This window comes from Ranitomeya variabilis, chromosome 1 (assembly GCF_051348905.1).
Source record: "Ranitomeya variabilis isolate aRanVar5 chromosome 1, aRanVar5.hap1, whole genome shotgun sequence".
Classification (NCBI taxonomy): domain Eukaryota; kingdom Metazoa; phylum Chordata; class Amphibia; order Anura; family Dendrobatidae; genus Ranitomeya; species Ranitomeya variabilis.
Genome location: NC_135232.1, coordinates 1,051,902,492 through 1,051,974,580, shown reverse-complemented (window position 1 = coordinate 1,051,974,580; position 72,089 = coordinate 1,051,902,492). Strand labels below are relative to the sequence as shown.

General features: G+C 45.4%; 1 protein-coding gene across 1 annotated transcript; it reads left to right on the top strand.

The window, feature by feature from the left end:
• The first annotated feature begins 15,151 nt into the window (after positions 1-15,151).
• On the top strand, positions 15,152-60,059 carry DCUN1D4 (defective in cullin neddylation 1 domain containing 4). The gene is made up of 11 exons (XM_077279785.1): positions 15,152-15,302; positions 24,947-25,017; positions 25,344-25,383; positions 27,625-27,739; positions 31,516-31,607; positions 43,645-43,715; positions 44,805-44,896; positions 47,575-47,683; positions 49,232-49,336; positions 57,371-57,473; positions 58,349-60,059. The coding sequence occupies exons 1-11, from the start codon at positions 15,284-15,286 to the stop codon at positions 58,402-58,404; spliced, it is 873 nt and encodes a 290-aa protein (XP_077135900.1). The 5' UTR covers positions 15,152-15,283; the 3' UTR covers positions 58,405-60,059.
• The last annotated feature ends 12,030 nt before the right edge of the window (positions 60,060-72,089 follow it).

Here is a 72,089-nt window from a genome sequence, read left to right as displayed (position 1 = left end):
TTAAGGGCAAACTCTGCCAATGGCAAAAAGTCAAGCCAATCATCCTGATCAGCGGACACAAAACACCTCAAGTAAGTCTCCAAGGTCTGATTAGTACGCTCAGTCTGGCCATTAGTCTGAGGATGGAATGCAGACGAAAAAGACAAATCGATACCCATCCTGGCACAGAACGTCCGCCAAAATCTAGACACAAACTGAGTACCCCTGTCAGACACTATATTCTCAGGAATACCATGCAAACGCACCACATTCTGAAAAAATAGAGGAACCAACTCAGAGGAGGAGGGCAATTTGGGTAAAGGTACCAAATGAACCATCTTGGAAAAACGGTCACAAATCACCCAGATGACAGACATCCTACGAGAAACCGGAAGGTCAGAAATAAAGTCCATAGAGATGTGCGTCCAAGGCCTCTTAGGAATAGGCAAGGGCAACAACAACCCACTGGCCCTAGAACAGCAGGGCTTGGCCCGAGCACAAACATCACAAGACTGCACAAACATGCGCACATCTCGAGACAAAGAAGGCCACCAGAAGGACCTAGACACCAAATCCCTGGTGCCAAAAATTCCAGGATGACCTGTCAACGCGGAAGAATGAACCTCCGAGATAACTCTACTGGTCCAATCATCAGGGACAAACAGTCTACCAGGCGGACAGCGATCAGGCCTATCCACCTGAAACTCCTGCAAAGAACGCCGCAGGTCTGGGGAGACAGCTGACAATATCACCCCATCCTTCAGGATGCCGGTAGGTTCGGAATCACCAGGCGAGTCAGGCTCAAAACTCCTAGAGAGGGCATCCGCCTTCACATTCTTGGACCCAGGCAGATATGACACCACAAAGTTAAATCGGGAGAAAAACAACGACCAGCGCGCCTGTCTAGGATTCAGACGCCTGGCCGACTCAAGATAAATTAGATTCTTGTGGTCAGTGAGGACCACCACCTGGTGTCTAGCACCCTCAAGCCAATGACGCCACTCCTCAAACGCCCACTTCATGGCCAGAAGTTCCCGATTTCCCACATCATAATTTCGCTCAGCGGGCGAAAATTTTCGGGAGAAAAACGCACATGGTCTCATTACTGAGCAGTCAGGATCTTTCTGCGACAAAACTGCACCTGCTCCGATCTCCGAAGCATCCACCTCAACCTGGAACGGAAGTAACACATCAGGTTGGCGCAACACAGGAGCGGAAGAAAAGCGGCGCTTAAGCTCTTGAAAGGCCTCCACAGCCGCAGAGGACCAATTAGCAACATCAGCACCCTTCTTGGTCAAATCAGTCAAAGGTTTAGCAATGGCAGAAAAACCCGCTATAAATCGGCGATAGAAATTAGCAAAACCCAAGAACTTTTGCAGACTCTTCAAAGAAGTAGGTTGCATCCAATCACAAATAGCCTGGACCTTGACAGGGTCCATCTCCATAGATGAAGGGGAAAAAAATATATCCCAAAAAGGAAATTCTCTGAACTCCAAAACTACACTTTGAGCCCTTTACAAAAAGAGAATTAGCTCGCAAAACCTGAAAAACTCTCCTGACCTGTTGAACGTGAGATTCCCAGTCCTCCGAAAAAACAAGAATATCATCCAAATACACAATCATAAACTTATCCAGATATTCACGGAAAATATCGTGCATAAAGGACTGAAAAACGGAAGGGGCATTTGCGAGACCGAAAGGCATTACCAAATACTCAAAATGGCCTTCAGGCGTATTAAATGCGGTCTTCCACTCATCCCCCTGCTTAATCCGCACCAAATTATACGCACCACGTAGATCGATCTTAGTGAACCACTTAGCCCCCTTTATACGAGCAAACAGATCAGTCAGTAAAGGTAACGGGTACTGGTATTTAACTGTAATCTTATTCAAAAGTCGATAGTCGATACAAGGTCTCAATGAACCATCCTTTTTACCTACAAAGAAAAATCCTGCCCCTAGTGGAGACAACGAGGGGCGAATATGACCCTTTTCCAAGGATTCTCTGATATACTCCCGCATAGCAGTATGTTCAGGTACAGACAAATTAAACAAGCGACCCTTAGGAAACTTACTACCGGGGATCAATTCAATAGCGCAGTCACACTCTCTGTGGGGAGGGAGAGAATCAACTTTAGGCTCTTGAAAGACATCATAAAAATCTGACAGAAATGCTGGGATCTCAGAGGGAGTAGATGAAGAAATAGGAACCAAAGGTGCATCCCCATGAATACCCCGACATCCCCAGCTCAACACAGACATAGATTTCCAGTCCAAGACGGGATTATGAATCTGTAACCATGGTAATCCAAGCACTAAGACATCATGTAGGTTATATAATACAAGGAAACGAATAATCTCCTGATGGTCTGGGGTAAGACGCATAGTCACTTGTGTCCAATATTGTGGTTTATTGCTAGCCAAAGGTGTAGAATCAATACCCTTCAGGGGAATAGAAACTTCCAACGGCTCCAAATCAAACCCACAACGCTTGGCAAAGGACCAATCCATGAGACTCAGAGCGGCGCCAGAATCCACATAAGCATTCACAGTCACAGATGATAAGGTACAAATCAATGTCACGGACAAAAGAAATTTTGACTGCAAGGTACCTGTAGAAAAAGATTTATCAACCTCTTTATCAACCTTATTTATACGTTTAGAGCATGCTGATATAACATGAGCTGGATCTCCACAGTAGAAGCACAATCCATTTTTGCGCCTGTAATTTTGACGTTCGCCTCTAGACAAAACACGATCGCATTGCATATGCTCTAATGCCTTTTCAGAGGTCACCGCCAAATGGTGCACAGGTCTTTGCTCAGAAGACACCGCCATATGGTGCACAGGTTTTTGCTCAGAAGATACCGCCATATGGTGCACAGATTCTTCCTCAGAAGACCCCGCCATATGGTGCACAGATTTGCGCTCCCGCAAACGCCGATCAATCTGGATAGCCAATTTCATGGCATCATTCAGACCTGTAGGCACAGGGAACCCCACCATGACATCCTTCACGGCATCAGAGAGACCTTCTCTGAAATTAGCTGCTAAAGCGCACTCATTCCATTTAGTAAGCACCGACCATTTACGGAATTTCTGGCAGTATATCTCAGCTTCATCTTGCCCTTGGGAAAGAGCTATCAAGGCTTTCTCAGCCAAAATCTCCAAATTAGGCTCTTCATAAAGCAACCCCAAAGCCTGAAAAAACGCATCTACATTTAACAACGCAGGATCCCCTGGCGATAATGCAAATGCCCAACTTTGTGGGTCGCCGCGCAGTAGAGAGATAACAATTTTAACTTGTTGAGTCTGATCACCAGCAGAGTGAGATCTCAGAGACAAAAACAATTTGCAATTTTCTCTGAAACTCAAAAACCGGGATCTGTCTCCGGTAAAGTATTCAGGCAGAGGAATCTTAGGTTCAGACATTGGAGCACGTATAACAAAATCTTGTAGGTTCTGTACTTTTGTCGCAAGGTTATTCAAACCCGCAACTAAACTCTGTGGATCCATGTTTCAAATGGGTGTAACCCAAGCATTCAGAGGTTAAGAGGAGAGGAGAAAAAAAAAAGGCTGAAGACTGCAGTTTAAGCAAGGAATACAAATGATCAAACTAAGGTGCACTTTCAAACACAGAAAAAAAAAACCTTTTCTTCTCCTTCCTACTTTAGTGCATATTTTAACACATAGATTTTTTACTGGCCGGCCAAACTGTTATGGTTACCCCAATGACCATGGGAAAAAAATACAAAACGGACTAGCTCTCGGGTGATGGAAACTAAGGTCGACCGTGACCTGAACCTGACCCAACACTTACAGTAGCCGGGGGATGTACCTACGATGCCCTAGACACCACGCGCCAGCCGGAGATCTAACTACCCCTATAAGAGGAACATACAGGCCTGCCTTACCTCCAGTGAGGAACCCCAAAAGATGATAGTAGGCCCCCACAGATATTGACGGTGAGTTCAGAGGAAATGACATACGTAGGATGAACAGCAGATTTAGCACAGTGAGGTCCGCTTACTAGATAGCAGAAGGACAGGAAAGAGTTACTTCACGGTCGACCTAAAAATCACTATTCAAAAACACCATCCAGAAATTACTTTAAACTCCAGTGACAACTCATGCCACTGGAGTAGTAATTTTCTGTCCACAAGAGCTTCCAGCACTGAAGAGTCACATTGCAGATAGCTGGACAAAAATAGCAAAACAAGAAACAAAATTCAACTTAGCTGAACTGGAACTTGAGGCAGGTGAATGCAACAGAATGCTACTAGCACATTGTTGGCCGGCATGTGACTAACAGCCAAGCAGCCTTAAATAGGAAACTCCCCAAGAGGGTGGCGACAGGTAATCAGAGATGGAGGAAGGCACATAAGAGACGCTACCATAACAGACCACCGGGGGAGCCCACAAACCGAATTCACAACAGACCGCCCCCTCGAACTCCTGCTGCGAGAAGACGACCTACCCAGCAGCAGAGGAGAACCGCCCCGACTTGCAACGGCGGGAACGAGGTGAAGGAGGAGCTCGACCTCGGAGAAATGGCGGAGCCAGGTGCATGCATTGCCGCCGAATGCCAGACAGCGACGATGAGCAGCAAGTGCCCGAGCAACGGCGAGGTGATCCCGGCTTGCCCTCACCCATCAGAAGCGGACTCGCGTCCACCGCCGGTGAGGGACCCGAACTCCTTGGAGCCGCCAACGGAGGAGCCGAGCCAACCTATCCCAGCCACGGAACCAGGGAGGACGGAGTCACATCAAGAGGTGACTCCGGAGGAGCCGCGGTCCGGGCTGCAGCCGATTCCAGTGTCCTTGTCAACGGACCGGAGCGACATCGGTGGAATCACATTAGGCGCAGGTATGGACGGCATCCCTACTCCCCTGGCCGATTCTGCTCCCCTGACTGATCCCGCTCCTGTGACCGCTCCTCACCCCAGCAATGATCGTTCCTTCTTGGTGGAGCGGGTCATCCTCACCTCTAACGCGATGGGGAAGCTAGTGCCTCCGCTACCAACCAAGATGGGAGAACCCCTAGATGTGGGCCTAGACTGGGTGATCCTCCGGTGGGACACCCCCTGGACCGGGCCGGATGGGACCCGGGAGGATGGCCTCACCCTTGCGGTACTTACCTGGGAACAGTATAAGCAATGTCTAATACAACACTGGAAAGATCGAGACGAGACCGAACAACCTGACACACAACGTAAGAAGTCCGCTCCCGGCAGGAAAGACGTGGTAAAGCGGGGAACTGTGTTGGCCTATCACCCGAAGAGGGGATGGGGCTCCATACAGGAACCGGGGCTACCCACTGATGTCTTTGTTACTAGCTATAACGTGAAAACCCCCTGCTGCAGCCGAAATGGCGACCCATTACAAAGGGGGGATCAGGTGACCTACACCCGTCATCGGAATGCACGAGGATGGTGTGCCCGGAACGTTCGATGGTGTGAACCTGAGAGAGCGCCCCCTGTTGCCCCGATCGTGACTGATCCCGATTTGCCAGACCTTGTCCCCATCACCACTGTACGCCTTGTAGCGGCTACCGAACTTGCAAGCAGGATTAGCCTTCAAATCCAGACCCCGGCTGATCTGATGGCATCTGAGAGACCAACTACCAGTACAGGTGCAGCGAAGGCCGGGGAACGAAGATCAACCCCAGATTTAGAAGGATAAACCTCGATACCATGAATATGTACATAGTTTCTTAACTGTTTGTTTGTTTCCTGATTTTGCTGCTGAACCCGTCCAGGGTTAACTTTTAAAGGGATTCCTTGTTGACCCGGGATCCCTATTGTTTTGTTTATTTTTCTGAGTTTTGTTGCACAAGTTTTCAGTTGAAAAGAACTGCCGCAATCATGAACAGTGCATGATACAAACTTTTTGTACATAGTTTGCACCTTATTAAAGGTGCTCCCTACTGGTTTTACTTCAAAAAGGACTCTTTGTGAAGATACCACACTGGAACCTTTGTTGAGTATGGACTGGTAGCTTGAGAAGATATGCTACCTCATAGAGACTTGGTCCCCTCTTAAAGGGGATGTTCATTTGATGCACATAAATGGTGATATTGCTTTAAAGGCTAAGAGATAGCAATAATGTTTGATGAAAGAAAGTGATGATAATGTTTTTATGAGAAAGTTATATGTATCCAACTAGTTAATTGTAAAGAAATGCTGATGATGTTCTCCGACAGAAAGTGAAAGCTAGAAGAAGGATGCAGTGGGCCCGTAGGGGTAGACGTGGTGTCCAGCATGCATGTTAGTGAGGAAGATAATGAGAAGAATTAATGTTCGATAAAAGAAACTGTTTTTGATAATGTTGATAGATAGTGGGGATAGAAGGTGAACCCTGAGTCCTCAGAGGAGTCATGTAAAAATGGCTCGGTGCTCTAAAACTGAAAGTAATGTTATGTTCTATACTGTGTATAGTAGTTGAAAAGGCAGTAGGCCCAGGCTGAACGGGGCGGTCCTGCATAGAAGGGAGAGGCAGTAGGTCTGGTGCCGTTAGGACAGGCGGTCCTGCAGATTTAAAGAAGGAGAATGGAAAAGTTAAATTGCCTTATAATGTGATTATAAGAAGGTCCTTAGTGGATGCAGAGTGTATGTCCTTAAAGGCAATGTTAAATTATTGTTCAACAATTTTGCACTTAGTAGAATACCCGGTTGGGTAAAAGAAAAGTTATTTATAGCATGTTGCTATGATATCTAACCATGTTTGTAACGTTCAAGTGTCCTCACCTCCCATAAAGGGAAGCTCTGTTTAAGTATACTTATTGTTATTGCACTCAACAAAACTGTATGTCTTTTTGCTAACTTATATTGTTGTTTTCTTCCCAGTCCCGGAGTACTGTGTTTAACCAGGGGGGAGTGCAGCGCCCCAGAGTCCTGGTCGTTGCAGTACTGTGGCTCCGCCACTATGGGGAGCTATGGTGCGTCTGATGGCACTGAAGGAGTTCATCTGATCAGGTATCACAGACACCAATACATTTCACAGCCGGGCCTCCGGGGGGAGCTAAGGGTTCTATTCACTAGGCCACTCCCCACCATAGTGGGTAAACTGGGGGTCAGGCAGGAAGTTAGATCAGAAAGCTGACTGGGTTGGAACCAGGCAACACCTTGTGGCAGAGGGTGTTGTGGGGGAAGATACAGTAGGGTCTCTGTCAGGGGTGGGATCCTGACAGAGGCTTGGCAACTTGAATGAACGTAAGGGGACCGTGCCTGCTCAGGATAGCGGCGGTGCCCAAGGAAGGATTAGAAGCGAGATAGATTGTGCTGAGTGAGAAACGAGATCACGCAAAAGGAGAAATACCAGTAGGAGTCGTGCTGTAAGACCGAAGCAACATCCTACTGAGGCGCACTACCGGTGGCCGGAACGCCGAGGGAGTATCATAACATTCAGCTTCAAGCAATACTCCAAACAGCGGCAGGACAGTCAGTCTAAGGCGGACTGTCTAACTTAAATCACCTATGCAGTCTTGGGGGGCAACTTGTGGAGAGGGACGACTCTAGGGTCCCGGAAGAGCTCCGAGCCTACCCGTCAAACGGGTGCCGTCCTAACCGTAACATCAGGGAGGGACGGAGGATTAGCAGAACATCATCTAATCGAGTTGTGAGGGAACTTAAGAAACAGACACAACAGTTGTGGGGACTTTCTGTAAGCACAGCAGGGAAGGACCACAACACCTAGCGCTAGAAGGAAGGCACAGATTTCCACCTGCTAAGAGAACTCTGGAGGTGCCATTGGGCCGGCCGGACTTGCGCAGCCTGGCGAACCGTATTCTGGACTGAGGACCCAGAGACCTTCAGTAAAGAGGTAAAGAGACTGCAACCTGGTGTCCTCGTTATTTACTGCACCGCACCACCACCACCATCTACATCCGTCACATCATTCACCGCGCGCCCCTCGGCAGGGTCACGGACTGGGCCTAGCCACCGTGACAACCCCAGAGCAGAGACTCAGAGGCCCGGTACCGGGTACCCCTCGGCCCTGCGGCAGTAGGGGGCGCTACATAATAAGTGGTGACAGCCGGAGTCCTGCTTCTCCAGTGTCTGTACATGTAATAAGTGGTGACAGCCCGAGTCCTGCTTCTCCAGTGTCTGTACATGTAATAAGTGGTGACAGCTGGAATCCTGCTTCTCCAGTGTCTGTACATGTAATAAGTGGTGACAGCCCGAGTCCTGCTTCTCCAGTGTCTGTACATGTAATAAGTGGTGACAGCCGGAGTCCTGCATCTCCAGTGTCTTTACATGTAATAAGTGGTGACAGCCCCAGTCCTGCCTCTGCAGTATGTGTACATGTAATAAGTGGTGACAGCCCGAGTCCTGCTTCTCCAGTGTCTGTACATGTAATAAGTGGTGACAGCCCGAGTCCTGCTTCTCCAGTGTCTGTACATGTAATAAGTGGTGACAGCCCGAGTCCTGCTTCTCCAGTGTCTGTACATGTAGTAAGTGGTGACAGCCCGAGTCCTGCTTCTCCAGTATGTGTACATGTAATAAGTGGTGACAGCCCGAGTCCTGCTTCTCCAGTGTCTGTACATGTAATAAGTGGTGACAGCCCGAGTCCTGCTTCTCCAGTATGTGTACATGTAATAAGTGGTGACAGCCTGAGTCCTGCTTCTCCAGTGTCTGTACATGTAATAAGTGGTGACAGCCGGAGTCCTGCTTCTCCAGTGTCTGTACATGTAATAAGTGGTGACAGCCCCAGTCCTGCCTCTGCAGTATGTGTACATGTAATAAGTGGTGACAGCCCGAGTCCTGCTTCTCCAGTGTCTGCACATGTAATAAGTGGTGACAGCCTGAGTCCTGCCTCTCCAGTGTCTGTACATGTAATAAGTGGTGACAGCCCGAGTCCTGCTTCTCCAGTGTCTGTACATGTAATAAGTGGTGACAGCCCGAGTCCTGCTTCTCCAGTGTCTGCACATGTAATAAGTGGTGACAGCCCGAGTCCTGCTTCTCCGGTGTATGTATATGTAATAAGTGGTGACAGCCCGAGTCCTGCTTCTCCAGTGTCTCTACATGTAATAAGTGGTGACAGCTGGAATCCTGCTTCTCCAGTGTCTGTACATGTAATAAGTGGTGACTGCCCGGGTCCTGCTTCTCCAGTGTCTGTACATGTAATAAGTGGTGACTGCCCGAGTCCTGCTTCTCCACTGTCTGTACATGTAATAAGTGGTGACAGCCCAAGTCCTGCTTCTCCAGTGTCTATACATGTAATAAGTGGTGACAGCCCGAGTCCTGCTTCTCCAGTGTCTGTACATGTAATAAGTGGTGACAGCCCGAGTCCTGCTTCTCCAGTGTCTGCACATATAATAAGTGTTGACAGCCCGAGTCCTGCTTCTCCAGTGTCTGTACATGTAATAAGTGGTGACAGCCCGAGTCCTGCTTCTCCTGTGTCTGTACATGTAATAAGTGGTGACTGCCCGAGTCCTGCTTCTCCAGTGTCTGTACATGTAATAAGTGGTGACAGCCCGAGTCCTGCTTCTCCAGTGTCTATACATGTAATAAGTGGTGACAGCCCGAGTCCTGCTTCTCCAGTGTCTGTACATGTAATAAGTGGTGACAGCCCGAGTCCTGCTTCTCCAGTGTCTGCACATGTAATAAGTGGTGACAGCCCGAGTCCTGCTTCTCCAGTGTCTGCACATGTAATAAGTGGTGACAGCCCGAGTCCTGCTTCTCCAGTGTCTGTACATGTAATAAGTCGTGACTGCCCGAGTCCTGCTTCTCCAGTATCTGTACATGTAATAAGTGGTGACAGCCCGAGTCCTGCTTCTCCAGTGTCTGTACATGTAATAAGTGGTGACAGCCCGAGTTCTGCTTCTCCAGTGTCTGTACATGTAATAAGTGGTGACAGCCCGAGTCCTGCTTCTCCAGTGTCTGTACATGTAACAAGTGGTGACAGCCCGAGTCCTGCCTCTCCAGTATCTGTACATGTAATAAGTGGTGACAGCCCGAGTCCTGCCTCTCCAGTGTCTGTACATGTAATAAGTGGTGACAGCCCGAGTCCTGCTTCTCCAGTGTCTGTACATGTAATAAGTGGTGACAGCCCGAGTCCTGCCTCTCCAGTGTCTGTACATGTAATAAGTGGTGACAGCCCGAGTCCCGCATCTCCAGTGTCTGTACATGTAATAAGTGGTGACAGCCCGAGTCCCGCATCTCCAGTGTCTATACATGTAATAAGTGGTGACAGCCCGAGTCCTGCCTCTCCAGTATCTGTACATGTAATAAGTGGTGACAGCCCGAGTCCCGCATCTCCAGTGTCTATACATGTAATAAGTGGTGACAGCCCGAGTCCTGCCTCTCCAGTATCTGTACATGTAATAAGTGGTGACAGCCCGAGTCCTGCTTCTCCAGTGTCTGTACATGTAATAAGTGGTGACAGCCCGAGTCCTGCTTCTCCAGTATCTGTACATGTAATAAGTGGTGACAGCCCGAGTCCTGCCTCTCCAGTGTCTGTACATGTAATAAGTGGTGACAGCCCGAGTCCTGCTTCTCCAGTATCTGTACATGTAATAAGTGGTGACAGCCCGAGTCCTGCTTCTCCAGTATCTGTACATGTAATAAGTGGTGACAGCCCGAGTCCTGCTTCTCCGGTGTATGTATATGTAATAAGTGGTGACAGCCCGAGTCCTGCTTCTCCAGTGTCTCTACATGTAATAAGTGGTGACAGCTGGAATCCTGCTTCTCCAGTGTCTGTACATGTAATAAGTGGTGACTGCCCGGGTCCTGCTTCTCCAGTGTCTGTACATGTAATAAGTGGTGACTGCCCGAGTCCTGCTTCTCCAGTGTCTGTACATGTAATAAGTGGTGACAGCCCAAGTCCTGCTTCTCCAGTGTCTATACATGTAATAAGTGGTGACAGCCCGAGTCCTGCTTCTCCAGTGTCTGTACATGTAATAAGTGGTGACAGCCCGAGTCCTGCTTCTCCAGTGTCTGCACATATAATAAGTGTTGACAGCCCGAGTCCTGCTTCTCCAGTGTCTGTACATGTAATAAGTGGTGACAGCCCGAGTCCTGCTTCTCCTGTGTCTGTACATGTAATAAGTGGTGACTGCCCGAGTCCTGCTTCTCCAGTGTCTGTACATGTAATAAGTGGTGACAGCCCGAGTCCTGCTTCTCCAGTGTCTATACATGTAATAAGTGGTGACAGCCCGAGTCCTGCTTCTCCAGTGTCTGTACATGTAATAAGTGGTGACAGCCCGAGTCCTGCTTCTCCAGTGTCTGCACATGTAATAAGTGGTGACAGCCCGAGTCGTGCTTCTCCAGTGTCTGCACATGTAATAAGTGGTGACAGCCCGAGTCCTGCTTCTCCAGTGTCTGTACATGTAATAAGTGGTGACTGCCCGAGTCCTGCTTCTCCAGTGTCTGTACATGTAATAAGTGGTGACAGCCCGAGTCCTGCTTCTCCAGTGTCTGTACATGTAATAAGTGGTGACAGCCCGAGTTCTGCTTCTCCAGTGTCTGTACATGTAATAAGTGGTGACAGCCCGAGTCCTGCTTCTCCAGTATCTGTACATGTAATAAGTGGTGACAGCCCGAGTCCTGCTTCTCCAGTGTCTGTACATGTAATAAGTGGTGACAGCCCGAGTTCCGCATCTCCAGTGTCTGTACATGTAATAAGTGGTGACAGCCCGAGTCCTGCTTCTCCAGTGTCTGTACATGTAATAAGTGGTGACAGCCCGAGTCCTGCCTCTCCAGTATCTGTACATGTAATAAGTGGTGACAGCCCGAGTCCTGCCTCTCCAGTGTCTGTACATGTAATAAGTGGTGACAGCCCGAGTCCTGCTTCTCCAGTGTCTGTACATGTAATAAGTGGTGACAGCCCGAGTCCTGCCTCTCCAGTGTCTGTACATGTAATAAGTGGTGACAGCCCGAGTCCCGCATCTCCAGTGTCTGTACATGTAATAAGTGGTGACAGCCCGAGTCCCGCATCTCCAGTGTCTATACATGTAATAAGTGGTGACAGCCCGAGTCCTGCCTCTCCAGTATCTGTACATGTAATAAGTGGTGACAGCCCGAGTCCCGCATCTCCAGTGTCTATACATGTAATAAGTGGTGACAGCCCGAGTCCTGCCTCTCCAGTATCTGTACATGTAATAAGTGGTGACAGCCCGAGTCCTGCTTCTCCAGTATCTGTACATGTAATAAGTGGTGACAGCCCGAGTCCTGCCTCTCCAGTGTCTGTACATGTAATAAGTGGTGACAGCCCAATTCCTGCTTCTCCAGTATCTGTACATGTAATAAGTGGTGACAGCCCGAGTCCTGCTTCTCCAGTATCTGTACATGTAATAAGTGGTGACAGCCCGAGTCCTGCATCTCCAGTATCTGTACATGTAATAAGTGGTGACAGCCCGAGTCCCGCATCTCCAGTGTCTATACATGTAATAAGTGGTGACAGCCCGAGTCCTGCTTCTCCAGTGTCTGTACATGTAATAAGTGGTGACAGCCCGAGTCCTGCTTCTCCAGTGTCTGTACATGTAATAAGTGGTGACAGCCCGAGTCCTGCCTCTCCAGTGTCTGTACATGTAATAAGTGGTGACAGCCCGAGTCCTGCATCTCCAGTATCTGTACATGTAATAAGTGGTGACAGCCGGAGTCCTGCTTCTCCAGTGTCTGCACATGTAATAAGTGGTGACAGCCCGAGTCCTGCCTCTCCAGTGTCTGCACATGTAATAAGTGGTGACTGCCCGAGTCCTGCTTCTCCAGTATCTGTACATGTAATAAGTGGTGACTGCCCGAGTCCTGCTTCTCCAGTGTCTGTACATGTAATAAGTGGTGACAGCCCGAGTCCCGCTTCTCCAGTGTCTGTACATGTAATAAGTGGTGACAGCCCGAGTCCCGCATCTCCAGTGTCTGTACATGTAATAAGTGGTGACAGCCCGAGTCCCGCATCTCCAGTGTCTATACATGTAATAAGTGGTGACAGCCCGAGTCCTGCCTCTCCAGTATCTGTACATGTAATAAGTGGTGACAGCCCGAGTCCCGCATCTCCAGTGTCTATACATGTAATAAGTGGTGACAGCCCGAGTCCTGCCTCTCCAGTATCTGTACATGTAATAAGTGGTGACAGCCCGAGTCCTGCTTCTCCAGTGTCTGTACATGTAATAAGTTGTGACAGCCCGAGTCCTGCTTCTCCAGTATCTGTACATATAATAAGTGGTGACAGCCCGAGTCCTGCCTCTCCAGTGTCTGTACATGTAATAAGTGGTGACAGCCCGAGTCCTGCTTCTCCAGTATCTGTACATGTAATAAGTGGTGACAGCCCGAGTCCTGCTTCTCCAGTATCTGTACATGTAATAAGTGGTGACAGCCCGAGTCCTGCATCTCCAGTATCTGTACATGTAATAAGTGGTGACAGCCCGAGTCCCGCATCTCCAGTGTCTATACATGTAATAAGTGGTGACAGCCCGAGTCCTGCCTCTCCAGTATCTGTACATGTAATAAGTGGTGACAGCCCGAGTCCTGCTTCTCCAGTGTCTGTACATGTAATAAGTGGTGACAGCCCGAGTCCTGCTTCTCCAGTGTCTGTACATGTAATAAGTGGTGACAGCCCGAGTCCTGCCTCTCCAGTGTCTGTACATGTAATAAGTGGTGACAGCCCGAGTCCTGCATCTCCAGTATCTGTACATGTAATAAGTGGTGACAGCCCGAGTCCTGCTTCTCCAGTGTCTGTACATGTAATAAGTGGTGACAGCCCGAGTCCTGCTTCTCCAGTGTCTGTACATGTAATAAGTGGTGACAGCCCGAGTCCTGCCTCTCCAGTGTCTGTACATGTAATAAGTGGTGACAGCCCGAGTCCTGCATCTCCAGTATCTGTACATGTAATAAGTGGTGACAGCCGGAGTCCTGCTTCTCCAGTGTCTGCACATGTAATAAGTGGTGACAGCCCGAGTCCTGCCTCTCCAGTGTCTGCACATGTAATAAGTGGTGACTGCCCGAGTCCTGCCTCTCCAGTGTCTGCACATGTAATAAGTGGTGACTGCCCGAGTCCTGCTTCTCCAGTGTCTGTACATGTAATAAGTGGTGACTGCCCGAGTCCTGCTTCTCCAGTGTCTGTACATGTAATAAGTGGTGACTGCCCGAGTCCTGCTTCTCCAGTATCTGTACATGTAATAAGTGGCGACAGCCCGAGTCCTGCTTCTTCAGTGTCTGTACATGTAATAAGTGGTGACAGCCCGAGTCCTGCTTCTCCAGTGTCTGTACATGTAATAAGTGGTGACAGCCCGAGTCCTGCTTCTCCAGTATCTGTACATGTAATAAGTGGTGACAGCCCGAGTCCTGCTTCTCCAGTGTCTGTACATGTAATAAGTGGTGACAGCCCGAGTCCTGCTTCTCCAGTGTCTGTACATGTAATAAGTGGTGACAGCCCGAGTCCTGCTTCTCCAGTGTCTGTACATGTAATAAGTGGTGACAGCCTGAGTCCTGCATCTCCAGTGTCTGTACATGTAATAAGTGGTGACAGCCCGAGTCCTGCTTCTCCAGTATCTGTACATGTAATAAGTGGTGACAGCCCGAGTCCTGCTTCTCCAGTGTCTGTACATGTAATAAGTGGTGACAGCCCGAGTCCTGCTTCTCCAGTGTCTGTACATGTAATAAGTGGTGACAGCCCGAGTCCTGCTTCTCCAGTGTCTGTACATGTAATAAGTGGTGACAGCCCGAGTCCTGCTTCTCCAGTGTCTGTACATGTAATAAGTGGTGACAGCCCGAGTCCTGCTTCTCCAGTGTCTGTACATGTAATAAGTGGTGACAGCCGGAGTCCTGCATCTCCAGTGTCTGTACATGTAATAAGTGGTGACAGCCCGAGTCCTGCTTCTCCAGTGTCTGTACATGTAATAAGTGGTGACAGCCCGAGTCCTGCTTCTCCAGTGTCTGTACATGTAATAAGTGGTGACAGCCCGAGTCCTGCTTCTCCAGTGTCTGTACATGTAATAAGTGGTGACAGCCCGAGTCCTCACAGCTGACGTCACACACTCTCTACAGCTGATGACGTCACGGTAAGCACATAACCCGGTATTTGTTTATGGACGTGGTCTGCGGGAAACAAAAAATCTGCTACCTGTGACATCACGAAGTGCCCACCTCCATACCCGCCCCGAGACCCGCAACCTCCAGTCCCCGCCCACTGCTCTACTGATCCAATCATTGTGATCGAGGGGTGGGAAAGATGTTAATGTCTGTCCAATGAGCGCAGCCGTGGGCGGGGCTGAGTAGAGTGCGTGTGCCCGGAGAAGTGAGTGCGGGTCGAGTAGCTGAAGCGGGGGGACCGGGCTGCTAGTGGCTGTCTGTCTGCGTCACACGAAAATGCACTCGGATGCTGTCAGTAAGTAGAGGCCGCGGCGCCGCAGACTGGTCCGGAGAAGGTGCGGGCTGCTCCTGCTGAATGTGCGTCATGTGTTATGGAGGCTGTGGCGCCCCCTAGCTGTGATAAGGGTAATAGGGGCATTGTGCAGGAATAGCTGCTGCGTAATAATAGCGGCCGCCATCACCGTCTGGCTCTCCCTCCCCTTGTCGGAGACAGTCCTCCTACTTCCCCCCCCCCCCCCCCACCCTGCGGGCTGTGAGGCTCGGCCGGACAGCCGGGGGTGCGCGGTCCTGCAGGGGGAGGTGGTGGCGGCTGTGTGCTCGGTGCTGCCATCTGGTGGCCGGGCAGGGCGGCTCACTGCTGGACTCCGTCCTTTGTGCGCAGGCTGCTGCTCAGACAGTATTGATGAGCTCAGGCCAGAGGTCGCCTCTCACCACCAGGGGGCTGTGGGCAGAAGTCTGATGTCCAGACACAAGGTGGGGGCACATGCCCAATGCTACCAGCCAGCAATGCCACTGTCTATAGGGGTCCTCCATGTAAACGTCACTGTCTATAGGGGTCCTCCATGTAAACGTCACTGTCTATAGGGGTCCTCCATGTAAATGTCACTGTCTATAGGGGTCCTCTATGTAAATGTCACTGTCTATAGGGGTCCTCCATGTAAATGTCGCTGTCTATAGGGGTCCTCCATGTAAATGTCGCTGTCTATAGGGGTCCTCCATGTAAATGTCGCTGTCTATAGGGGTCCTCCATGTAAATGTCGCTGTCTATAGGGGTCCTCCATGTAAATGTCGCTGGCTGTAGGGCTCCTCCATGTAAATGTCGCTGGCTGTAGGGGTCCTCCATGTAAATGTCGCTGGCTGTAGGGGTCCTCCATGTAAATGTCGCTGGCTGTAGGGCTCCTCCATGTAAATGTCGCTGGCTGTAGGGCTCCTCCATGTAAATGTCGCTGGCTGTAGGGCTCCTCCATGTAAATGTCGCTGGCTGTAGGGGTCCTCCATGTAAATGTCGCTGGCTGTAGGGGTCCTCCATGTAAATGTCGCTGGCTGTAGGGCTCCTCCATGTAAATGTCGCTGGCTGTAGGGCTCCTCCATGTAAATGTCGCTGGCTGTAGGGCTCCTCCATGTAAATGTCGCTGGCTGTAGGGCTCCTCCATGTAAATGTCGCTGGCTGTAGGGCTCCTCCATGTAAATGTCGCTGGCTGTAGGGCTCCTCCATGTAAATGTCGCTGGCTGTAGGGCTCCTCCATGTAAATGTCGCTGGCTGTAGGGCTCCTCCATGTAAATGTCGCTGGCTGTAGGGCTCCTCCATGTAAATGTCGCTGGCTGTAGGGCTCCTCCATGTAAATGTCGCTGGCTGTAGGGCTCCTCCATGTACCTGAGGCTGGTGGTCTTGCATGGTTGCCATCACATTGCATTCCTACCCAGTCCTTCCTGTCGGGGCAGCTGTCTGTAACCTTACAGCCCTGACATGATGATCCCAGGTCCAGAGAAGTGCGGTTTGTGTCCCTTTATAATGGGTCGGGCCGTCGTTGTTACTGTGGACCAAGGCTCGTGTGCCGGGGAGTCCTCCAGTTTATTAAAGGGCTGTTGCTGTGCTCTTATATGAGGAGAAATAGCAACTTGCTTGTAAAATTTAGTAATTTTGCCATTAACGTCTAATTAAAAATGCTCCTGTTCAGAAGAAGCAATTTATATTTTTTTGTTTACTGCTCATTGCCTAGGTTACCGGCCACCTCTGCAGTCTTATCGGTTGGTCTCGTACAAGCTCTTTTCTATAGATGCTTGTAAGCGCTCTCTGGTTCCCGTCCTGCCCCATTTCGCTGCCCTGCGCTCTCAGTGCTGTAGAGACCAAGGTGCCTCATGAGAGAGCCCACAGATCGGGATGATGCCACTGGTGCCGACTGTCACCCCTGGCAACCAAGAAGTAACGAGGCAGGGGGGCAATGCTCCTTCTGTATATGTTGGAATAACCCTTTAGCTTTTACCCGGTGCTGAGACACCGGTGTCGGGTATGATGTCTTCCAGCCTGCGGTGATGCGGCCATAGAGCTTTATGGCCGTGCCTGGAGGACGGCACGGCGAGGCACTTATGTGGTGTATGCTAGCAGGGTTGCTCTTCTAATGTTTCTGTACAGACTATAGAGCTGACATATGCAGGTACAGCAGGTGAGAGATCAGTCAGGGGCGCGTGGCTGCTTTGTGTTAGGACGTTACTCATCCCACACAAATTGGTGAATGGAGGCCTGGGTATCCAATGTGCCGGGGGTCTTCCTGGGGCAGCCGATGAGTAGGAATGAAGGACGCATCGTGGTACCGTCCTGCTGTCATTTACTAATAGAAGTCTCCATGTTTGTATTCCCCAGGGATTCTGCCGAGCACAGGGTGATACTCCGCATTGGCTCTCTCCGCAGAATATGGGCTGCGGTTTGTGGTGGTCTACACCTTTCTATTCCACAGCCGGCTAAGGCTCAGTGATGGCATCTGCTAGGACACCACATCATGGAGTTCCTGAGAGATCATTGTGCACTGCGATGTCTAAATATTTGTAGAAATATTCCGTGGATTATTTGGTTAGTAGTGAATGGATCGAAGGAACTGCCGACCATAAGGCTCGTGGAGGTGCTGAATTAGGATTTATTCAGAATATCTAATTTCCATATCACACTGCTGTCAGTACGGGGGAAAAAAGGTAAAATTTTGGCTAAATACTAGTGATGAGCGAGCATGCTCGGGTGTTCTCCGAGTATCTTAGGCATGAGCGTAGATTATGTTTGAGTCCCCGTAGCTGCATGATTTGTGGCTGCTAGACAGCCTGAATACTTGTGGGGATTCCCTAACAAACAGGCAAGCCCTGCATGTGATCAGGTTATCTAACAGCCGCAAATTATGCATCTGCGGGGACACAAACATAATATACGAGCACGCCCAAAAATACTCGGAGAACACCCGAGCGTGCTCGCTCATCACTACTAAATACCGTTTGTCAGATGTGTCTGCTGTGGAAAATTATCTCAAAATTAGAAGGGGCTAGCTTTTGGGGTGGGCTTCCCCAGAGCAAAAAGGCAAATCGGGACCGCTCTTCACAATACTTGCTCTTGGTTTCCTTTTTGCTCTGGGGAAGCCCACCCCAAATCCCGGACCTTTCTAATTTTGAGAGCATTTACCACAACAGATACGTATGATGAAGGCCATTTACCCCAAATGTTACATTTTTTCTATACTGACAGTGATGTCATTTATGGATATGAGATATTCTGAATAAATCCTAATTAAGCATCTCCACGTGCCTGATGGTGGGCAGTTCCTTCCTTCTGTTCACTAAGGATCTACAGGAGCTCAGTGGTTGGCTCCAAAGGCACAGCGCACTATACAACTTCATACCATCCATTGAGGGTCTGCCACCTACCCTAGTGATCATTCGATTATTTAGTTAGTGTCGAAGACGTCTTCTGTAGAATCGATGAGTGACTGATCGGGTTCTGCAGAAAGTTTACTTCAAGTAAAATCCGCTTATTAGAGGGACCGGTCCGCTCCGCTATTTACCCAAGTGGCGCCACAAATATTATACTGTATAACTAATGGAAGCCATCAAAGATTGCACAGCTCCCCAGAATGGTGCCAGTGGTTGGCTTCTCTTAATGGCGTGTCCGATGAATTTTCACATTCTCCCTATTTTAATCGACACATTACTTGTTTTTATTTCTTCTAGTAGGAGTGTGCCCCTGACTCTGCCACCCTTACATTACATAGCATATTTAAGTGACTGGTAGAAGAGGCGCTTCAGCAGCTGCAGTCTGTATTCTAAGATGATGCTACCATTTATCATACAGACCTCAGATGCTGCTGACCTTCTTTAAAAGGCCATGTTTGTCGTGTACTTTCAGCTGTGCGCTATTGTTGGAATTTCCATAGAAGTGAAAGGAGCTAGTGTGGATACAGCTCCCTGTCCATTCACAAAAGCAAAATTCTTTGTTAACATAATATGCAAAAAAAACAATAAAACCATTTTAATATATAAAATGTGGGAAAATGATAAAATGTGGAATACAGACACAGTGACATTATGCAGGTAAGGCTATGTTCACACATTGCGTTTTTGCTGCTTTGTACAGTACCAGCAAAAGCTATGAGATTTCATAAATCTCATGCGCACACTTTTTTTTTTTTTTTTTGTAGCATGACACTTCTTTCAGCTTTTTATAGCATTTTTTTTTCACCCATAGAAAGCAATGAATAAGTGCAAAAATGCAGGTATCAAGTTTTGCTGCGTTTTTGGAAACCAAAACCTTAAGGAAATTGCATCATTGTATTTTGTGGGGGGGGGGGACTAAACTTTATCAGCATGCACGAGACAACAGACACTCAGTAAAACCTTCTTTTTTTTGAAGCTGCTGCTTTACTGCCATGCAAGCAGGTTTTGACTGCAGAAAGAAAAAAAAAATGCAACGTGTGAACGTAGCCTAAGGCAAACCTGTAATATATCAAAAACAGTAACCTGTTAATGATCTGTGTCCCTGTATCACATCTCTAAGGCTACTTTCACACTAGCGTTAACTGCAATCCGTCACAATGCGTCGTTTTGCAGAAAAAACACATCCTGCAAAAGTGCTTGCAGGATGCGTTTTTTCCCCATAGACTAACATTAAGTGACGTATTGCGATGGATTGACACACGTCGCAACCGTCGTGGGACGGTTGCGCCGTGCTGTGGCGGACCATCGGCACAAAAAAACGCTACATGTAATGTTTTTTGCCGCCGACGGTCTGCTTTTTCCGACCTCGCATGCGCAGCCGGAACTCCGCCCCCACCTCCCTGCACTTCCCCCGCACCTCACAATGGGGCAGCGGATGCGCTGGAAAAATGCATCCGCTGCCCCCGTTGTGCGGCGCAGAGAACGCTAGCGTCGGTAACCCGACGCTAGTGTGAAAGTGGCCTAAGCTATAATAACCCCCAGGTGCATAAGATTGGGTCATGGGTCCGTGGTGAAATCCTAAATGCATAATAGTACATATGATTAGATCATGAATTCATTAGTTTATCAGTTAAGTGCTTATAATGTTTCACCAAGAATATAGGTTAAACAGGTGACAATTAATGTGGTATATGATCCACCTCTATTGTAGGGAATATATTGCACACCTAGTGCTCATATAGTATGGTACGTAATGTGCATATGGAACCAAACATTATAATGTACCTTATGGCCAGGGCTGAGGAATCGGTGTTCATTTTGGTGGACTCAGTATAAAATAGGTTGACTTTGTGGCAAGTGTGATGCTAGGCTCCCTTCATGGAAAAAATCGTCCACACAGATGTTTTTTCAGTGTGAGTGATGTTTTGAAAACTCGCACATTGTAGAAGGATCATCTTTAGGCCGGGGTCACACTTGCGAGTGCCATGTGAGAAACTCGCGCATCAATACCCAGCACCGCCGCCGGCACTCGGGACCGGAGCATGCGGCTGCATAGAAATACATACAGCTGCACGCTTCGGTCCCGAGTGCCGGGTATTAATGCAAGAGACTTGCGCGAGTTTCTTGCATGGCACTCGCAAGTGTGACACCAGCCTAAAGATGATCCTTCTACAATGTGACAGCCCTAGAGATATTTGTAGACAGCTATTAAGTCTCCTGTCTTCTTTTTTTGCAAGCTAAACATTCCCAAATCATGTAACCATTCCTCATAGGACATGGATTGCAGATTGGTCATTATTCTAGTCGCTCTTCTATGAACTTGCTCCAGTCTGTTGATGTCTGTTTTGTTTTTTTTTTTAAATGTGCCAGAATTGTATTGCTGCTGCATCACACTGTTGACTCATGTGCAGTCTGTGATCTATTAGTATACCCAAATCTTTTTCACATGTGCTGTTGCTTAGCCCTATTACTCCTATTCTGTATGTTTATTTTTTTCATTATTATTGCCCAGATGTAGTACCGTACTTTGCATTTTTCCCTGTTAGAAACCATTCTGTTAGTTGCTGCCCACTGCTCCAGTTTTGTGTCATCAGCAAATTTAATCAGTTTCAGCGAGCCCCCACTGGCATTTAGGGATGCGCAAAGGGAATGTGTCAGCTCATTCTACCCCCCACTCTCCAGTCCCATTACCTGGTGATTGACGGCTCTGACAAACTGTAGCAGTGCGATCAGTCCCCTTGTAGAGAGTGGAACAAGGGTGGGAATGAAGCTGGGAGCCGAGGCAGAGAAGGGCTGCAATGCTCAAGTGATCTAATAACGCCACACAAGCAAACTGACATTACTAGAACATTGCTGGTGCTGGAGGTGACTATAAGCCTTTATTTTAATTGGAGGACTCTGGCATTTAAGAAAAGGTTGTCTTAATGGTGGACAACCCCTTTAACCAAACCAAGATTTCTGGCAGGGCTGTGGAGTCAGTGTCTGAGTCCATTCTGGTGGAGTTGGTATAAAATGGACTGACTCCTACTCCTAAAATATTTAATACATTGGGTTCAGTAGTACAATGCAGGATGAGCTGTAAATGTTTCATAATAATTTAGGAAAGTTATAAAATGTCCTATATAAATGTCTGTTCTGTTCCTGATCTGAGAATCTCAGCTTTTGGTGGAGATGAATCTGTGCTGCACTTTATGTACATGCTCAGTAGTGGAGACGGAGTCGGGGAAATTGAGAAGTCGGAGGTTTGGCTTACTGACTACACAGCCCTGATTTTTGGTGCATTTAACTTTTTGAAAAGGGGAGAAATTTACTAATCAACCTGTAAGACTCAAACGCCCTGTGCAGTGCAGGGGATGTAAAAGAACTGGAAAATGTACCCTCAGGTCTGTATAATAGGATGCCTCAGCAGGTATGAGCTGTGGTTACTCTTTCTCCCGAACATTTGCAACAAGAATCCAAATAGCTCCTGCCATGTTCCCATGTAGTGTTTTCCCAGTTTTTTTTTTTTTCTACAGTAAAATATTTGCTTAATTGTCCATGCAAAGTAATGTGATTTCATGATAACCCATGCCCAGTGTGCAGCTGATGATGCAGTTGAACTGTGCGTTTTTGGGGTGCGATTTTTCTTGGTAGAGTGCAGTTGTGTTTTTAAAGGGCACCTGTCACCCCGTTTTTTGAAGATGAGCTAAAAATACCGTTAAATAGGGGCAGAGCTGGGCGTTACATTAGTGTCTTTGTGTGCCTTTATAACCTACCTAAGCTGCCGAAATACCTTTGTAAAGTCGCCGTTTTCTGCTGTCACTCACGCTGGTCTGGTCATATGGGCGTGGTGACAGCGCTGTTTCTCCCCCAGAAACCTGCTCATTACGTTGGTGGCGTAGTGGTGTGCGCATGTCCAAAGCGAAGATCCACTGCCCAGGAGATTCAAAACAGCGCGGTCTTCGCTATTCGCCGTTTACCGGTGGGCGCGGCCATCTGTCCTGTGGACGCGCGTGCGCAGATGGAGCGCTCTGCTGCCCGGGGCTTCAGGAAAATGGCCGCCACGATCTCCATCTGCGCACGCGCGGCCACAGGAAAGATGGCCGCGCCCACCGGTAAACGGCGAATAGCGAAGACCGCGCTGTTTTGAATCTCCTGGGCAGTGGATCTTCGCTTTGGACATGCGCACACCACTACGCCACCAACGTAATGATGAGCAGGTTTCTGGGGGAGAAACAGCGCTGTCACCACGCCCATATGACCAGACCAGCGTGAGTGACAGCAGAAAACGGCGACTTTACAAAGGTATTTCGGCAGCTTAGGTAGGTTATAAAGGCACACAAAGACACTAATGTAACGCCCAGCTCTGCCCCTATATAACGGTATTTTTAGCTCATCTTCAAAAAACGGGGTGACAGGTGCCCTTTAAGTGCAGAAACAAAGCTTTTCTGTACTAAAAAAATGCATAAAAAATGGCTTTAACCCCAAGGCCATTTTACATTTTTACATTTTGTTTTTTGCTCCCCCATCTTCCCAGAGCCATTTTCCGAGACCTGTATCGTCTCTATTTTTCTTGATCTCGGGTTGGGTGAAGGCTTAATTTGTTTGCACACCGAGCTGACTTTCTTATTGATACAATTTTAGTGTAGATACAATCTTTCATCACCCATTATTGCATTTTAGTGCAATGTAGCGGCGACCGAAAAAATGTAATTCTGGTATTCTTAATTTTTTTTCTCGTTACGCCATTTAGCGATCTGATTAATTCATTTTTTTTATTGATTGGGCGATTCTGAACACAGCAATACCAAATATGTGTATATTTGATTTTTTTTAATTGTTTTAGTTTGAATTGGGCGAAAGGGGGGTGATTTTAACTTTCAGATTTTTTATTTATTTTTTTACATTTTTAAACTTTTTTTTTTCTTTTTGCATGCTTCAGTAGTCTCTATGGGAGATTAGAAGCTGCAGTACTTTGATCCCCTCTGCTATACACCGGCAATGATCAGATCGCCTGTGTGTAGCAGAAATGCTCAATTGCTATGAGTGCCGCCGACCACAGAGCGATCTGGCAATGACAACCACAGAGGTCTGCTGCAGACCTCTGGTTGTCATGCCGACCCATCGATGACCCGCCATCATGTGAATGGGGTCACCGATTGGCAGGATTAGTGACGGGATTGCTATTCCACCTGCATCTGATGCGGGCACATGTCAGCTGTATAGATAAGCTATCATGTGCCCGGAAAGGTGCGATCTCCGCACCAAAGCCTGCACCAAATGGAGTCTGACGTGTGCGTACTATTCCCCACATGTCTGTAAGGGATTAAATCCGAATTACAAATGCATCAAATAAAGGGGAGAATAGATTGCATGTTACTGTGTGGACTCCTGCAGAAATAATGTGGATGGAAAGCAGCAGAGAAAACGGCAGTATTTACTCTAGATGTGAACTTAGCTTTAAGCCTTGTAGTCTAAATACTGGGATTTTTTGGTTTTTTTTTTTTTTAAATTTAATTCCAAACTTAATTTTTTTTATTAGGCAGAAAAGTTGTTTAACTGTTCCAGCAAAGTACCGTAGATATGATTTCATGAAAACTCTTGCCCAAAGTGCGGCTAAAGTTGCTGCTGAACTGTTTCTTGCTGCATTTTATTCTCTATAGGCTTCAATGTAGACCCTGGAATAAAAAAACACCGACCGCATTCTCCTATCTCAGTAATGGGAAAATCGTATCTTCACTGGATCCAGATTTTACCCCTGAATTGAGAGTAAGAAATCAGTCTGTAGCTTTGTATAAAAGCTAATGTAAATGATTGAAGTCATACTGTCTGTGGCCATGTTTCTAATATGTACCAGCAGTGTTGCCCTTCAGACTCCCATCACCTCCATTAACAAGCGTGTTGGCAGTGTGTGTCCCCCTGAATATTATTGATAGCAGAGGTTGTGTTTCCCCCACAAACGAGGATGCCATCAGAATGCCCAGGCTTAATAAATAGTGGCACGATTATTGCTTCACATGAACAATATTTCCAACAGGGTGCCCGTTCCTCCATAACCTGCAGCACCAGTGGTATTGCCTCACTCAAGAGACACATTCTGCCCAACTCCACCTGCCACTAAGGGGGCGATCACAACGCGGTAATACAGCTACAATTCCCGTAAATGACCCCATTCCATTGGTAGAGATTCTCGGACACCCGATATATGGTGTGTACATGGGCTGTATCTAATATCTATAGTGAAAAACTGTTTTTCTCATTTCATTGCAGATTTTCAACTGAACTCTCATCTATCAACACTGGCAAATATTCACAAGATATACCACACACTCAACCGGCTGGTAATGACAAGACAGTGGCACCATGGGATTCTGGAATAGTTGCAGTTTGTTGTCTAAGTAGATTGAGAATCCATCCATGTATCCTGTGCATGGACACCTCGGCGTTACACCTGTTACATATATGTACACTACATGTTTCTTATCCATTTGATCTGCTGTTCGATAAAACTATATTGAATTTTGTAGCGCAGCCCCTCTAAAATCCCCCTGCCACTACCACCAACTGCAGTGCTGACCCTTCATTACCCAGAACTAATGTAGCCGTACAATGAGCACTAGGTGTGTGTCATACATCAATGGCTGACTATTTCATGTACCATTTCCAGAATTTGACAGAAGACGTGGGTCAAGACGATCACCAGACAGGTAGAAATTCAAAATTTTTTTCCAGACTTGTGTTTATGTATATACAGTGCCTTGCGAAAGTATTCAGCCCCCTAGAACTTTTCAACCTTTTCCCACATATCATGCTTCAAACATTTGGTTGGGGGAATTCATTGCGGGGTATCGTACTATGTTTGGGGGGCACTTTTGTTGGCATCATACTTTATCTGTATTCAAGGATGATTATCCTTTGTTATTACATATTTAAATTGGGACACATGCTTTTTCTGCTCTTTTATAGCCTATATTATTCCAGTATTCCCCATTTGTGATTATGTGCTAATTTTATTTTAAGATCTGATAATTGGAATGTACTTTGTTCGTAGGACAACCCCTCTAAGTTTGTGTCCATTGTAGCGTTTCACCTGCTACGGGTCTTGGGGATACTCGCTTGGCAGCAGGATAAACACTTCAGGCACGATACCTCACACATGTCAGTCCATATGGTTTATTCAAACTCCGCATAAACCAGACAGGGTACAGTCCATTTCATTACAGCCATGAAACATTAGACAGTTCACGTAGCAGATAGGCTTCTCTGCTGTATATTATAATCCCGTTGTCCGGGCTTACCTCTCAGAAGTTCCACTCCTTACACTGACTTCAGGTCAGTCCCAGGTCCTCAACACAGACCGTCCAGGTCTACGGTCTCCAGGTGCTTCCAGGACGACTCCACTCCCAGGAGTCTCCCAACACCAACCGTCCGTGCTATGTCAAGCACGCAGGCTCTCCAGCCTGGAATGGTCTCTGTGTGCTTCCAGGACGTCCCCACTTGGAACCGTCCAACACACAGGCCATTCTGCAGTGTCCTGCCAGGACACATGGAAGTGTGTCCACCCTGACAGACACTCACACACTCACTCAATCTCTCTCACCATGTGCTACACACACCTCCTTTACATAGGTGTAACCACACCCAGGTACCTGTCACATGGCTAGTCAGGTGAGCGTGACATCACCACAGGTCCTTTCACACAAAACCAACTTACGTGTTCAGACACGCCTCTTTGGCTGGGTTTGTAGGTGACTGAACCCACCCATCTCTCCAATCACCTGGAAGCCTTCCCAATGTAAACAAACCCCTCAGCAGTAGATCTGCTTGAGCAAAACATACCCAGGCTTCCATCACAGGGCCACCCACCTCTGTGATACATACCATCCATCATTCACATGACCAGTCGCGACTCTCTATGCTACCCCATATAAAAAGTTTCATCATTATATTTGATCAGTCAAAAGGTCCTCAATTGTAGACTTTTTTTAAAATAAATATCAAGGTTAAATGTTGTCCCTTTGTACATTTGAGTTTGGCATCCCTGTTGTAGGGGGCATACAGTGTAGAATTTCAGTATTTGCAGATGATGCTAAACTCTGCAATCAAAGTATACAACACGGGAGGATAATTTAACATTACAGAGGGATTTATAGAAGCTGGAGGCTTGAGCAATTAAAGTTTATTGTAGATAAATGTTAGATTCTGGAGAGGAAATAAAATGTATTATGTACTAATTGTAAAACTCATGGAAAAAGCATTGGGCGTATGGATGGATAGCAAACTCTGCTTTAGTGCCCAGTGCCAGGCAGCAGCTGCTAATGCAAATGAAATAATGGGATGCTTTAAAAGAGACACAGATGCTCATGACAAAAACATAGTTTGCCTTTATACAAGTCACTAGTGCGGCCACACTTAGAATACTGCGTACAATTTTGGTCTCTGATGTATAAGAAGGATATGACTGATCTAGAGCGGGTACAGAGAAGAGCAACCTTTCTTGATATTGCAATCAAACTTTGGATTATTCACTTTTGCAAAATGAGGACTTTTTCAAGGTACATGCTGTCAAGGGGCATCCTCTGTGTCTAGAGGGAAAAAAGGTGAAATGATCACAGACACTGGTTCTTTACTGTAAGAGCAGTGAGAGATTATTGAACTCTCTGCCACATGATTTTGTAACGGTTGATTCATATACAAAAGTACAAGGAGGCCTGGATGCCTTTCTTGAAAAGTATAATATGACGAGTTTGGGGTACTAGATACTGGGAGGAGACATTGATCCAAGGAACTAGTATGATTTTTTTTTTCCCCCTATTATGGAGCTATTAGTATCTGCCTCATGGGGTTTTTGCCTTCTTTTGGATCAACATGTTAGGTAATAGGCTGAGTGTATGTGTGTGTTGTGTGTACAGAGAGAGGATTTCTTCTATTTTCCTTTTTACTCTCAGGGAGTCTGCGTTCCTGCAGCACCTCAGACTGTTTTACGAAGACTATGCCCCCACGAAAAAAGAGAAGACCTGCTGCTGGTGATGACCTGTTGGCTAAGAAAAGTAGACACGACGGGTAGGAGCACATTGATGAGCACATTTCTGGTTTGTTATTTACTACGTTCTGTTATTGAGAATTTTGGATTGTTGCTGCTTATTCACCCTCTGCTTGTAAGTGGAGGAATGGACTGCCTGCACCTGGCACCTCAGACTGGCCCTTATGGGAACCCCCGGTGGGCCCCTGTGTAGATCTGGGCCCTCAATCCCACTGTATGGGCCGTACTTGGCATATTTCACGTGATTCACTCTGTACAGAAGAAAGCAGCATCTCATCATTCATTATCCACGCTACCCAGTTTATTATTATAACGCATCGGGTATTCTAGAATATGTATGTCGTTTTACTTATGAAGATTTCAGAATAATACATTGAATACACAGGATTGCGTCTGTCGCTGATTGTTCGCGGCCGGCCATGTAGTATATAACAGCCTACTTAGTATATAGCACAGCTCACGGAGTATATAGCACAGCCACGTAGTATATAGCACAGCCACGTAGTATATAGCACAGCCACGTAGTATATAGCACAGCCACGTAGTATATAGCACAGCCACGTAGTATATAGCACAGCCACGTAGTATATAGCACAGCCACGTAGTATATAGCACAGCCACGTAGTATATAGCACAGCCACGTAGTATATAGCACAGCCACGTAGTATATAGCACAGCCACGTAGTATATAGCACAGCCACGTAGTATATAGCACAGCCACGTAGTATATAGCACAGCCACGTAGTATATAGCACAGCCACGTAGTATATAGCACAGCCACGTAGTATATAGCACAGCCACGTAGTATATAGCACAGCCACGTAGTATATAGCACAGCCACGTAGTATATAGCACAGCCACGTAGTATATAGCACAGCCACGTAGTATATAGCACAGCCACGTAGTATATAGCACAGCCACGTAGTATATAGCACAGCCACGTAGTATATAGCACAGCCACGTAGTATATAGCACAGCCACGTAGTATATAGCACAGCCACGTAGTATATAGCACAGCCACGTAGTATATAGCACAGCCACGTAGTATATAGCACAGCCACGTAGTATATAGCACAGCCACGTAGTATATAGCACAGCCACGTAGTATATAGCACAGCTCACTTAGTATATAACAGCCCACGCACGTAGTGTATAACTCAGGCCACGTAGTGTATAACTCAGGCCACGTCGTATATTGCCCAGCCACGTAGTATATTGCGCAGCCCACGCAGTATATAGCAATGTGGGCATCATATCCCTGTTAAAAAAAAAAAAAAAAAAAATTCAAATAAAAAATAGTTATATACTTACCTTCCGTTGGCCCCAGATGCAAGAGAAGCGGTTACCGAAGCTCCTCGTGCGCTCCGGTCCCAAGAGTGCATTGCGGTCTCGCGAGATGATAACGTAGCGGTCCTCGTGAGACCGCAGTGAATGGAGCGGTCGCGAGGAGCGGGAAAGGCCGGTTCTGGATCCGAGGGGCCGACGGACGGTGAGTATATAATGATTTTTTTTTTTTAATTATTGTTAACATTAGATCTTTTAACTATTGGTGCCGCATAGGCAGCATCAATAGTAAAAAGTTGGTCACACAGGGTTAATAGCAGCGGTAACGGAGTGTGTTACCCGCGGCATAACGCGGTCCGCTATCGCTGCCATTAACCCTGTGTGAGCGCTGACTGGAGGGGGAGTATGGAGCGGGCCCTGACTGCGGGGAGGAAGGAGCGGCCATTTGCCGCTGGACTGTGCCAGTCGCTGATTGGTCGCGGCAAAACGGCCACGACCAATCAGCGACTTGGATTTCAATGACAGACAGAGGCCGCGACCAATGAATATCCGTGACAGACAGAAAGACAGACAGAAGGACAGACAGAAAGACGGAAGTGACCCTTAGACAATTATATAGTAGATAGAGATATGGGTAAATTTGTGAACGAAGATAGTATAATATTTGAATGCAGGTGAAAATGCCCTCCCCCCAGTCCGACACTGATTGTGTGTGTTTGTCCGTCTTTCAAGAAGCAATATGCACTTTTTCTCCTCACCAGGCATTTTTCAAAGTCTGAAGTGGACAAAAAAGACATAAAAGACTGAATATATAAGTAGCAAAGTGGTTGTACAGTGGGTTTTTTTTTCTGTTGACTCACTGAAAAAAATTAAAATTAAAAAAAAAAATCTTTCATGTGAAAATATCCTAATGCCACAGGTAAACACGTAGAGTTCCATCCTTTTAGAACACTATTGGGGTTCTAGTTCTCTCCATTATAGTCTATAGAGCTGTTCAGATTTCTGTGGGTTTTTTTTTTTTTTTTTATTATTATTCAGACCATGTGTCAGCAAGAAAAATCACCAAGGCATGTTTGTTTTTGATCTGATTGATCAAAAACACCAATAGAAGTCTGTGGGTCCATGAAAATCACAAATTGCATACTCTGCCATCTGTGTGCAATTCATGTCATTTTCACATTCCCATAGACTTGTATGGCTGGTATTGATTCAAGAGTTGGATCAAAATCAGACACTGTAAATTCATGTTTTGTGTTTTTTTTTTTTTTTTTTGGGGGGGGGGAGAATACATGGTCCACAAAGAAACACGGACAGCTACATAGACTGTAATGGGTACATGTTCTTTCCTCTCAAACATGTCTGTTTTTAGCATTGCAATGAGTAGGTAGAAGCTTTGCAAAAAATGTCTTATTTGTTTTGAGGGTTAAAACTGACACACTGACCTAGAAAAATCTATAAAAGCTGTAAAAAAAAAAAAAAAAAAAAAAAAAAAAAAGCTGTAAAATCTGATCCAAGACACTGAAAATCGTCTGCTTTTTTTTTTTGGTCATCTGAATGAAGCCTTACATTCCACAATTGTTTTGCAAAAGCCCGTTATGCATCTCCACTCGTTATTCACGGAAACGGTAGGAGAAACAAGTGGACGCAGTTAGGAAAAAGATTGGGTCATTGAATCTTATATATGTGTAAGTCTTCTGCAAGTTCATGCCTTGCTGAAATCGGCAAAGGGTGCTTTTTTTCTTTCCAATTTGTCTTCTTAAGGAAAAGGAACCTTCTGATAACAAGTGTTTTTAAGATGATCTATTTAAAGGGGTTTTAACTAGATCATCATAAAGCAGCCCTCCTCCCATCAACATTGTCTTAATATATTGCAGTTATCATATTATATAGCACAGTGAACTTACAGTTGTTCATTGCCATTCCTGTACATGGCCACAAATTAATAAAAGAAAAAAAAATTAAAGGGAAGTCCCCTTAAACTAAAGGAGGTTTGTACTGGGGACGTAATATGGATGCTACACGCTGTTTAAAGGTATTTCCCTTTTTTTTTTTTTTTTTCTTGCTGTAGTAAACTTGCCAGATGTTGCAATATGGTGACTGCCTTATTTGAGGGTATAAAATGCATCTGAAAACTGCAATTATAAATCCCAAACCCTTTAACAGTGGTTTTATACTTTGTATATATTTGTGCAGTGAAAAATCATTTGATTGCTACACAGGCAAAACGCGAATGTAGCAAAATTGCTGAGAGAATTAACATGCTCCAGTTATAAATTTAAAAAAATGCCGTGTAAGAATGAGATCTTGGCAATGTGCTGCTACTGTAAAATGCAGCATTTTTTTTTTTTTTTTTTTTTTCCCCGGCAGAAAAATGCTAAAAGCGCAGCAAAATTTCCGCCTGTGAATTGTGGTCAGTTCAACAAGAAAGATAACTATGGGCAGCCGTCTGCTATGGTCTCTGGTGTTACTGAACATAAGCCCTTTTTTTTTTTTTTTTTTTTATACTTTTTAGAATGTTTAAGAAATACGACCCTTCCAGAATAAGAGCGGAGGATGAAGTGTTTTCAAGCAAGCGGTGCCTAGAATGGTTTTATGAATATGCAGGTACGGTCCCATTATTTTCTATAGCCTTTTATTTAAAGGGGAAAATGTTTTCTGATGTCTCATAGGATCCTGCTCTATGGGCCAGCAGCACCCCCCGGTAGACCCGGCTTATATTCCTTTCAACACCATAATCTTTGGGTAGGGCTGTGCTGAAGTTTCTTGCTGCTGCAAAGACCAGAGACACATAGGAGAGTTTATGGAAGGATTTAGAAAAGTAAAGAAATAAGTCCTCATGATTTTGCAACATGTAAAAGTTAAAATTGTGCATATAACACAGCCTGACTCTGCTTAGCTTCTGTCTAACGATCAGATGACTGCATTAACCAGTAGGTGCAGTGAGCTACAGGGGGGGCCGTTAAAAGCCATGTGATCTTGGAATTGACAGTTATAATTTTGCCCAATCATAAGGGGGAGGTGTCGTGCAGGGGAAAAATGAACACACAGAGAAGCTTAAAGCAGGCTTTCTCCATTGAGACATGTAATGACAGGCAGCTCTGTGATCTGTCATTATAAACAACTCTAACATAGCAACATAGTTAGCAAGGCTGAAAAAAGACATTTGTCCATCCAGTTCAGCCTATATTCCATCAGAATAAATCCCCAGATCTACGTCCTTCTAAAGAACATAATAACTCTAAGATACAATATTGTTACGCTCCAGGAAGACGTCCAGGCCTCTCTTGAACCCCTTGACTGCTCTCTATCCGCTTTCATCTCACAGCAGTCAGTGTGGGGGGAGGATGGAGAACAGCAGAACTGACAGTGTCAGAGATGAAAGTTGCATGAGGTGGTGTTTGCAATGACACATGGCCCTGCTCTACTCCACACAGTAGGTGCAAGCAGTGAGATCAGTGAGGAGAGCAGGGCTTTGTCATGACATGTCTCATAGGGGAAAGCCTGAGGACATGTTCCCATGACCCCTCCCACGCACACGCATGATGCCTCCTGCTTATGTTTGGGCAAATTCATCCAACAAAAAAAGGACATGCCCCTGAGACCAATCTCTGATAAAGCCCCCTTGGTCTTGGCTTCTAAAGTTTAGGGTATCATTTATTCTAATATCTTGCAATGGAAAAAAAAACAACTTTTTTTTAACCCCTTCATGACCCAGCCTATTTTGACCTTAATGACCTCGCCGTTTTTTGCAATTCTGACCAGTGTCCCTTTATGAGGTAATAACTCAGGAACGCTTCAACGGATCCTTGCGGTTCTGAGATTGTTTTTTCGTGACATATTGGGCTTCATGTTAGTGGTAAATTTAGGTCGATAATTTTTGCGTTTATTTGTGGAAAAAATGGAAATTTGGCTAAAATTTAGAAAATTTCGCAATTTTCAAATTTTGAATTTTTATTCTGGTAAACGAGAGAGTTATGTGACACAAAATAGTTAATAAATAACATTACCCACATGTCTACTTTACATCAGCACAATTTTGGAAACAACATTTTTTTTTTTGCTAGGAAGTTATAAGGGTTTAAAATTTGACCAGCGATTTCTCATTTTTACAACGAAATTTACAAAACCGTTTTACTCTGTCGCCTCATTGGGGGACACAGGACCATGGGTGTTATGCTGCTGTCCACTAGGAGGCGACACTATGCATAATCTGAAAAAGATTAACTGTGGCTCCTCCTCTGCAGTATACACCCCTGGACGGCGTCAGCCTTCCCCAGTTTTTGCTTAGTGTCGCATAGGAGGCACACCTAAAAGATTTTTACTCCGTTTTTTCGACGGGATTACAGATGAAGAAAAGAGGGTCTCCTGTGAGACTCCCGGCATGGCTCCTTCCTCGGCCCCCTATTATGGGGTGCCCAGTTGAAGTAGAGATGGCTATTCCCCATGCCGCTCCTTCCCCAGTCCCTCGGGTGCTGGTTCGAAGTCGAGACCCCCCTCCTTCCCCAATTCCTTTTGGTTTCTGGGTTGAGGTCGAGGCGAGGATAAAGGCCCCTGAAGGTGTGACAACAGCACCCTCCCTAATCCCCCTCTGGGTCCTCTGGGGGTATTAGGTTGAGACATCTCAGGTAGGGCCAGTACAGGCAGCATTCTACAGCTCCCAGCAATGGGCCAGCACACTGCGCCTGCATCCAGGGACCCCAGCCCAGCTGCGGGCTCCTGTTGGGGCCGGGGGGGAGTGCAGGCAGGCATGGCACAGACAGACACAGGGCTCCCTGCACCCCTATCTCTGCGGCAGCACCAGCTCTATACTGCCTCAGGGAGACCCCAACCGGGCTCCCCCTTCCTCTTATAGCCCCACTGCCATCCTGCCTTTAAATCCGGGGGGGGGTCCGGTTCAGATCCGACCCCCTCCCGGACTTTCGCGCCGGCCTGGAGCCCTTCTGGGCCTCAGGCATCTAATTTAGGCCCCGGCTTCGGCCTAGCTGAAGCCGCCGCCTCCTCTCCGCCCCCCGGACCGCCCCCCGGATGACAAATACAACACTCTATAGTGTCATAAAGGGGGTGGATCGAGACAGAAAGGGCGCGTTTTTACACAGCCTTGCCTTTTTTTTCCAGCTCTCCGCCCCCTTCTCCCCCTTCCTCTCCTTCTCAGCAGCCATTTTCTGCTGCAGATTAACCCTGCATCTCCCGGTCTGCAGGACCAGGCAGCCAGTCTCCGGGGGGCACAGGACTGTGGATCTTAGGCGCTGGACCTAGGGGCACACTGGTGGGGTAAGATCACAGCTGGGCTTTTTACTCAGCTGTGAATCCATATTACCTATAAGGCTCCCCTATAGGTTTTCTCTACCCCTGTAAGGTCCTCTGCCGGCAGCCCTTCTGCACTCTGTGCACTATACCGGGCTCAAGGTCCAAGAGAACCAGGCAGAACTGCTATTATGCTTTCTGCACAGCCTGCGGGACCGCTCTCCCCAGTGGCAGCACGTACCTGCATTGCCAGAACTGTATACAAACTAATGTGTCAGAGCCCCAAGAAGCCTCTGCCAATGCTTCGGTGTCTAATGCCACGCCGGAATGGGCTACTCAGATATCGCAATCTATGACGCAGTCTATAGATAACCTAACCTCCACATTGCTTCAGGCTCTGCAGGGTCATGCCTCGGCTATGACCGTTACCCGGCAAAGGGAGAGCTTGACTCAGGAACAAGATGACCCTGGCATATCCACGTCTAGGCCAGGATGCAAGCGGACCCATAGATCAAGTCCATCTGCGTCATCCCATAGCACACGGTCATCCCCCTCTAGGGAGAGACACTGTAGCTCCAGGTCATCTAGACCGTCCCATTCCAGGGACAGACAGTGCAGATCTCCGCAATCCCCGACCAGAGAAGGCCTCCTCCCCGGCTCACTCAGCAGGGGACACCTCAGTGATACACAGGATTCGGAAGGCATCTGCGACTCTGACTCAGACAGGGAAACGGAGGGGTCCCTGATCCCAATCCCTCCTAGCAATACAGCGCTAGTTGAGGACATAATCTCTTCCATCGATCGGGTGCTGGACATTTCTGATCCGCCACCAGAGGCCCCAGAACATAAGATTTCCTTTGAAGGACCTCTGAAGCCGCCTAAGGTTTTCTCTAATCACCCAGCGTTTAAGGCGATCCTTAAAAAGCAGCTCTCACAGCCTGAGAAAAAATTCGCTAATCGCAAATATCTGGAGGCGAGGTACCCCTTCCCACAGAAGGACACCAAGGAATGGACAGATCCACCTGAAGTGGCCCCCCCTTCTCTAGGCTGGCAACACAGACCCTCCTTTCACTGCCAGATAGCTCAACCCTCAGGGACGCAGCAGACCGGCAGGTAGAACGCATGGCTCATTCAATTTTCGAGGCAGCAGGGGCATCCCTGGCTCCCGCGTTCGCCTCAGTTTGGGCTGCCAAGGCCATTCTGGCCTGGGCAAAAAATGTGCAAGCTCTCCAAGCATCCGCTCCTGAGCTGTCGGACCAAGCGGTTCAAATAGCAGTTGTAGCAGACTACATGCTTCACGCAGCTCTGGATTCAGCAAGGGGAGTAGCGGGGATAGCTTCAAACGCCATCACAATAAGGCGTATCCTCTGGCTGCAGGAATGGAAAGCGGACGCAGCCTCAAAGAAGTCCCTCACGCACCTCCCCTACCTCAGTGGGAGACTTTTCGGTGAACACTATGATATCCAACGCTACCGGGGGTAAGAGTACTTCTCTTCCCCAACTCAGACCTAAACGCACTTACAAGAAGCGTAACCAAACTCAATTCCAATCCTTTCGGAATTCCTCGGGCTGGTCCGTCTCGCGTCCAGCACAAAATCGTAACCGTTCCCCACGCAGGGACAACTCACGATCGACACAAAGGTCGGACAAGACCTGACAGTCAAAAGCAGGCCAGCCTAAGCCCAGAGGAGGAAAATCTCAGACTTTCTCCTCATCATGACTCACGGACTCCGGAAGACACCACACCAGTAGGCGGCCGACTTTTGCTCTTTCATCAAGTCTGGCTGCCTATTACAGAAGACAGGTGGGTCAGGGAACTAGTGTCTTCCGGATACAAAATAGACTTCACCTCCAACCCACCGGACCGATTCTTTTCTCTCTGTCCCCCCAAAACCGCCAGCCAAGGCTCGTGCCTACCACCAAGCGGTCTCCTCGCTTTTTCAAGCAGGAGTCATAGTACCGGTCCCCACGACCGACCGCTTCCGAGGGTTCTACTCCAATCTGTTCGTAGTTCCCAAGAAAGGAGGCAGCGTACGGCCCATACTAGACCTAAAACAGCTCAACAAATATGTACGGGTTACGTCATTTCCGCATGGAGTCCCTTCGGTCCATCATTGCGTCCATGGAGAAGGGAGAATATCACGCCTCCATAGACATACAAGACGCTTACCTGCATATACCCATTGCACCTGCCCATCAGAGGTTTTTCAGGTTCGCAATAGGCCAGGACCACTACCAATTCGTGGCTCTCCCTTTCGGACTCGCCACGGCTCCCAGAGTGTTCACCAAAGTCATGGCAGCCACCATGGACGTCCTACACTCCAGAGGCATAGTAGTCGTTCCATACCTGGACGATCTACTCATCAAGGCTCCCACCTTCAAGGACTGCGAGCTCAGCGTCTCAATCACAACCGATACTCTCAGTCGCATGGGCTGGTTAATCAACATACAAAAGTCATCACCAACCCCGAGTCAGTCCCTGACCTTCCTGAGAATGCTATTCAACACCTCCAGGGGTCTAGTGCTCCTTCCCAAGGACAAGGCACTGGCTCTCCGCCTAGGAGTTCGCACCCTCCTCCGCAAACCCCCTCGATCTCTCCGGTTTGCCATGAGAGTCCTCGGCAAGATGGGGGCAGCAATAGAAGCGGTCCCATTTGCCCAGTTTCACCTCAGGCCTCTCCAACTAGCCATTCTCAAGTCCTGGGACAGGAATCCTTTTTCTCTCGACAGGGAGTTCCAGCTAACGTCGTCAACCAGGAGGTCCCTGCACTGGTGGCTCAAGCCAACCTCGCTAGCAAAGGGGAAATCCTTTCTCACAGGTCAATGGAAGGTTCTGACCACCGACGCGAGCCTGACGGGTTGGGGTGCGGTGCACCTACACCACAGGGCAAGTGGTCTCCAGTGGAAGCGACCATGCCCATCAACATCCTGGAAATTCGTGCCATCCTCCTGGCATTGAGGGCCTTCCATCACTTACTGGCAGCCTCTCACATCAGAATACAGTCGGACAATGCCACGGCTGTGGCATATGTGAATCACCAAGGGGGGACCCGCAGTACCCAGGCGATGCGAGAAGTGTCACACATCCTCCGCTGGGCGGAGGATACAGGGTCGGTTCTTTCGGCGGTCCACATTCCGGGTGTGGACAACTGGGAAGCAGACTTCCTCAGACGACAAGGAATAGACTCGGGAGAGTGGTCTCTCCATCCCGAAATTTTCGCCAGATCTGTCACCGCTGGGGGACCCCGGATGTGGATCTAATGGCATCCCACTTCAATGCCAAGGTCTCCAACTTCATGGCCAGAACACACGATCCGCGGTCGCTCGGAGCAGATGCTCTGGTTCAGGACTGGACTCAGTTCCAGATTCTGTATATTTTTCCACCTCTCCCCCTGATATCCAGAGTGGTGAGGAAGATCAAACAAGAGGGAGTTCCAACCATCCTAATTGCACCGGACTGGCCCAGACGTACATGGTACGCCGACATCGTACAACTTACAGCAGACGCCCCCTGGCGTCTCCCCGTCCACCACGATCTTCTATCACAAGGCCCGTTCTACCACCAGAACTCGGGGGCTCTCAATTTGACGGCGTGGCCCTTGAGACCTGGGTTCTAACCCAGGCAGGGCTCTCGCCGGACGTCATTGGAACCATGATCAGGGCACGGAAGCCAGCCTCTGCCAAGATATATTACCGTACCTGGAAAGCTTTCTTTACCTGGTGCGAATCTAGTAGCCAGATCCCACTCCCTTATTCCCTACCCAAAGTACTTGGTTTTCTCCAATCCGGTCTGGAGGCCAGACTGTCGTTGGGCTCGCTTAAGAGCCAGGTGTCAGCCCTCTCAGTGCTTTTTCAAAGGCGCATTGCTACCAAGCCGCAAGTAAGGACTTTCCTTCAGGGGGTTTCCCGATTGGTTCCCCCCTACAGACGACCACTAGAAACGTGGGACCTCAACCTGGTCCTGACAGCATTGCAGGAACCACCCTTTGAACCCCTTAAGGAGGTCCCGCTCCGCCTTCTCTCCCAGAAGGTGGTTTTCCTGGTGGCAATCACCTCGCTACGCAGGGTGTCTGAACTGACAGCACTCTCCTGCAGACGGCCCTTCCTGGCTTTTCACCAGGACAAGGTAGTTCTTCGTACGGTACCATCCTTCCTTCCGAAGGTTGTGTCCAACTTCCACCTCAATGAGGAAATTTCACTACCATCCCTTTGTCCGGTTCCGGTTCATAGAGTGGAGAAGGCTCTGCATACGCTTGACCTCGTCAGGGCATTGCGTATATACGTGTCTAGGACTGCATCCTTCCAGAGGTCTGATTCTTTTTCCTCCTTCCGGAAGGCGGCCACAAGGGTCTGCCAGCTTCCAAAGCTACCCTTGCCAGGTGGATCAAATCCACCATACAAGAGGCCTACCGCCTTAAGAATTCTCCTCTTCCAGCTGGTATTACGGCACACTCTACACGGGCGGTAGGGGCCTCCTGGGCCATTCGGCACCAGGCTTCGGCACAACAAGTGTGTAAGGCGGCCACTTGGACTAGCCTACACACGTTTACTAAACACTACAGGGTTCATACCCAGTCCTCAGCGGACGCGAGCCTGGGTAGATGTGTCCTGCAGGCGGCGGTGCCCTAAGTATAGGGGCCTGTCTGCACAATATTCGTCCATTGCTTCCCACCCAGGGACTGCTTTAGGACGTCCCATGGTCCTGTGTCCCCCAATGAGGCGACAGAGTAAAGGAGATTTTTGTGTACTCACTGTAAAATCTCTTTCTCTTAGCCTCTAATTGGGGGACACAGCTCCCACCCTGTTGCCCTTTTTGGGCTGTTGTTACTGTTGAGTTCTCATATTGTTCTTTGAGCTCGTACATAGTGGCCTTCTTATAGGCATGTCTGTTATTCATGTTACGTTCCTCCTACTGCTTTTGCACAAAACTGGGGAAGGCTGACGCCGTCCAGGGGTGTATACTGCAGAGGGGGAGCCACAGTTAATCTTTTTCAGATTATGCATAGTGTCGCCTCCTAGTGGACAGCAGTCTAACACCCATGGTCCTGTGTCCCCCAATTAGAGGCTAAGAGAAAGAGATTTTACGGTGGCTACACAAAAATCTCCTTTTTTTTTTAGGGACCACCTCACATTTGAAGTCAGTTTGAGGGGTCTATATGGCTGAAAATACCCAAAAGTTACACCATTCTAAAAACTGCACCCCTCAAGGTACTCAAAACCACATTCAAGAAGTTTATTAACCCTTCAGGTGCTTCACAGCAGCAGAATGAACATTTAACTTTTTAGTCACAAAAATGATCTTTTAGCAACAATTTTTTTTATCTTCCCAAGGGTAAAAAGAGAAACTGGACCCCAAAAGTTATTGTACAATTTGTCCTGAGTACGCCGATACCCCATATGTTGGGGGGGAACCACTGTTTGGGCGCACAACAGGGCTCGGAAGGGAAGGAGCGCCATTAGACTATTTCATTGAAAAATTGGTTCCAATCTTTAGCGGACACCATGTAGCGTTTGGAGAGCCCCTGTGTGCCTAAACATTGGAGCTCCCCCACAAGTGACCCCATTTTGGATACTAGACCCCCCAAGGAACTTATCTAGATACATAGTGAGCACTTTGAACCCCCAGGTGCTTCACAAATTGATCGGTAAAAATGAAAAAGTACTTTTGTTTTTCACAAAATTCTTTTAGCCTTATTTTCATTTTCACATGGGCAACAGGATAAAATGGATCCTAAAATGTGTTGGGCAATTTCTCCTGAGTACACCGATACCTCATATGTGGTCACAAACCACTGTTTGTGCACACGGCATGGCTCGGAAGGGAAAGAGCGCCATTTAACTTTTGAATGAAAAATTGGCTCCAATCGTTAGTGGACACCATGTCGCATTTGGAGAGCCCCTGTGTGCCTAAACATTGGAGCTCCCCCACATGTGACCCCATTTTGGAAACTAGACCTCCATGGAACTAATCTAGATGTGTGGTGAGCACTTTGAACCCCCAAGTGCTTCACAGAAGTTTATAACGCAGAGCCGTGAAAATAAAAAATAATTTTTCATTCCTCAAAAATTATGTTTTGGCAAGCAATTTTTTATTTTTGCAAGGGTAACAGGAGAAATTGGACCCCAATAATTTTTGCCCAGTTTGTCCTGAGTATGTTGGTACCCACCACTGTTTGGGCGCACGTCGGGGCTCAGAAGGGAGGGAGCACCATTTGACTTTTTGAACGCAAGATTGGCTGGAATCAATGGTGGCGCCATGTTGCGTTTGGAGACCCCTGATGTGCCTAAACCGTGGAAACCCCGCAATTCTAACTCCAACACTAACCCCAACACACCCCAAACCCTAATCCCAACTCTAGTTATAACCCTAATCACAACCCTAACCCCAACACACCCCTAATCCCAACCCTAATCCTAACCCTAATCCCAACCCTAACCACAACCCTAACCCCAACACACCCCTAACCCTAACCACAAGCCTGATCTTAGGCCTAATTCCAACCCTAACCCTAAGGCTATGTGCCCACATTGCGCATTCGTGTGAGATTTTTCCACACCATTTTTGAAAAATCCGCAGGTAAAAGGCACTGCGGATTTACTGCGGATTTCCAGTGTTTTTTGTGCGGATTTCACCTGCGGATTCCTATTGAGGAACAGGTGTAAAACGGAATCCGCACAAAGAATTGACATGCTGCGGAAAATACAACACAGGGTTTCCGTGTGGTATTTTCCGCACCATGGGCACAGCGGATTTGGTTTTCCATAGGTTTACATGGTACTGTAAACCTGATGGAAAACTGCTACGAATCCGCAGCGGCCAATCCGCTGCGGATCCGCAGCCAAATCCGCACTGTGTGCACATAGCCTAATTCTAACCCTAACTCTAGTTCTAACCCTAATTCTAACCCTAGCCCTAACTCTAACCCTAGCCCTAACCCTAACCCTAGTGGGGGAAGAAAAAATAAAATATATTTTCTTTATTTTATTATTGTCCCTACCTATGGGGGTGATAAAGGGGGGGTTCATTTACTATTTTTTTATTTATTTTGATCACTGTGATAGGTTTTATCACAGTGATCAAAATGTACCTTTAACGAATCTGCCGGCCGGCAGATTCAGCGGGCGCACTGCGCATGCGCCCGCCATTTTGGAAGATGGTGGCTCCCATGAAGAAGACGGACGGACACCGGGAGGCTCGGTAAGTATGAGGGGGGGGGGAGACAGGAGCACGGGGGGATCGGACAGGAGGACGGGGGAGCGGACAGGAGGACGGAGGGGAGCAGACCACAGTACGGGGCAGAAAGGAGGACTGGGGAGGAGATCGGTGGCGGAGGGCAGATCAGGGTTTCCAGCCATGGCCGATGATATTGCAGCATCGGCCATGGCTGGATTGTAATATTTCACCACTTTTCATAGGTGAAATATTACAAATTGCTCTGATTGGCTGTTGAAAGTGAAACAGCCAATCAGAGCGATCGTAGCCACGCGGGGGCGAAGCCACCCCCCCTGGGCTGAAGTACCACTCCCCCTGTCCCTGCAGATCGGGTGAAATTGGAGTTAACCCTTTCACCCGATCTGCAGGGACGCGATCCCTCCATGACGCCACATAGGCGTCGCAGGTCGGATTGGCACCGACTTTCATGACGCCTACGTGGCGTCACAGGTCGGGGGTTAATCAGCTCTGCGGTCACTATTCCATTATGTGGCCAGTTTAACCCCTTCACAACATTTGTAGTATATATATGTCATGGCTGGGAAGTACTTCCCAACCAATGCAGTATACATACATCTTGGGCAATCACACGCATTCTCCGCCAGGTGTTGATACCTGACATCTGGCTCTCCCTTACCTCTCCCTTCGATCGGCATCTTCGTGGGGGCCCTTTCTTTGCCATGATGAACATAGGTTGTCATGATGACATTTAGATCACTGGGCTATGGCAATACACACACACAGTCATCTTATACAGCGTGTGGTTCCCAGGGTCTGAAGGAGAGGAGACTCTCCTTCAGGCCCTGGGATCCATATTCATGTTAAAAATAAAGAATAAAAATAAAAAATATGTATATACTCACCCCTCCGAGAAGCCTGGCTGTCACTGCTGCAAGCGTCTGCCTCCGTTCCAAAGAATTGCAGAGCATGAAGGACCCTCGATGACGTCGCAGTCCTGTGATTGGTCCGTGACCGCTCATGTGACCGGTCACCTGACCTGACCGATGAGTTTCCTCTCCTTCAGACCCTGGGAACATCCAGGATCGCTCCCTGCACATGCCGTACCTGGCGTATAAGACGACCCCCGACTTTTGGGACAATTTTTAGGGGTTAAAAAGTCGTCTTATACGCCGGAAAATACGGTATATATATTTATTCTATCCTAAATAAGAATTTGTCCTGAATGACCTGACCTATAAAACTGCCACACTAGTTAACACCTGTAGTGAACACTGTGAAAAACAATATTTATAAAGAGGCAAAAAGCAATGCTTTTTCATAATATCGCTGAACAAAAAGTGGAATAAAACGCTATCAAATTGATGAATGTAAATAAAAATGGTGTCGTTTAAAATGCCATCTTGTCCCACAAAAAAAAAACTCAATACAGCAACAGAAAAATAAGTTATAGCTCTCAGAATAAAGCGATGCAAAAATATTTTTTTTTCTAAAAAATAGTTTGTGTAAAATCGTCAAAACGGCAAATAAAACCTATATAAATGTGGTATCGCTGTAATCGTACTGACCCGAAGCATAAAGCTGTCTTATCAATTTTACAACACACAGAACGGCTGAAAAAGAAAAAAAAATTCCTTATTGTAAGGTTTTTGTTCATTCTGTCTCCCAAAAATCTGAATAGAAAGCAATCATAAAATGTTGTGACCAAAAATGGTACCAATGAACTCAATCCGTAAAAAATAAGCCCTAACATGACAGTCATCAGAAATATGGAACAATTATAACTCTCAAAATATGGGAATACAAAATCTTGTTTTTGCAAAACACAAAAACTACTTTTGTGACCTCAGCCAAACATAAAAAAGCTATATGAATCTGGTATCACTGTAATCGCACTAACCTGAAGAATAAAGTCATCCAATCACTTGTAACGCACGAGGAATGGCGTAAAAAATGAATAAAATCCTTTGTTCACATGCTGCTGATTTGTTCATTCTGCCTCCCAAAAATCACAGTAAGGCTTTGCTCACATTTATCCTGGTTGAGCCCTGAATTTTACAATTTTGCCTGGTCATGAAGGTGAAAACCGGCTCGGGGGTTAATATGCTCAAACTGGTGAAAGATCCTCTTTAAGTGGCTATATTTGCATTTTGTGGAAGACAAACTCTCTTTGAACATTCATGGCACTAAAGTTTTGTAATGAAAATATTGTGCTTTCCTTTTCAGGAACTGATGATATAGTAGGTCCAGAAGGCATGGAGAAGTTCTGTGAAGATATCTGTGTAGAACCTGAAAATGTAAGGCTTTCTGTTGTATATAAGTAATTTACTAACGGGGGATCATGTACATAAAGTAGTGTAGGTAAGAGCAGACTACTGTGATTCTAACTATCAATCTAGATGCTAAACCTTGGGAGCAAGCATCTGCCGTAGTTCTTAGAAATGTCTTCTCTGTGTAGAATAATTAAAAAAGATGATGTCTCATAATGGCATGTAAGGCAGTGGTCGCCAGCCTTTCATTGAAAGCCAGATTCAGGTCTGAGAGATGGTCGGGAGCCACATTCAGGCCCTCTTCTCTCCCTATAGTAGTAACAGCCAAAGCTTCCCCATAGGAAGCACACCAAGATGTCGTGCCCTTCTCCCTTATTGGCAGTATACTTAAATCTAGGGGTTCCCACTTCACACCAATTTGGTATTCTTCCATCAAGCACTGCCACCACACTATTGCATATTCTTCAAAGCCACCTTTAACTAGCAGTATCCTCCTAACCCCACCTTACCATATTACATAGGTAGAAAAAAGACCTTTTTTGTCACCAAATTATAACCCACAATGTTATGTGTACTGAGGAAATCATCCAGCCCTTTTGTAAATGCTGTTCTAGTGTCTGCCATTACTACCTCTTGTAGTAGAGCATTTCATAGTCTGACTGCTCTAACTGTAAAGAACCCTTTCCTATTTAGCTGCTGGAATCGCCTTTCTTCTACCTGAAATGAGTGCCCCCTGGTCCTTTGTATGGTCTTTGGAAGGAGTAAGTCATGTGTCAATCATTTGTATAGACCACACATTTATTCCCCCCCATGCCCTCAGATATGTTCTTCTGTGCAGGACTACTCACAAAAGTCGCCATCTGGAGTTCTTCTCTTCATAGGTGTTTGCTACAAACCACAGGTTGAGGACCGCCGGTATAGGGGATCACATTGCCAATGACGAATACCTCAGTTTGACGTTGTCTTTTGCAGATTGTTTCACCATAGTTCTGATGGTCTGCTGTATACTTCAGGGGCATGTCATGGGGGTTTGTGCGTTAGAATTGGCTCCCTTGTGTGGGTATAGGTCTTTATTCTGTGAGCAGCCCATCACTGTAATCTTGTATTCTCCCACAGGTAGTGATGCTAGTTCTAGCCTGGAAATTGGATGCACAGAATATGGGCTACTTTACATTACAAGAATGGTTGAAAGGAATGACTTCCCTACAGTGAGTGCTTGTCTAATCATGACCTGTCGAAATGAAATTGTCCACTACTCTGCACTCGCAGCTCAGTCTGAGTGGTTGTAATAACTAAACCATTAGCAAATTGTGCCAAAGTTGTAAAAAAAAATTTTTTCATTGAATGCTTATAAAATGAGAAATTTACTAATGTTAAAGAGGACAACTTATTTTCCTTTAACTACTTAAGCTCTCAATTATTTATTTTTTGCTTTTTTTTTTTTTTCACCAAGAGCGATAACTTTTGTTTTTGTTTTTTTTTTTATTTCTTCCCATCAACATAGCCAGAGGATGGCCCTTTTTATGTATTTATTTTTTTGCAGGATGAGTTGGTTTTTAATGACCGTTTCAAAATGACAACCATTTTTTGCTAAAACATGGCACGTCCGATAGTCCAAGTTATTACTTCTTTTCATAGCAATGGGATTTATTTTTGTCTGCTACATGTATTCAAGGCCAGCTATTTATGAATACCTCCTCATGTGTGAAATTTAGTTGTTTTTTTTTTTTAACACTTTTTTGGTTTGTTTATACTTCAGGCCCACCAATGGATCAGGTGTTTAGGGTTTCCTTAGTATTTCACGTGTAATATTTCATCAGCTGTGTAATACTAAGGAAATGATGAATACTTGATCTGTTGTTGGTCCATGAGGACTGGGAAACATGGGAGTGGGGGAACCTTGCTGTAGCGAAAATGTACGTCATGGTTCATTAACGCGGTAATGTTAAAGAAAGTCTTGATTATAGCATAGTTCTATGTAGGGCCTGTTTACCCTTTTTAAAGTGATTTTGCCGGGTTCAAAAACAATTCTTCAGACACCCTTTGACTGCGGATTCCCGAATCTTGACAGTGTGCAGTGTTCACCTTGTCAGGATTCCTCTTGAGTTTTTTAACTTCATATTTTTGGTGCGTCAAAAATGTAGCACCTTTATAAAGTTCCAGCAAAGTGGATGGGATTTATAGACCTCTTATTCCTAATATGCTCTCCCCCACCCCTTGCCCCCAACACAGCATAAACTGACCTGCAATTCGTGTTTTCGAATCGGCAACATGCCATTTTCTCTTGTGGGTATTCTGAGTGTTCAGATTTTCCCTATAGACTTGCATTAGTAATCTACATACCACATCTCATGCAGATCCGTTTCCAGCCCATAGATCCTAACGGTTCATTTACATATCGGACAAATGTGGATTTCACTGGAATAAGATATTGATTCACAGATATCAAGGTATCATATTATTCATCTTCCTGTGACCTGCATGCCCCTATAGACGGCTTAAGATCCCACTGACAGATGCCCGTTAAAGCATAACGTACCAAAAAGACAAAAACCACAGCATCAAAAAACGCATGTAAAAAGATGCACCTAAAAAAAGCAATGAAAAAAACTCGAGTAACCTAATTTTACCTAAAAGACGCAGAAAATGTGAAAACAAAACCTCCGCAATAAAAGTGTTACCGGGAGTGCTTCTTTATTGTTCTTTTGAGAGACGTGGGTGAGACTCTAGTTATACGAATCGCACAGTAGAGGTTATCCTGACAGTGTGAACACATTTGGCAATTTGCAGTCAAATAGAGAAATTTCTCTTGAGTCCAGAAAACCCATTTAATGGTTTTGGTTTCTCTGTAGCAGTCATAAGTTATCTGTTCGAATGAAATTGCTCAAATATCCATTTAAAGGGAACCTGTCACCCCCAAAATCAAAAGTGAGCTAAGCCCACCGGCATCAGGGGCTTATCTACAGCATTCTGTAATGCTGTAGATAAGCCCCCGATGTATCCTGAAAGATGAGAAAAAGAGGATAGATTATACTCACCCGATCTGATGGGCATTCCAGAATGCTGTAGATAAGCCCCTGATGCCGCTGGACTTATCTCACCTTCGATTTTGGGGGTGACTGGTTCCCTTTAAAGCTAAAACATTCACCAATCCAAGACTTTCCTGTGGCACTTTTCCCTAAAGCTGGATTCACACCTTGTGCATGTGGTGCTGATTTTTAGAAACTGATTTCTAAAGTGAAATCTATGTAGTGTCTACAACAGAAATTCATGCATGTGACCCGCTCTTATTCATGGATTTTTATGTGCATTTTTTTGTTGCGGAAACCATTCAATAAACAATACAGAGAAGCAGTTTAACCTGCGGATTCCAAGGTCCCCATCGAACCGAGTGGTTAAAAACCGTACCAAAGGGTGGTGTGTTTCTACTGAAGAAATGGACATGCTACAGCTTTAAAACTCGTCCACTTTGTGGATTTAAGGAGTGTTAAGTCCACACCAAGTTAGTAATTTGTGCCCCAGTACAGTATGATTGCCTTTAAAAATCCATGTGATTTCATGTATTTTCCAAATAGATTTTTTTTTAAGACTGATTTTTAAGAACCGATGCCAAGATATCCTATTCGTTAACTTGCAGACAGTGTAATTTCTGAAGTACATTTCTCTGCTGATTGTGTTCATAATCATTGGTATTAGTGAGGTACAACATGAAATGCTTATCTGGGCTCATTGGCATAGCGCTGGGCGTTTGGCTACCTTTTCTGTCAGGACTTTTCCGTGTATTTTTTGTGGTGTAGTAATGGTGGGGCCCTTATCACATCACTATCGCCAGGTCCTTACACTGTAACTGCTCGTATATGACTCACGTCTGTGCCTTCTCTTTCAGATGTGACGCCACTGAAAAACTTAGGAATACTTTGGATTACTTGAGATCTTTGTTAAATGAGCCAGCTAATTTTAAACTTATTTATAGATATGCTTTTGATTTTGCACGGGTAAGTAAAATTTTATTAGAAAGGTAACATCAGCCGTAGATAAGCAGGACTGAAATCTAGTGTAGATTTTCAGAAGGCTAGGAGCAGAAGACTGAGCTGAGATGGCTAGTGATCAGCTTCATGTGATACTGTATATGTAGCATGGATATGATTGTGCACGGCGCACCTGCTGCAACAGCGACCACAGCGTGCTCCGTTGGGTAGCCATTGTCTCTGACAGTGACATTTCACTGTCTCAGTCGTGTGGTGTAATCATTATAGCGCCCATCCGTTTCCCCCACTACGAGGTGACTATGAGATATCGGTAGCTCAGCTTCATAGGAAACCGGTACTATTACTATATACTGCAATCGCAGTATAGAACACAAACTGTCATAGGTTCAAGTCCCCTAGAGAAACTAAAAATGTTTTTCAAAAAATACTAAATGTAAAATATATCATCGGCTCTCTTTTTCCAGATCAAAATTAAAAAAAATAAATAAATTCACTTTGTGTTTGTCATGTTGTAAAAGTCAAATCCATCAAAATACACAAAATATATACAGGTCTCTCTAAATTAGGATATTAGCAAAAAGTTAATTTATTTCAGTTCTTCAATACAAAAAGTGAAACTCCATATGTTATATAGAGTCATTACAAGCAGAGTGATCTATTTCAAGTGTCTATTTCTGTTAATGTTGATGATTATGGCTTACAGCCAATGAAAACCCAAAATTCATTATCTCAGTAAATTAGAATAATTAACAAAAACACCTGCAAAGGCTTCCTAAGTGTTTAAAAAGGTCTGGGAGTATTCATCAGCTGCTCCTGCTCTGTAAATAAATAAATAATTAAAAAAATAAAAAACCTGGCTTGGGTTCCCCTGTATTTTTGATAACCAGCCAGGCAAAACTCACAGCTTGGGGCTGCAACCATCAGCTGACAGCTTCAGCAAGGCTAGTTATCAAGAATAGAGGGGTCCTCACGCTGTATTTTTTAATTATTTTAATAATTTTAAAAAAATGTGGGGGTACCCCCATTTTTTACAATCAACCTTGCTAAAGCAGACAGCTGGTGGCTGGTATTCTCAGGCTGGTAAGGGGACATGGATATTGCCCCCCTACCCCAGTCTAAAAATAACAGCGTGTGTGTGTGTGTTTTGATAGATTGGACTTCTCCAACATGACAAACACCAATTGTGTTTTTGATATTTTTCATTTGTTAAAAGATCCAAAATGTGTCAAGGGGCTAGGATCTTGCCAATTTCTAATGCTAATTTTAATGTAGTAATAAATAGGATCAGGTTTCTTGATCATGCCATCTACAGACTGTTATTTCTTTTCTGCTAACCCCATATAATACTAAGATGACTGGCCATTAGCGGTTAGTGGCATCAGTACTTTGTATTTCTGTCATTAGTCACAATTTGTAAGTAAGATGCTTATTCTGCACATCGCTTATTATGAAATACTGTGAATACATCTCCAGCTGTCTTAGTTTCATACTCCTAAGGTTTTTTTTTTCTCCATTTTTCTTACATTGTTTTTTTTCTCTTATATTGTTTTTTAGGAAAAAGATCAGCGGAGTTTAGATATGAATACAGCAAAGTGTATGTTAGGACTCTTATTAGGAAAAGCGTGGCCTCTGTTTCCAGTGTTTCATCAGTTTCTAGAGGTATGATACTGTTTTTGCAATCCGCATTCTACGAAGTTTTGTAAGACTGGACTCGCACATTGTGATAGTTCTGCATGGACAAAAGCCACATATTGCTATGTTTGTGAAGTGTAGACTGCATTCACACTTAGGAGTTACACCGCAGCTAGAAAGCCCCTGTACTGCAGAGGTCTTAGCACTGTTTCCCTGCACAGTCACTTACTCATACAGAGAAACTGCTGTCTAACTTTATAGACCGCATAGCCTGTTGTAACGACCGCACGAATGTAACGACCGCACGGACATTCAGGTGAATCGGCTGTTTGCCTGCGCAAGATTGTGATTGTGCAGGGACACATTCTAAAGACGTGTGAACACAACCTTGCAAGTAGAACATTTTTTTATTATTATTATTTATTATTTATATAGCACCATTGATTCCATGGTGCTGTACATGAGAAGGGGTTACATACAAGTTACAGATATCACTTACAGTAAACAAACTAACAATTACAGACTGATACAGAGGGGCGAGGACCCTGTCCTTGCGGGCTTACATTCTACAGGATGGTGGGTAAGGAGACAATAGGTTGGGGGGTTGCAGGAGCTCCTCTGTTGGTGAGGCGTTAGCTCTGGTAGTGATGAGGAGGCAGCGGGGTCAGTGCAGGCTGTAGGCTTTCCTGAAGAGATGAGTTTTCAGGTTCCGTCTGAAGGATCCGACTGTGGTTGATAGTCGGACGTGTTGGGGCAGAGAGTTCCAGAGGATGGGGGATATTCGGGAGAAGTCTTGGAGGCGATTAGATGAGGAGCGAATAAGTGTGGAGGAGAGAAGGAGGTCTTGGGAGGACCGGAGATTACGTGAGGGAAGATATCGGGAGATTAGTTCAGAGATATATGGAGGAGACGGGTTATGGATGGCTTTGTAGGTCAGTATAAGTAATTTGAACTGGATATGCTGAGGGAATGGGAGCCCAGTGAAGAGATTTGCAGAGGGGGGAAGCGGAGGAGTAGCGAGGAGAGAGATGGATTAGTCGGGCAGCAGAGTTAAGGATGGACTGGAGAGTAGGGTTGAGCGAAACGGATCGGTCATTTTCAAAAGTCGCCGAGCGTGGGATCGGCCACACGGTCGGCGATTTTCGCGCCAAAGTCGCGTTTCGTATGACGCTTTCCCCGACGTTTTTTTCAGCCAATGAAGGAGTGTGTGCAGCGTGATGACATGGGTTCCGGCTCGCTCTGTGCGGCGTCACAAGGGGTAAAACCACCATCTTAACGTTTGGGATATAGCGATTCCCACAGTGAAACACAAATTTTGGAGAGAGAGAGAGACACAATCCCCATTGACTTGCATTGGGTTTCGTGTTTCGGTCGGACCCCCGACTTTTCACAATAATCGGCCGATTTCACACGATCCGACTTTCGAGATAGTCGGGTTTCACGAAACCCGACTCGATCCTAAAAAAGCAAAAGTCGCTCAACCCTACTGGAGAGGTGTAAGGGTGTTAACAGGGAGGCCGCAGAAAAGGATGTTGCAGTAGTCAAGGCGGGAGATGATGAGGGCATGCACAAGCATTTTAGCAGCCCTTTTAGAGCCATAACTTTTTTTTTTTTTTCGTCAATATGGCCATGTAAGGGCTTGTTTTTTGCGGGATAAGTTGTACTTTTTAACGTCACCATTGGTTTTACCATGTCTTGTACTAGAAAACGGGGAAAAAAATTCCAAGTGTGGAGAAATTGCAAAAAAAGTGCAATCCCAATTTTTGTTTGGCTTTTTTGCTAGGTTCACTAAATGCTATAACTGATCTGCCACTGATTCTCCAGGTCAGTATGAGTTCGTAGGCACCAAATATATATAGGTTATTTTTTATCTAAGTGGCGAAAAAAAATTCCAAACTTTGCTAAAAAAAATTAAAAAAAAATAAAAAAATTGCGCAATTTTCTGATACCTGTAGCGTTTCCATTTTTCAGGATCTCGGGTCAGGTGAGGGCTTATTTTTTGCGTTCCGAGCTGACGTTTTTAATGATACCACTTTTCTGCAGATACGTTCTTTTGATTGCCCGTTATTGCATTTTAATGCAATGTTGCGGCGACCAAAAAATTGGAAAAAAAATTTCTCGCTACGCCGTTTAGCAATCAGGTTAATCCTTCTTTTTTTTTTTTTTTTTTTTATTGATAGATCTGGCGACTGAAGGCGGTGATAACAAATATGTGTAGGACTATGAAAATTGTACATTCACACTGAGGGCATCAAAACTATGAAATGACACAAGTGGAATTAGATACTTAACAAAAAAGTGTGACACAACTGAAATTATGTCTTATATTCTAATATATATATATATATATATATCTAATATATAATTGCCTAGAATACTACTTCCTGCAATTTGTGCCAACTTCCGTGGCTTTGTCCGGAGCTAATGTCCGGAGCTAATGTCCGGAGCTAATGTCCGGAGCTAATGTCCGGAGCTAAGTGACGTCACTAGTGTCCTACACCCAGGCAGAGCACAGGGGCCCCAGGCAGCATATGGGGCCCCAGGCAGAGCACAGTGGCCCCAGGCAGAGCACAGTGGCCCCAGGCAGAGCACAGTGGCCCCAGGCAGAGCACAGTGGCCCCAGGCAGAGCACAGTGGCCCCAGGCAGAGCACAGTGGCCCCAGGCAGAGCACAGTGGCCCCAGGCAGAGCACAGTGGCCCCAGGCAGAGCACAGTGGCCCCAGGCAGAGCACAGTGGCCCCAGGCAGAGCACAGTGGCCCCAGGCAGAGCACAGGGGCCCCAGGCAGAGCACAGGGGCCCCAGGCAGAGCACAGGGGCCCCAGGCAGAGCACAGGGGCCCCAGGCAGAGCACAGGGGCCCCAGGCAGAGCACAGGGGCCCCAGGCAGAGCACAGGGGCCCCAGGCAGAGCACAGGGGCCCCAGGCAGAGCACAGGGGCCCCAGGCAGAGCACAGGGGCCCCAGGCAGAGCACTGGGGCCCCAGGCAGAGCACTGGGGCCCCAGGCAGAGCACAGGGGCCCCAGGCAGCATATGGGGCCCCAGGCAGAGCACAGTGGCCCCAGGCAGAGCACACACCAAATCGGAGGCCGAGGGTCCCCGCCCACCAAATCGGAGGCCGAGGGTCCCCGCCCACCAAATTATTCTTACATTTGAATAAATAAAGTATATATGGATTCTAGACTCCCGATTCTTCAGAATCGGGCTGCCATCTAGTGTGTATGTGTATATATATATATATGTATATATGTATGTATGTATGTATATATATATATATATATATATATATATATATATATATATATATATATATATATATATATATAATATTATATTCTATATTCAAAGTAGCCACCTTTTGCCTTGATGACTGCTTTGCACACTCTTGGCATTCTCTTTAGGAGCTTCAAGAGGTAGTCACCGGGAATGGTTTTCACGTCACAGGTGTGCCCTGTCAGGTTTAATAAGTGGGATTTCTTGCCTTATAAATGGGGTTGGGACCATCAGTTGTGTTGTGCAGAAGTCTGGTGGATACACAGCTGATAGTCCTACTGAATAGACTGTTAGAATTTGTATTATGGCAAGAAAAAAGCAGCTAAGTAAAGAAAAAACAGTGGCCATCATTACTTTAGGAAATGAAGGTCAGTCAGTCCGAAAAATTGGGAAAACTTTGAGTGTCCCCAAGCGCATTGGCAGAAACCATCAAGCGCTACAAAGAAACTGGCTCACATGAGGACCGCCCCAGGAAAGGAAGACCAAGAGTCCCCTCTGCTTCTGAGGATGTTTATCCGAGTCACCAGCCTCAGAAATGGCAAAAAACCACAGTGCGTTGTATAGTTGACCGATGCACAGTGACACCATCTGCAGCAAGTTGATGCTGCAGCTCTCTGGAGGTGGTCTGAGGATTGTCCTTGACTGATCTCACCATTCTTCTTCTCTGCCTTTCTGATGTTTTTCTTGGCCTGCCACTTCTGGCCTTAACAAGAACTGTACCTGTGTTCTTCCATTTCCTTACTGTGTTCCTCACAGTGGAAATTGACAGGGTAAACCTCTGAGACAGCTTTTTGTATCCTTCCCCTGAACAACTATGTTGAATAATCTTTGTTTTCAGATCATTTGACAGTTGTTTTGAGGAGCCCATGATGCCGCTCTTCAGAGGAGATTCAAACAGGAGAACAACTTGCAAGTGGCCACTTAGTAGCTTTTCTCATGATTGCATACACCTAGCTATGAAGTTCAAAGCTCAATGAGGTTACAAAACCAAAAAAAGTGCTTTAGTAAGTCAGTAAAAAGTAGGTAGGAGTATTTAAAACAAGAAAATGATAAGGGTGCCCATACTTATGCACCTGTCAAATTTTGTTTGAATGCAGATTGCACATTTTCTGTTAGTACAATAAACCTCATTTCAAGGCAGAAACATTACTGTGTCCAACACTCATTAGATATATGAAACTGAAATAGCTGTTGAAAAAAAAACAATTTTTATAAAACATTAAGATTAATAGGGGTGCCCAAACTTTTTCATATGACTGTAATGTCATGTGGCAGAGAGTTTCATACTCTCACTGCTCTTACAGTAAAGAATCTGCATCTGATTATGATTAAACCTACTTTCCTCCAGACGTAGAGGATGCCCCCTTGTCCCTGTCGTAGGCTAGGTGTTAAAAGATTATTAGTAGTGATGAGCAAGTATACTCGTTGCTCGGGTGGTCTCCAAGTATTTATGACTGCTCGGCGATTGTTTTCATCGCCGCAGCTGAATAATTTACAGCTATTAGCCTGCTTGATTTACATGTGGGGATTCCCTAGCAACCAGGCAACCCCTACATGTACTCAGCCTGGCTAGTAGCTGTAAATCATTCAGCTGTGGTGATGAAAACTAAATCTCCGAACACTAAGGGTACCGTCACACAGTGCCATTTTCATCGCTACGACGGCACGATTCGTGACGTTCTAGCGATATCGTTACGATATCGTAGTGTCTGACACGCTACTGCGATCAGGAACCCCGCTGAGAATCGTACGTCGTAGCAGATCGTTTGAAACTTTCTTTCGTCGTCTAGTGTCCCGCTGTGGTGGCATGATTGCATCGTGTGACACAGGTTGTATACGATGTGCGCACAGTAACCAACGGCTTCTACATCGCAAATACGTCATGAAATTATCGCTCCAGCGCCGTGTATTGCAACGTGTGACCGCAGTCTACGACGCTGGAGCGATACTTATACGACGCTGCAACGTCACGAATCGTGCCGTCGTAGCGATGAAAATGGCACTGTGTGACGGTACCCTTACAAATACTCGAGGTCACCCGAGTGTGCTCTGGAAAACCCGAGCAACGAGTACACTCGCTCATCACTTATCATTAGAAAGGTCTCTGTACTGTCCCTTCATATATTTGTATATTGTAATAAGATCACCCCTTAGCCTTCTTTTTTCTGAACTGAATAACCCCAAGTTTGATAACCTTTCTTGATATTGCAGTCCACCCATTCTGGTCGCTCTTCTCTGCACCCGTTCTAGATCAGTCACATCCTCCTTATACATCAGAGACCAAAATTGTACACAGTATTCTAAGTGTGGCCACATTAGTGACTTGTGTAGAGACCAAACTAAGTTCTCCCCATGAGCATCTATGTCTCTTAATGCATACCATTATTTTATTTGCCTTGACAGCAGCTGCCTGACACTGATTACTAAAGCAGAGTTTGCTGTCCACCCATGCACCCAAGTCTTTCAGCAACCGTTTTACAGAGTTTTACAGTTTAGTACATAATTATACATTTTTCCTCTGCTCAAGTGCCTAACCTTACATTTATCTACATTCAAACTCTGCGTTTCCTGTTCTCATCTATTTTGTGGCTGATACTTGGCTATTTAAAGAGGTTGTCCACTATTATATTGATGGCCTAGCCGTAGGATAGGTCTTCAATGTCTGGCACCCCTACTGATCAGCTGTTTTCATTGGCGGCTACTGTAAGTACTCACAGAGCTGGCCGTCCACTTGTAGTGGCTGCTTCAGGGTTCTGCGCATTTGCCCCCTATTGATTTGAATAAGAAGCGGATGTGCAGTACCAAGCCCCGGCCACTACAAGTAGACGGAGCAACTCGGTAAGTGAGTACTTCCAGCTGGCGGCCACCACTGATAACAGATGATCGGTGGGGTTGTAGTCTGAGCTAAAGTCAAAACGGGAAGACATCTGTTTTACATTGCATTTTTAACTGATCCCTTGCAAATTGCCACTGGGGGAAAACAAAACAGTTTACCTATTTCAGATTGTAATTTTATAATGCAAAACGAATAACACGAGAAGAAATTGATCCTATTTTTGATGGATATAAAAAAACAAACAAACTTGAAGCAGATGTGTGAATGTAGACTTCAAAGAGAACGTTTCACCAGTCTGAGCCTGTTAAAGGGAACCTGTCACACGTTTTTTTTCATGTGTGAACTAAGGTATCCCCCCTTATCAGCGCCTGTGCTGCATTCCATAAAGGGGTGTATATAACCCCCCGATTCCCCATGTATAACCCCAAAAAACCTTTTGAAACTCTCCCACACGCTATGTAAATCCTGCTCCGAAGGTATCCTTGCTGAGACATCTATCCCTCCTGTGATATGATCAGACCATGTTTCTACACGGTCAGTCACAGCCATTACCCAGTACACAGCAGGGGCACGTTTATAAGATTATCTCCGCACAGGAACATTTTTTTTTTTTTAAACGCATCCAATTGTGGAAATTATTATTCCAACATCTATTGATTAAAATGAACTTAGTTCATGGGGAAAACCCCCTTTATATTAACGTAGAATATAAAAAAAAATCTTGACTCGGGAGGAAGAGGTGGAGGAGGTAGCCAACACTGTTTTTGTGAGGAGGTGGTGTGTGTGTGGTTTTTTTTTTTTTTTATTATTATTATTTGGGGAGGCCCCATAACATTGGGAATGGAAAATAGAACAAACAAACTGCGGTGGAGTTTAACAATGGCTGGATTTGACTGGTATACTTCTCCATTCAACCAAAGGTACGGACAAGTCCTGTGGGATCCACGCCTGGTTCCCTTTAATGAATCTGAGCTTGCCCAAGTTGGCTGTCGACAGGAGGATGCAAAGTTTCATAACTTTCATGCTGGATAAAATTCCTAATGGAAGAAAAAATAAAGTTACTCTTTAGATGTTAGAGTAAAAGAAAAAACACGCTATAAAACAATCATAATTTGCAAACTCTTTTCAAAGGCAATAAAAAAAATTTTAAAAAAAGTTGAAAAAATGGTGTCAATATCTATCACACAAGCATCCAAACTAGCTCTGTATCGTGTGAAGTCTGCAGAATCTCAGCTTCCTTGGTTGAGTGTGGGGAATTGGGATTATCTGCGGTTACATTGGCATTTTCGGGTTATCTTTATCAACAACCGGAAACGTGAGCGCCGACATCTATGTAACCATAAATGCTGTGACTGTTAAGCGGCTTGAGAAAGGCTCATCCAGAGCCGAAATGTCACGCAAACATGGGAGAATCAATGGTCGCTTTGTTCCCAGTGACATGCCTTTAGCAATTCTTGCCTGCATTGCTATGCTTCCATGAACCAAGATTTCGAGCTCAAGTACTGTGTCCAGTTGTGCCTGTGTCTGAGACTTCATAGAAAAGGTGGATACGTCTATAGATAATACCCAATGAACGTTCATGACCTAGGCCAGTGTTCGGGAGCACAGATCAGAGATATACGAATTGTCACTATGCTTACAGGACTGCTCAGCAAAATCTGATCATAGAACGTAGGACTTTAGTTAGGAAATGGGTGATCGGGAATTACTCATGTCCTCGAGGATAGCACTGTGGCTAAAGCCAGCGATTTACTGCCTTTTGTCCTGACATTTTCTTAAGAAAAAAAATTCAGCACAGACCTCATATTATTCGTGTTATCCCTTGAGACCAGCTCTTGTCCGTCATCCCTCATTTTATTCGTGTTACCAGCACTCACCAGTCTTGTCTGTTTTGCCGCATAGAATACATGTTACCTGACATGGTCACTGGCTTAATGATCAATTTTTGTTTTCAGCAATCAAAATACAAAGTTATTAACAAGGACCAATGGTGCAATGTTCTAGAGTTCAGCCGCACAATTAACCTGGACCTCAGCAACTACGACGAGGATGGGGCTTGTGAGTACATGACTGTCTTCTTATTCCTGATCGTATTAGTAGTTGTTGTAGTTTTTCCTCCATTATAACTGATCGCCTATCACTGTTTTATCAGGTCCGTTTTGGATTAGACCTGGCAAATTCTGTTTAGAGTAATCAAATAATTGTTTCCTCGTTATTATCATGTTGATACATCAGTAGCTTTATCTGCGGAGGATATTTTTTAAGTGAGGAATGGAATTTAACGAAGTGCAGTCTGCAGGCTATAATTTCTTAGATCTCCTTCCAGCCAGTAAAACCATTTTCACATGCCCAACAATAACTATCGAGAGTATGGGCTGCAATGTCCGGACCAACTACAGGTCTCCTGACCGAAATCCAACAGACTCGGAGGCCTATGAACCTCTTAAGTTTGTCAGGAAACCCGTCGCCAGTCCAGATATCATGGTCTGTATTCAGGCCGTGAATGCTGGATTTGTGAAAGCGGCATAAATTTGTTTAATTAATCAGTATTTTGTGATATGGAGGTTAAAAGGATCCATTCAACTGTATGCTCCAGACAGTTCAGCACTGAGCCTGTTGGCCGCCATGGGTAGGTGGGCCTCCAATCCCTCGTATCTTCTAAACTGAATTCTTGTTGTATGAATTAAGCTTAGATGAACATTCAAAAGATGGGAGAAAACAAAGATGGAAGGAGCAGAAAGAGTGTGGACTGTTGTGATTTACACTGAGCTGGATTGAGCAGCTTAATTCATGCATGCTACAGGATTCAAGCTAAAACAAATTAGAGATTTTTTTATTTTTTTACATAATGCATCTAAAAAACAAATAAAAGGTCTACATCGTGTTTTAATAGTTTACAGTGAATTTAAACGTGCTGTTGTTTTCCCCCACAGGGCCAGTATTGTTGGATGAGTTTGTGGAATGGTATAAAGAAAAGCAGATGCCATAACAGATCCACTATGCATTGCAGCTGAAGAGTCCATTGTTAGCACACTTGCGTCAACCATTAGCCATAAATTGCTGTTTGTATCAAATGCATGTTGCTTATTTGCACAGTATACCCTCCCGCCGGGTCCCCCCATCCCGGTGTGTTAGCTGTTCGACAGGCCTGGCTTTCCGTGTAGCACTGTACTCTTTACAGGCTGCTTTGCAGTTCCTATTCACACTACAGATTGGTGAATATGCCAATGTCCTCACTGTGATAATGTGTATATTGCTGTTCATTTTTTTTTGTATATGCTTGTACATAAATGCTTATCTTTTAAACCTTTTTGGTTGCTCACGCCACGTTGTACAAATAGCGTTCTGCCATATTTGGTTACGTTTTTATTTTCTTCCAGTTTTCCTTGAGGGGAAAAAAAAAAATCTTAGTTAAGTTGTTAGAATGTCGATCAGTCTCTTCATATGTTAGAAACCATTCCCCATTAATCCTCAGAAGTCCTAAAATCGCTTCAGTTTACAAATATAACTTTATGTACACGAGACATATGTCGCGGAAGGAAAATGGTTGAATGGGATTAAGTAGGCTGTGTGTGGCACCGATACATGGGGCAGGGATAGTCTCACTGCTGAACTGGGCACATTTTCTGGAAAACTGTGCAGGAACATTAAAGCTAAGGCTACATGTAGCGGCTACTGAGATGGGTCTGAAATACAGGAAGAGCCTCTCTGACATAGTTTTACTTCAAATCGAAGTGGACGTAAAAATGAAAGTGGCTGTTACTTTAATATTGATGGCCTGTCCTTGGGTGTGGCCGGATGGGCTCAGTTGTGGAGCTGGACGGCGGTCTACTCTAGTAGCAGTGGCCCGGGTACTGCACGTCTGCTCCTGTTCTAATGAATACGGAATACAATACTCTGTAGTAAGCATATCCAGGGGGCACCGGGAGCAGCTGATCTCTGGTGCTGCCGGATGTCGCTCCCCCACCCATCTGGCTTTGATTATCTATGCTAAGGATAGACCATTACTATCCAAGTCACAGAAGACCCCCTGAATATTAATGGCCGAGTATGGTGTGGGTAAAACTACTGTTCACCTGCAAAATTGTGCAACATTAACAATACGTTTGAAACAAAACACATTTTGCAGTAAAACCATATATCTGTTTCTTGTGGCTGCTACAAGCGGCCTTTTCCTTCTAGCTGCCATATTAAGTGTTACACAGATTTGCCTGAATGTCTCATGAAGGCCTTATTCATGCAAACATTTGTTTTTGTGTCATCCATTTTTTAACAGAGATCGATATAGTACAATTCTGATCCACAGTTTTAAGACCTTACTGTGTCAGAATATCTCCATTAAATTGTTTGGGATTGTGCGCTGTCAGTTATTATAATGGGCAACACACGGATAAGAGAGTGTGAACAAGGAGGTCTTGCATGTCTCCCGCAATGGCCCCTGCAGAAAACATTGTATTGTTCGGCAGCCATTCACATGATCAACCACATAGTACATAGGGGGGGAACAGCTCTGACTTTGCTCTGTGTCATACAGAAGAACCTTCCTGTTATACTCATCTGCCCTAATTTCCATCTTGTGAAACCACCCAATTTAAGAAATCTTTTACGATTCAGTCTTAAAAATAAATTCAGGATTTCTTTGTACCGTACTTTTGTTTTTTTTACCATAAATGCCCTGTGTCACAACAGCTTGTGTTCCCAACTTAATGAATTATTGCACTGTGGCACAATATGACACTGAATCTGTAGACCTTTGGATATGTGGAACCCCGTAGCTTTGTTCTGTGCAATTAGTGACTTGTCTTTTCTGACGACCTGTAAAAAGTGCTCTTGTTCTTTGCATACACATTAAGAAGTTTTCCAATTAAGGCTGGTCATACACATTAGGTGGCTGTCTGCCGATCGATGCTTCGACCTATCGTTTGGCTTACAACCATCTCAGCCGATACACCATATTCTCCCATACCCTGGAGTGGTGGTTCAGCCTCCTGTGTTCTCTATGAGAAAGCCGCCGACTGTCATCTCTGATGGTGGCTTAGCTCCAATACAGTCAGTACTCAGATGTGCGATCAACATTTCCCCCAACAATCAGTCGGCTGGCGCCCTCGTACACGTTAGACCATTGCCTCCACCCGTCTGTCAGCTCGGCCAACATTAGTCTATAATGTATATAGGGGGTCTTAACACTGTTACATAGTTCATCAATATGAGACCAATCTAGGCTCAACACTCCCTCTGATTAGCCGACTGCTTACATCCGGCTGCTCCCAAAGCAGATATTCACTTGAATGGGAGATAAACTGCAGCAGCCATTAAATAATATATGGAGCTGTGGTAATTAGTTCTGTAAATATCAGCTCCATATATGAGATCCTGCCGCCAGATGGAAGCGATCAAGTGCATAGGTCATTAGTTGTTTACTCCGTATTACCTATTAAGGGAGCCATTTCATGACTTAACCATTTATTCAGCTTTTGGGTTCTTAAGAAATATATCATTTCTATAGCTAGCCAAAGACATAGGAAAGTGGAGCTGATCCTGCATGTTCATTTAGCTGGTGAGTAGACTCCCAGAGACTATACTTGTGGAGGAAAATAAAGCATGGCTGGGATTCAGAGATTTTTTTGTGTGTGTTTGTTTGTTTGAGTAACTAAAAACCTCTATGCTGTGATCTGCCAACAAAAATATATGCGGTAATTTAAGAATGATCCTTTTAAAAGGAACCTGTCATGTGAAAAAAAGGTCATTAACCTGCAGGTTCATAGCATGAATCTGCCCAGCGCCTGCATTTAGAGCCCCGCTGTTGGGAGCAAATGAACTTATGCGGGTGTTGGACAGGTTCAGAACACGATCGACCTGGAGGTTACTGGTGCGGGTTTTTTTTTTTTTTTGTCTTGTGACAGGTTCCCTTTTAATATTTGCCGTATATACTTGAGTATAAGCGGACCAAAGCGGCACCCCAGGTGGCCCCTGACGTGCGTTTCGCGGATTGCTTTATCGAAGGGGCTATCTGGAGTACTTCACTATATTATTGTTCCCATACCGTAGTGGGGAGGGCTTGATTACAATATGCTCTCGACCCCTTTTTCAAGGATGTTACAAACGCTGCCCTGTGGAATGGAAGTCTCAGATTGTGTGCCAGGTTAAAGGGAAACCAGTCAGAAACATTCCCAGCACCACATTTATGACGCGCTTTAGACACTGACGATGGGGTGTGGATTGAAATGTAGAAAAAAAATATTGGTACAAATTTTTGGCTTACGAAATAGCTGGTGGTGTTTACTTAGACTAGATCCTCAGTGATAAATTTGAAGGTCTAGTCTAAATCTACCCTGTTGGGGGAAAAAGGATTGTTTTGGGGAATCATTTCTTTGTTGTAAAGTACAACTTTAAAAGCCTACAGGGAGAAGTGTCCCTTAGGCCGGTTTCACACGTCAGTGGCTCCGGTACATGAGGTGACAGTTTCCTCACGTACCGGAGCCACTGACACACGTAGACACATTGAAATCAATGCATCTGTGCAGATGTCATTGATTTTTTGCGAACCGTGTCTCCGTGTGCCAAACACGTGTTCGTGGGAGCGCACGGATTACACGGACCCATTAAAGTCAATGGGTCCGTGTAAAACACGTACCGCACACGAACGTTGTCCGTGTGCAGTCCGTGTGCCGTGCAGGAGTCAGCGCTACAGTAAGTGCTGTCCCCCCCACATGGTGCTGAAGCCGCCATTCATATCTTCTCTGCAGCAGCGTTTGCTGTAGAGAAGATATGAAAAATCCATTTTTTTTTTGGTTTCTCGTGTTTAACATAAAGATCCATGTCCCCACCCCCTGTGTGCCCGCCCGCTGTTATTAAAATACTCACCCGGCTCCCTCGCAGTGTCCTGTTCTGGCCGCAGCTTCTCCTGTATGCGGTCACGTGGGGCCCCCCATTACAGAAATGAATATGCGGCTCCACCCCTATGGGAGGTGGAGCCGCATATTCATGACTGTAATCGGCGGCCCCACGTGACCGCTCATACAGTAGAAGGTGCGGCTAGGACAGGAAGCAGCGCCAGCGAGGGAGCCGGGTGAGTATTTTAATAACAGCGGGCGGGCGCACAGGGGGTGGGGACATGGATCTTTATGTTAAACACGAGAAACAAAAAAAAAAAAAAGGATTATTCATATTTTCTCTACAGCAAACGCTGCTGCAGAGAAGATATGAATGGCGGCTTCAGCACCATGTGGGGGGGAGATAAGAGATAAGATAGAGATAAGCGCTGTCTCCTGCACGGTGCGTGTGGTACCCAGTCGGCACACGTGTGCCACACTGATGTGCCACAAACGCACGGGCACACGGACACGGATAATTCCGGTACCGATTTTTCCGGTACCGGAATTATCTGGACGTGTGAGACTGGCCTTAGGTTTTTCCGGTACCGGAATTATCTGGACGTGTGAGACTGGCCTTAGGTGGTTCTCCTCTCTTAACCACACCCAACCTGGACTGACTTGATTTACAGATCTCTTTGAATATCAGGTGTGATTGGTTGATCTAGCGGAGTCGGGTGCTGGATGCTTCTCTCGTTGTCCAGCTCCTTTTTAGGGTGCAGTCAGAGAGCCGTATTACTTCTGCAAGGATCTTATCGCAATCCCCAGACTTGCTGTCGGCCCTCCTGACCTGAGCGTGACCACTGAGTAGAAATACATTCAGTCTGACTTCAGTCAGGAGAGCCAACGACCAGTCAGAGGATTACAATGTGACCCTAGCACGAGTAATACTGCCGTCTGACTGCACCCTTAAAACTTTTTTAAGGGTGCACAGAAGCATTGCAGAATAAAACCTAGCTCTTTGTAAGAAAGAACTTTCTTGAGATTTTGTGCTTCTGGAGGTTTGCACAGCTTGAACTGGTTCCCTTTAGGCTTGAAGCTACATGGTAACCGATAAACACATTAAGTATTTGATTTTTTGGGGGTTGTTTTTTTGTTTTTTTTACGCCATTGCTATAATTAATTCCAATACTGAATAACTAGAACTGATGCGGTATTAAAATTGAAAATGTATTTGCTTTAACAAAAAAACAAAATATTCAGCTAGATTTAAAGGGCCTCCTATTGCCATCTACTTGTTTCTGAAGACTTCTAAGACTTATTGGTTTGTTAAAGGATTGTCTGGTCAGAATAATGTTGATGACCAATCTTTGCAATAGGTCATTAATACCAAGTCATGGGGGTCCTATACCTGGCACTCCCACTGATCAGCTGTTACAAACTCAGGCCAAATGTAAACATATTGAAAGGAGCGTCCACAGCTGATTGGTGGGGAGCCAAGTGTTGAACCCCCACCAATCTTATATTTGTGACCTATCCCATGAATAGGTCATCAATATATTGTAAAGGGACAGCCCTTTTAAGGCTGGGTACAAGGTATGTTTGTGGCTGTTGTCAGGTGCATACGCTCAGGAGGTGTGAGTCTGTCGATGTCCACTGTCAGGCTGGATGCCTTTGCATCCTTCCACCTTATGGACCCACTGTAAAGAAACCTGTACCCCATATGTTTCTTTGCAGTGCGGTTCTGTATAGAAATGCTCCGTCTGCTGTTTTTTCCTATATAGTTAAACTGTTTAGCACATATTATACCGTGGGGTCAACGTTACAGTACACATCACGAAAAGTTCTCGTTATATACTGTATGCTAAGCGGAAAAAACTCGGTGTGCACCTAGCCTAGGATGGTTCAGCTCCCGTCTGTACAGTGCCACCAGGCTAGAGTGATGCTAGAGTAATCTGTCTTCCACATGTTCTCTGCTGGCATTTTACTAACAGCACTGCAACGTTTAATTTATAGAGTCTTTAGAATTTTTTCACGCATGAATAGTTTTCATTTTATTTATTTGTATATCAAAGTAATGAATCATAAATGTAAAATGTAATGGCCATTTTGGTGATAGTATTTTCCTGGGTATTTCATGAAGTTCTGTCTCCTTCAGGGACAATGCAGTTGCCACTGAAAGGCAGTTAGTAGAAGAACACATTATCCAAAAATTAAGATAAACATAGATTGATGAAGCTTACACCAATGTGCTAGATTCGATCTTCCATTTCTATGGAAGCTATAGGCAAAAAAGTCCATGAGTGGGGAGAGGGGTGCAGTTGACCATGACTCTAGGCAATGAAGTCCATGAGTGAAGGGGGGGCGGCAGTTGACCATGACTATAGACAATGAAGTCCATGAGTGGGGAGGGGGGTGCAGTTGACCATGAATCTTGTAAATTATCTGATTGTGATTAGAAGACAGAGTTTCTAAGTCAGTTTACATGGTGGCACAATATGACCACCGATTTGTAAACTTACTGATTGGCGTTTATTTGACTGCCTCTATACACAGGCAGAGTAAAGTTAACGATGTGCATTGAGAAAGGATGATCTGTTATGCTGCGCAAAAGATAATTTCACCTTATGATAAAGCATTTTGCTTGGCTTGTTCTTAGTTGTCTGGGAGGCGATTACTCATTTTGTTGGTGATTGTTTCCTCTGCATGAGGTTATCACAGCCGGGAACATTTACCGATCAGCGCTCGTTTAGTGCCAATTGCTGGTTTGTCTATAGGGATCTTTACAACTAACATAACTAGAGTTCACTCTACAGATGCTTTACCTGTTTTAGGTTAAAGAAAATATCTAATGAGACCATGCACATGAAACTGACTATTTTGGCATGATTAGCTGACTAATCTTTATAAGGGTCCTCTAACCTCTGATGTCAGATTCTTCGGCAAGGAAGGATTGGATATGTTGAATTTTAAGCTGCTCATTCCCGCTGACGCAGCTTTCTCTGGCAACAACTTTAATAAGTTGTTTTGTATTCTATATACCTACCTCTAGCCCTGTTTACATTGCTAACTATATTAAAGGGCATCTGTCAGTAGGCTCAACCCTCCTAATCCATCTGTATGGACATGTAGGACATAGGAAGTGGAATAAAATGATGCCTTGATATCTGTGACCTGATATCTTATTACAGAGAAATCTATGTTTTATTTTTAAATGAGCTGTTAAGATCTATGGGCTGGACATAGATCTCCCTGAGAATCTGCCTCCAAAACTAATTTTAAATAAAAGAAGGAGTTACCAGTGTGCTGTCCGCTGTCTGCTCTCTCTGCAGAGCTGTGTGTGATTATAGCTGACCCATCTGCAGGATTCTCTGTGCTTCGGCTCCCATCTCCGGGGCAGCCAGTGTTGCAATACAGCGGAGGTCTAGGAGCTGCAGCTGTTAACGCGTTTGTTATGCGACCAAGTTGAGCTCTACTCTTCTGTGTCATTGCATGTCTCACACTGCTGACGTCTCCTTTTATTTATAATCTGTGGATGCAGATTCTCATGCAGATCAGTGTCCGGCCCATAGATCTGAACAGCTCATTTACATACAAGAAAAACATGGATCTCCCTCTGGAATAAGACATCGGATCACAAATATCAAGGTATCACTTTATTCAGCTTTTTATGACCTATATATAGACAGCTGAGGAGGGTTGATCTAACGGACAAAATCCCTTTTAAGAGCGCATGGAAGAAAGTAGTTAAGGCCCCCATACATATTAGACTAAAGTTGTACAAACCTAAGTCAGGCTGCTCGACAGATATCTAGGGATGGAAGGCTTGACAGAGAATTCCATCGGCCAATCATTTTCTTTTATGAGAGAGCGGCTGACAGACTCCTCTGATGGCAGTTTACCTCTAGAGAACAGTGGAGTGCTCAGCCGAGTCAAGTGCTCCTGTTTGAGGTAGTCGGGAGAGAGGACGGTCAGCCACAGGATCGTTAGTCTGACAATCGGCTGCAGAATGTATTCAATAATTGACTATTTTACTATGGGACTCTATTTATGCACACTGTTAGGCCAGAAGCGTATAGCTGCAGCATTAGTAATGGGAACGGGTGGCGCCACTGCCGTTTTTCACATAGCGGTAGTCGGAATACTTTTCCTGTTCAGTTTAGTGAATGGATCAGACCTGCAGATCCCTTCTTGTATTCAGTAATTTTCCTCTTTGTAGGAATGCGAGTTGCATATGCTCAAAATGGAGTTCTGAAGGAAATGGGGAAGCGCTGCAGTCGCTCACTAACCAAATAATGGCTCTGTAATTTTGGTCAGAAAATCTATTTTTTATATGATTGGAAGGTCTATTCTAATAGGTCTATTTTGGAAGAATTGTGTCTAATTGCTTTACCAGGAGAATAAAAATCCAAAATAAAGGGACACAACTTATATTTGTAATCATATCTGCCGTTTTTCAGTAATTGCGATGTTTAGTGCATCTCTCCGTTGTTTCAGTGGCAAAGCTTTGAGCTCGTTTTTGGATGAGGCCCTATTAATAATCAAAGTTCTTATTAAAAATGTCTAGCAGTAGTAAATCCATCAGATCTCTACTTTTAGTCTCAAAATACGATAATTGATGGAGACCTATTAGTAATACACTCTAGCCATATGTACATGTTGGCTCTGTGAATCGGGACATATCTGAAAATGTCGACACAGCTCTCGATCTCAGTGAGGCCAGAGCTTGGTGTTCATGTACGGTACATTATTTTCGTGCATTCATAGTAGATGAAGTGTCTATTTTATTGGGTGACATTTCACATATATCTTCTGAAGTGTAAAAGTGTGTGAAAATGAGAAGACAAAACCTAGTTTTTTGTTGTTTTTTTTTTTTTTTTTTTAATTGGTGACATTACTTACTGATAATGTTAAGAAAATCCCTCTGATCTGCCTAATCTTCAGATAATCTTGTTATTGCTGTATTCTGATGTTGACTGTATTTGTAATTGGCCCTTTGATGCCTCTGCTTTATTGTAGGTGGCTGCAGACACCTGTCAGCTTGCTGAGTTTTTCGAAGATAGTTTTGTAATCTTGTGTCCTCATGATAGCCGTCATAAGGTAGACCTTATCATCTAGCCCAGACCTAGAAGGTTTCTTACAAGTTTAGGATTGACTCACAGTACTGTATGCACTGGGCTAAGAGTGCCTGTCGGCACAAAAGACTGTTCAAACCAATCACATTCACTTGGGCATCCTTGCCATGTAAAAACCGGTCAGTACACCCCCCACCCCCACTTGTTTTCCATCTCTATCTCCACTTCCTGATTGACAGCTCTGGCTTTACAGGAGATGGGCAGAGCTGGATGGAAATAAAGCAGGTAGAAAGGTGTACTGAGCTATTTGGCCATGTCAAAGAAACACCAAGATCCTGTAGTTGGTTTGCACAGTTTTTTTGTGTTGATGGGAAAAGATGCAGTTAAAGCAGGGGTGGGGAATCTTTTTTACTGCCAGGGGCTATTTTAATCTTTATACCATCCTTCGGGGGCCGTACAAACTCCTCCCACAAAGTGCATCCTGACTCCGGCACTGGTGTCAGGACGTAATCTTTCATTGCATGCCCTTCAGTGTTCAGTAGTGAACACTGTGTGTGTGCTAACAGAGCAATTAGAAATTAAAGAGCTAGTTGTAATCAAAATACAACTCCCTGCCCAAGAATGCGGTCCCTGAGAATCTGCTCGGGGGCCTGATAAAGTCATCGAGGGCCGTAAATTGGCCCTGGGGCCTGAGGTTCCCCACCCCTGAGTTAAAGGAAGCCTAACATATGACTGCTAAATCTGGACACACATAAGCAGACTGTTGAACAAACACGTTTCACTTTTTGGAAATGATTGGACATAAGACAAAATAATGGCATGGAGAATTATATTATCAGTGGTTAGTCAAGACGCCCCTATGCACATCTACTGAAATTGTAATATTTCCTGCTGTATTAAAGTTAAAATAGATGTTGACTATAATTGTGTGGAAGGTAACGTAATGTCATTTTAACCATCGCCCTCTATAACGTTGGTTAAGTTTTACACTTTGACTTAATCAGCTGAAAGATTGTGGCTCCAATCTATTAAGACTGGCATTTCACACACCAGTCTTGATGGAACAGGGGCCACTGGATAAGATGAGCCTAATTCATTAAGAGGTGCACCACACTTATTGAATTGGACACATCTTACAAGTGCCAGGCGCCTCCGGCAGAAGTGTCACAGGCTGGAGTACATTGCTGGAGCATGTGATGACTTAGTGATGTAACTTTTCATGTACTTGACGGGCGGGTGTAGTGCTGTTTGCCCATGCTTCACCAATATTGGCGTAGCTGACCAAGGCTGGCGTGTAAAGCCAAAATTTGCAATATTTCGGCAAAGCTTCCGAGTTCTGGAATTCTGGCATAAATGATAAATTGTCCCCTTTATGGACACAAACTTTCTCTCAAAGAACGTTTCTAGAAAGATTTTTTTCTTTCACTTGTCCCAAAAGTTTATGACCAGAGTGGATCGACTGCAATAGCCAATGGACTATATTCTGCATTGCTACATCTGCAAAATGACTGTGACCTAGTCTTGTGTAACACTCATCGCCACCTGTGTGGTTTCTATTACTCTGGTCTGAACCTTATTGTTAAGACCATGTTAACACATTGAGTATTTGACATCAGTATTTATAAGCCAAATATAGGAGTGGAACAATCAGAGGAAAAGTATAATAGAAACACGTCACCACTTCTGTATTTATCACCCACTCCTGGTTATGGCTTACAAATACTGATGTGAAATACTGACATGCGAATGTGGCCTAAGGCTACGTTCACATTTGCGGTCAGCGCCGCAGCGTCGGGCGCCGCAGCGTCGCCGCATGCGTCGCCGCATGCGTCATGCGCCCCTATATTTAACATGGGGGCGCATGGACATGCGTTGTGCTGCGTTTTGCGCCGCATGGCCGCAAGCGTTGGACGCAAGAAACGCTTCAAGTTGCATTTTTTTTGCGTCCAACTTTCGGCCAAAAAGGACGCATGCGGCGCAAAACGCAGCGTTTTAGCGTGCGTTTTGCCGCGTTTTTGTTTGCGTTGTGCGCTGCGGCGCACAACGCAAATGTGAACGTAGCCTAACACTCGCAAAGTAGAGCTCTTCGTTTAATCTATACAGTAAAGAGAACATCACATGGGCACAACTTATTCTTGGTGCTTATGTCACCAGTTCCATCCCTGGTCCATAGTTTGCTCCACAAGACCATAAGCATACTATAGGTTGGACGATAGCTCTAGGACATTTGCTTCAGTGTGCCTACATATATGGAGCAAATACCTGATATCTTATACGAGTGACATACATATGATCATATGGTTCTCAATGTGAGATTGTTGACTGGTGCTGGTCTAGCTACCTCAACACCTTCTTTCAAACATGTACAACCAATATCTATATCATGTTACACATTTTATCAGTTTCTTTGTAAAATTTCCATCAGTGCAAATATAAGGCACCAAAGTTTCACCTACATTTTGAGGAGTAGACTCTTCTTGAATCACAAATTAAAAACTCACAAGGGTTTTCCTACTAAATGAGTGGCTAATGTTAGATTTTTGGCACCCCAGACAATCGTCTGGTCAGGTGACCCCCGTTGACTTGTGACCACGAGTTGAATGAGCAGTGTGTAATCATTTGCACTCACCATACATCTCTCTCTCTCTCGAGATGCAGTTGTGGGTTTGGGTTTTCATTTTACCTGTTTCTGAGTTTTCATAGTCTACATCTTTACATTCAGGTCTTTCTACAAGGTGTATTATTGTTGAATACAGCCATTCTTTTACTTGCATGCTTTTTGCTGTTGGACTCTCTAACTGTATGGAAGAAACACTTTAGAAATAGTCATTTGAAGATAATGTTGTAACCCTCTGTGAAGTCTCTTCCCTATCCTTGTTCTCCTGTTCTTACAATAGCTGCTACTTCTCCCCCACATGCCTTAGAAGTACTTTAGCCTTATGACAGAATGTGTTTCCGGTGTAAATACAGGATTTTTTTCTACCTGCTGTCTAAAATTGAACCAAAATGTGGCTGGATTTTTACAATTCTGTATAACCGTTTCTCCAAAGCTGCTACATTGTTGCTGTGGAAAGCAGTTCCATGCTTCCGTGTTGCGTCCCCTTCATCGAGTACACATTGTGGGCCAACGTAATGCGACTCGAAAACTGTTCATCATGATATTGGCAGCTTTAGTTCTATTTCCAAAACTGTTCATTGTACCCACAAATAAACTATATTTGTGAATGCTGTTCTCATGTAGTTTGTATTTGCGGAGTTCTCAGGTCATACACCTGCTGGAATTTATCCCTTCATCGTGACTATCGAAATACATTCTAGCCAAGTATAGCACATTCTAGGGGTTGTCTGATTTGTAAAATTCAATGCACCATTATACTATTTTTAGTTAATCGAAAAGAGTCCCTAATTCAGGACCATCACCTATTAACTGGAGAGGAAATTGGCTGTAATGAGCAGCTCCAAAAGACATAACTCATCCAAGCATTACATAGAAGGCTCTATGGTGTAATACTTCATTTTCCCTGTAAACAGATTGAACACATGATTCAAACACAGATTACAGCTGATTATTGAGGATGTCTCATTTTCAGCTCATCCAGGCTCCGTTTCTAAGGGCTCGCACACATGAGAGTATAACACGGCCGAGTGCTAAAACATTGCATAGCACGAAGACCAGTGTTATTCTATGGGGCAGCTCAGATCTGCAGTCGGCATGAGAAAACAGTGGCAGCAAGGTGTGATCACATCTGAGATGCATGCAAGTCTGAGTGCGTGTGAAACATTAGACTGCCCATCGTATGTCATCCGAGTGCAGTCCAATTACCACAGACGTTAGCAATGGAGAAGAAATTATTTTCTCAGTTTCCTCCGCACTTGAGCTGCGATTCTCATGTGCGCTGACAGTCGGTTCGGACTCGTGACAGAGTTTGAGCCAAGTGTCATTTGCTTAATGAACCCAAATTCTGTCGCATGAGACAACATACACTTATGTGACTCCAGCCTAATAAAAACAAAAAAAGAGACTGTCCAAGCTGAGCCTTTTTTTTAAATTACGTTTCGCACATCCAACATTCATGGTCTGAGTATGGACCGAATTGCCCGACTGGCCACTGGTCTCCTTACCTGAACTCAACAGCTTAATTTATGCTTATCAGACTGTTGAGTTCAGGTCTGGAGGCCTGCATCTGATCATGACATTGTGGTCTGTAGTTGCACTGATAATGGTCTTATTTTTTAGCTAACCATGCTAAATTCATTTATGTATACTTTGGCCCCAATTCTTCATTTGCGTTCTTTAAGTTGCTCTCCTTTTATGTAATTGTTTATAAAAATAATTAAAATAAAAAATAGTTCTATACTCACCCTCTGTCGTCCACCGAAGCTCTGTGGATGCGTGCGCGGCTGCCGCCATCTTCCGTTCCCAGGATGCATTTTGAAATTACCCAGATGATGTAGCGGTATCGCGAGACCGCTAAGTTTTCTGGGTAATTTCACAATGCTTCTCTGGGAACGGAAGCTGGCGGCAGCCGCGCGCGCCTCGACGGAAGGTGAGAATAGCAGGTTTTTTGTTTTTTTATTATTTTTAACATTAGATATTTTTACTATTGATGCTGCATAAGCAGCATCAATAGAAAAAAGTTGGTCACACAGAGTTAATGGCAGCGGTAACTGAGTGCGTTACCCGCGGCATTACGCCGTCCGTTACCGCTGGCATTAACCCTGTGTGAGCTGTGACCGGAGGGGAGTATGGAGCAGGCGCCGGGCACTGACTGCAAGGGAGTAGGGAG

Excerpts from the sequence above, each read along its gene's own strand:
- DCUN1D4 (XM_077279785.1), top strand. Across the intron at positions 25,018-25,343 it reads ACCACACACTCAACCGGCTG|AATTTGACAGAAGACGTGGG; the intron begins GTAATGACAAGA and ends TACCATTTCCAG. Across the intron at positions 27,740-31,515 it reads AAGAAAAGTAGACACGACGG|AATGTTTAAGAAATACGACC; the intron begins GTAGGAGCACAT and ends TATACTTTTTAG.